General features: G+C 36.8%; 5 protein-coding genes across 5 annotated transcripts; 4 read left to right on the forward strand and 1 right to left on the reverse strand.

Annotated features, from left to right (window-relative positions):
• Positions 1-3,692: 3,692 nt before the first annotated feature.
• On the forward strand, positions 3,693-8,215 carry LOC116203819 (putative disease resistance protein RGA3). Its single transcript, XM_031535758.1, has one exon. It carries the CDS (start codon positions 3,939-3,941, stop codon positions 7,986-7,988), a length of 4,050 nt encoding a protein of 1,349 aa, XP_031391618.1. The 5' UTR covers positions 3,693-3,938; the 3' UTR covers positions 7,989-8,215.
• Positions 8,216-12,741: 4,526 nt separating this feature from the next.
• On the forward strand, positions 12,742-14,528 carry LOC116203890 (protein PHLOEM PROTEIN 2-LIKE A1-like). The gene is made up of 3 exons (XM_031535853.1): positions 12,742-13,010; positions 13,577-13,689; positions 13,970-14,528. The coding sequence occupies exons 1-3, from the start codon at positions 12,942-12,944 to the stop codon at positions 14,334-14,336; spliced, it is 549 nt and encodes a 182-aa protein (XP_031391713.1). The 5' UTR covers positions 12,742-12,941; the 3' UTR covers positions 14,337-14,528.
• Positions 14,529-17,631: 3,103 nt separating this feature from the next.
• On the forward strand, positions 17,632-23,072 carry LOC116203889 (putative MO25-like protein At5g47540). The gene is made up of 11 exons (XM_031535852.1): positions 17,632-18,072; positions 18,506-18,667; positions 18,858-18,976; positions 19,619-19,693; positions 20,518-20,611; positions 20,920-20,979; positions 21,453-21,521; positions 21,984-22,082; positions 22,161-22,205; positions 22,531-22,633; positions 22,730-23,072. The coding sequence occupies exons 1-11, from the start codon at positions 17,953-17,955 to the stop codon at positions 22,801-22,803; spliced, it is 1,020 nt and encodes a 339-aa protein (XP_031391712.1). The 5' UTR covers positions 17,632-17,952; the 3' UTR covers positions 22,804-23,072.
• A 9,119-nt stretch (positions 23,073-32,191) lies between these two features.
• LOC116203862 (inositol monophosphatase 3) lies at positions 32,192-37,968 on the forward strand. Its single transcript, XM_031535818.1, has 12 exons — positions 32,192-32,350; positions 32,491-32,549; positions 32,640-32,690; positions 33,701-33,781; positions 34,416-34,519; positions 34,600-34,684; positions 35,027-35,081; positions 35,182-35,225; positions 36,295-36,363; positions 36,448-36,548; positions 37,147-37,203; positions 37,514-37,968. Exons 1-12 carry the CDS (start codon positions 32,338-32,340, stop codon positions 37,608-37,610), a joined length of 816 nt encoding a protein of 271 aa, XP_031391678.1. The 5' UTR covers positions 32,192-32,337; the 3' UTR covers positions 37,611-37,968.
• Positions 37,969-38,178: 210 nt separating this feature from the next.
• On the reverse strand, positions 38,179-42,189 carry LOC116203861 (cytochrome b561 and DOMON domain-containing protein At5g47530-like). Its single transcript, XM_031535817.1, has 4 exons — positions 41,806-42,189; positions 41,164-41,597; positions 39,118-39,372; positions 38,179-38,787 (listed from the first exon to the last, which is right to left on the reverse strand). Exons 1-4 carry the CDS (start codon positions 41,993-41,995, stop codon positions 38,428-38,430), a joined length of 1,239 nt encoding a protein of 412 aa, XP_031391677.1. The 5' UTR covers positions 41,996-42,189; the 3' UTR covers positions 38,179-38,427.
• Between the last annotated feature and the right edge of the window lie 14,273 nt (positions 42,190-56,462).

Below are 56,462 nucleotides of genomic sequence, written 5' to 3' on the forward strand. Positions count from 1 at the left end.
CTGATAAAATATTATGTTAATCGCTCTCATCCCTGCCATTCAATAGTACTTGTTGGTAAACAATTATATTTTGCCTAATCTCTATTTTATCACCATCAATCACGAGATAAGTATTTCATAATCCTTATATGATACTTATTATGCCTGCAAAATGCAGCCTTGATAATGTCTAGCTTGTTCGTGTATATAAATTAGGATCAGGCCCACACATTGCGCAAGTGTATGCTTTATCGAGAAATTATTTCATTTATCAACAAAACTTGTTCTTTTAAAATATACATATATATATATATATATGTAATGAAGGTTATTCAAAGGCTCAACATTGCAAATTAGAATGGAGGAGTTAACACTACTTGCACATTTTGTGGCGAGCTCGGAGCAGTAAACTCCTAGGGGGCAATTCTTTCACCCCGCGGCAGGTGTGGCCCCGTATCCGGAAAGTAGTTCATGGAAGAATAATGGGGATTCCTGACTTATCACAGAAAGTGATTGACAACTAAAAGAGAATGTGACACAGTGACGCACGTCTTCACATGTTGACTTAGAGATTATAGGTTCGATACTTAGTAGAATTACTCATATCCATTTATTAATTATTTAAAATTTCTCTTTTATTATACTAGAGATTTGTCATCTTTATAACCTCTATATATATATATATATATATATAAAGTGATTGACATATTGGGGGATTGGAGTTCAATTTGCTCTGTTATGGGAGTGCCTAGGATACAGAGTTTCCTTAAGAGTGCTCTTTTACGGAGGTTTCAAAAAAAATTTTTTTTGCTATTTATCAAGGCAAATTGCAATTTAACAAAAGTCTTGTTGTATTTTCATGGTGTGAATTCTTGTATCTAGAAGCCCAATTGAGTCCTGACTAATCTAGTCGAGCCGAATTGTCCCATTAAGGGGTAAAGTTCTCATTGCTTGAATTTTCTACATTCACAAAGACTCGAACTCGAGACTTTGCTTAAGCAGAACAAGCGTTGAATTACTTGAACCAATTCACGTTAGTAGTCTTGTCATATTTAAAATAATAAATTAATATTTAACTAATATCTTAATAAAAGTTTCTTATTAAATAATAAGTGTCTTGCTATTTAATAAGTTTCTTATTATTTCGTCACCGACAATCACCCAACAACTTGAGATGTGGCAGTCTCTGATTGACCACTACAAAATCCTTCTTTAAAGGAGGCTGCGGACATAAGTTTATCTCGTTATGTATACTAGCTTGATCTGTTGTATTTGGTTCTGTCGCTTTGGGCTCCTTACCTGGTAATACTAGGGACTGGTCCTCTATTTGAGATGGTTGTACTTTGGTTTGGTCATGTGTTCAATAAAGAGCGCCGCTAGTTTTCACAAAAGAAAAAGTATGTAATATTTACTTTCCCAATAATTAAAAAATATGGAGAAAATTTGAAGTGACAAGATTAGTAAAGTATAGATAGATAGTTTTCTTATTTTTTTTAAGAATATTTTTAATATCAATTCACAATTTTTAATATAACAGTTAATTATCATTATTTCATTAAAATAAAATAATTTAAAAATATGGAGAAAATTTGAAGTGACGAGAATTAGCCTATAGAAGATAGATAAATAGATAGATAGATAGATAGATAGATAGATAGATCGATAGATATAGATCTCATATTAATTTTCTTCCACTCAGTATAATTGATTGATTGATGAAGAAGTGACAGAAAATACGTTTCATGGTAGATATGTACAAAGCGTGCAAGGAAGGACAAACAAGTAATAAAAGTCTAAACCCAAGCAAAACAGTTTAAAGGGATTAATGAATAAGTATTTTGTTAATATGATTTCGTGTCATCGTTGTTCTCTCCATCACTGGATGTGCATGGGTCCCGTGACCCACTACAACATCCACCGGCAAGGAGATTCCGCATCACGATGACACGAAGTCATGTTAAAATTTCTCAATAAATAAAAGAGTTTCTCTTCCATGCCATGTGGAATATATATACAGAAAACAACAAGAAGCCATTATAGTAATTTTCTAATTGTCCCGAAAAGATGACAATTTTAGATTAGATAGTTTATAAAAGGAGTTTTAACTCCATGAATCATGGTTTATCCATTTTCTCCAATTTATCTCATGATTTAAAAATTATTGAAAAAATCTCATGATTTGCATGTTGTTTTAAATCTATCCCGGCGTCAAGTTTTCCGTCAATTTTTAATGGCGTTGCCGATATGGCTCGTTTTATATTTAACGGGGCTTCTACATGGATAATTGACACATCATCAACATCGTTAAAAATTGACGGTAAACTTGATGCCATGATAGATCTAGAATAACAAGTAAACCATTGACATTTTTGGGTAATTTTTAAATTATCAGATCAATTTGAGAAAATGAACAAACCATGGATTATATGGCGTTAAAACCCCTTTATAGAAGTCCAAATTATAATTCAAAAAACAAAAATTATATTGTTATATTACTAAGTTTGCGTTTGATATCAGAGTGGAATTATTATTCTACTCCACGCGATGAAGACAAAATAGTTTGGAAAATTGATTATTAAAAAATCGATTGTAATAATTGTTAAGAAAAAAATATTTGAGATAATCTATTATAAAATTGGAAAAAATGAAAAAAAGTAATGAATAATTAAGAGAATTTATTATTAAAAAATTAGTTATAATAATGGTTAAGAAAAAGTATTTGAGAGAACTATTATTAAATTGTAAAAAAAGATAAAAAGTAATAATTGTGTTATTAAATTGAGAGAAGAATAAAGTAGAGTGGAGTAGAGAAAAATTATGATTTTAAAACTAAATAAAGCCTAAACTACTTTTACCAAAAAAATATTACTAAACTAAATGTATAAAAATTGATCAATATGGGTTGGTTCAAGCGGTTCAGCGTTTGATTATCTTAAGTAAGATCTCGAATTTGAATATTGTTAGAAAAAATTAACACTGACAGAGTTTTATCCTTAATAGACCGACGCGACTCGAATGAGATTAGTCAGATTCATTGGACTCCCGAATATCAAATAGACGTCGAAAATATATATAACATGTAGAAATTGACGATTTTGTTGAGAGCTGTGTTCTTCGCAAATATACCTTCCAGAGAACCCAAATTTTGATTCGATGAGATTGAACTTTATGTTTAACTCAATTTTTTGCTACCAAAGAAAGATAACCGAGAGCTATAGCGGAGGGGGAAAAAAAAGGAGCAAAACAGAGAAAAGTCAACTTTCAGTCTTTGGGTTGCGAATTACTAAAAAGCCCTCATCTCGTCTACTTCTTTAACGATTAGTTGCTTGGTGGCGGTGAATCAGTATATCGTGAACGTACGAGAATTCTTGGGTTCGACAGTTGAATAGTCAACCGCGTGAAATATTTTTGTACAAAGATAATAACATTTTGTACAAATTATCAGTCTATTAATACATCAATGGATGAGATTATTGGCAGTCGACATACTGATGCTTTTGTACGAAACATTATTCTTTTTGTACGAATCATTATTCTTCAAATACAAAAATATTTCATACGACTGAATATTCACCCGCTGAATCTAAGAATTTATGTGCCAGACTAATTGGGGAAATAGATATTATGACTTCCTACGGGTACTTCACACGCTCAGCATCCGTCCTGTCGTCAGGCCTTCAGCCAGTCATCCACAACGTACCTCGGGGGAAAAAAAAAAAAAAAAACGCGTAGAGGAACGAATTCCCAAGACTCCGTCCAAGTGGCTTTTTCTTCCCCCTCTACAAAATGACCAGTCCGACGGAAAAAGGGAGCCACGGCAGAAGTCTTTCTGTTATTTAGCTTTCTCCTAAAGGTGGTTGTGGGAGAGAGGGATCTCTTTTGCTCATTGAGATCTCATTTTGTTTCAGTTACCCTCGGAGTTACACCTAACTGCCAAGAAAATACGCACTCGGCTTTTCATGGCATCTGCTGTTTCCTCTGAGAATGTCTGTGTGAGTCCCACCATGGCGAGATTACTTCGTGATCTCGCGCGCAACCTCGAACAAGAATCCTCACCCCTGAATGGAGTCAGGGAAGAAGTTGGGAGTCTCCATGGGAGATTGAGGGCCATCCAGGCCGTGCTGGAAGATGCGGAGGAGAAGCAGCTGAGAGATCAGCTGGTGAAAGACTGGCTCAGGGAGCTCAGAGAGTTGGCGTGCGATGCAGAAGACATGTTCGACTCTCTCATCACTGATGCTCGCCTGCTGCAGCACAGAGATCATCATCTGGTTAGTAACTTGGAAATCCCTGCTCATGTGTTTAAAGCTCAGGTTACAGACCTTTTAGGAAGACTAGATGGGATTGACAAGAGGAGAGAGAAACTGCTGCTTAGTCGGGAGAGAGTGGGTGGGGGCGATAAAGGGAGGCGTCCTAGAACCGACACGAGCCACTTAGAGCATGCGCAATTTGTCGTGGGCAGGGAGGACGACATCAGCGCTGTCATAAAGCTGCTGCTGACCGACGATCCCGATAATGGAAGTGATGATGGTGTATCCGTCATCCCCATCATTGGGATGGGAGGGCTGGGCAAAACCACCTTATCCCATAAAGTCTTCGAACACGGGGCGGTGGGTGAGCGTTTTAAGTCTAGAATGTGGGTTTGTGTCAGCGACGATTTCGACCTGAAAAGAATCTTGAGGGAGATGATAAAGTTCCACTCTAAGATGCCTATTGACTTGAACATCTCCGAAGCTACTCTAGAGTCTCGAATCCTAGAGTTTCTAGAAGGCAAGCCTTTCTTGCTTGTTCTTGACGATGTGTGGCCTGAGGATTGTGGGGGTGAATGGGAAAGACTAAAGATTGTGTTAAACAAGGGGGGAAAGGGGAGTAAAGTCTTGATCACCAGCCGAACTGAGAAAGTTTCCGAGATTATGGTCACTCACAAGCCCTATAGACTGGGATGCTTGCCAGAGGACAAATGTTTGTCCCTGTTTAATAAGATTGCATTTAAAGGTGAGGCATGTTTTAGTGGGTTGAGGAAAGAGTTGGAACAAATAGGAAAGCGGATTGTGCAGAAGTGCAAGGGCTTGCCTCTGGCAGTGAAGGCAATGGCTGGTCTGCTGCGTGACATAGTAGACATCCGCGAGTGGAAGGCAATCCTTAGAAGTGAGATTTGGGAAGTGGATGAGACGAAACTGGATGATATGGGAAGAGTTCGCGTATTGCCTGCATTGCAGTTGAGTTACTACCATCTGCCATCCACTCTGAAGCAGTGTTTCGCATACTGCTCCATCTTTCCCAAGGCCTACGTCTTCAAGAGAGAGGATTTGGTTAAACTGTGGATGGCAGAAGCATTTCTCCAACCCGGAGGCATAGACAAGAGCCCGCAGGAAGTTGGTTCTGAATATTTTGATGAATTATTGATGAGGTCATTCTTTCAATTCTCCGACATGGACGGCAAAGTCGTATATAAGATGCATGATCTTATTCATGACATGGCTGTGTCTGTGTCGAAGCCTTATTGCGTTCTAGTAAAAGGAACTGGGTCAAGTAGAAGTTCTGTAGCTTCACGGCACGTGTCATTGATGTGTGAAAATGCTGAGCAACCTCTCTCCGAGGTTATTGCCAATTCAAAGAAGCTTCGGACACTCCTACTCCCTACCGATTACTTGAAGAACTTTGGCCAAGCCCTTGGCATGCTTTTTCATTCTCTTCCATACATGCGTGCCCTGGATCTGAGCTCAAGTGAGCTCAAGCAATTGCCAGACAGCATTGCGGAGCTTAAACTCTTGCGGTATCTCGATCTTTCCCAAACGGAAATCCAGGCACTCCCCAATTCAATTTGCCGTCTATACAATTTGGAGACCCTGAAACTTCTAGGGTGTCGTTGGCTTTTCACACTGCCAGAGGACCTTGCGGACCTAGTCAACTTGTGCCATCTTGAACTAGATGGCATGTTTTGGTTTAAGGCTACTAGCTTGCCACCAAGAATGGGGAACTTAACTAAACTCCAGAATTTGCATTCGTTCATTGTCGGCCAAGACCCAGGACATGGAATCAGAGAACTGAGTCATCTGGCATGCCTGGTCGGAACTCTACACATTTCAAAGCTTGAAAATGCATGGGATGCAGCTGAAGCGAACTTGAAAGAGAAGGCAAACCTCCAAAAGGTGGTGTTCCAGTGGAGCTCCACGTCTGACCGAGAACATGAGGAAGTTGATCATGCGAGGATCTTTGAAGACCTTCGGCCACATAAAAATGTCGAGGTACTCCAAGTTTCATACTACAAGGGCAGTGCCTTCCCCAGTTGGCTAAGAGATGGGGTGGTCGACAACCTTGTTTCAGTTTCATTAACCCATTGTATTAACTGTAAGATACTCTCGCTTGGCGATTTGCTCCACCTGAGAGAGCTGAACCTAAAAGGAATGGCGGAATTGGAAGAATGGCTGGGTGAAGGGCCATCCCTCAGGAGACTAAAACTGAGTAGTTGCCCTAAGCTTAGAGTACTACCTCGCATGTTTCCCAGCATGCGAGTAATGAAGATAAAAAGGTGTGATGGTTTGGAGGTTCTCCCAGTGACTCCACATCTGCAATTTCTCACTCTGGATAGCAACTCCAGCCTCAAGGGTTGGCAAGAAGTACAAATCCGATTCCTTCTTCCGAATGAGCGAGGACAATATGTAGCGGTGCACAGATGGTCGCATATGAATCTTTTGGAAATGATGGTAACTAGATGTCCCAAGTTGGAGGGACTGCCTAAGAAATTTGCACCACAGAAGCTAGAGATACATCATTGTGAACTTATCAACGAACTCCCATCCCAGGAATTTGCTTCCCGTCTACAGCATCTAGCATTGGTTGGGTGTAATGATGGGACACTGGTGAGGGCAATACCCTACACAGCATCATTGGTCTCTTTGGTGATATCCGGAATTTCAAACCTCTCCATTTTCCCGGAATGGCCTCCGCTTCCGGGGCTGGAGGCTCTCTACATCCACGACTGCCAAGATCTGGAGTCCTTGTCTGCTGGGAAAGGAGGGTCATTGCAAGCTTTGGCATCTGTCAAGCTACTGTCTGTTCGGAACTGTCCAAGGCTCATAACGCTAGCTGTCAAAGGGTTGCCCCTGCAACTGGAGTGCCTGAGCATCAGTTCGTGCCCTAACTTACGGTCTCTGGGTCCCAAGGGTACGGTTACCAGTCTCACTCAGCTCAAGAATGCTTACATTTTGGATTGCCCGGTGTTGGATTCGCTCCCAGAAGATGGTTTCCCAGTATCGGTTGAACATTTACACATAGAAAACTGTCCTCTCCTGCGGGATCGACGCGATGGAGCAGAGGGTGGAGGTCCAGATTGGCCGAAGATCAATAAAATCCCAGACCTGGTGATGATTGATTCAAGCCCGTCCTCCACCTCATATCAGATCCCCAATGCGGAAATCCTTGGGGCCTTCTCTGCTTTGAGGAGCCTCTTTGCTTTAGGCCCAGTCAACCCCGATGATCCCGAGCTACAAAGCTCTTCATTTGATGAAGCTATCCATGTAATACATGCATTAGACCAATCTTATGGCCTTAATAGCCACCAGGTGGAAGGGCTACATCGCTTGGAAATGGATTGGAGACGTATCGCCAGTGCAGCATCAGCTGCTAAAAGGGACCAAGAGCAGCTCCTGGGGCATCTTTCAGCTATGAACCATTTTAAAACTTCCCTGCTTGATACAGTATCAAGGCATGAAACTCTAAAACAACAAGGTGAGCTGCTCGAGCGTCAGGATGAGGAGGACCAGCTGAAGATAAAAGAACTCAAGGCTCGCTTGGAACGTGTGAAGGCTCAGAGCGCTCAAATCAAGTCCCAGAGATTAGCCAATTTTGACCGGGCCAAGCAACTGAGCCTTCAATTCAGCCAACTCGGAAGGGAAGCCGGGCAGCATGAGAAGAGAATGACGGAGGCAGGAACTTCACTCTCCAGCGCTGAGCAACAATGGGGTGCTTTCAGGGATACCATAGTTGAAGTCACTTCCTTGTTCGAGTGACCAACGATAATACTGCCATGTTCTAATAAGTTAAAGGAGTGTGTTATGAGGATTGCCTATATATTCATTTAAATTTCTTTCTGATGGATGTATTCATATAAATTCTAAATTTGAATATGTAATCAGCTGATGAGTCACTGCGTTTGGGGATTTCTAAAGAGTCTGATCTGTTTGTATCCTATTTTATCTAACACCCTGCAGCTTTCTTTGTATTGCAACATTCTTTATCTCCATATATGCTGTTCAAAAGTTAGCTCCAATAAGTACTGAGGATTTTTTGCATGATATGTGGACAAACCTTTAGCTTTTGATGCACCGACTTTTCAGGTCTCCTCATTAATGTATGTGCTTAGAATTTTTTTTTTTAATTTCCAGAATGAATTTTCTTTTATTTAATGTTTACAATAAGACTTATATAATGTATTTGGACATGATGTATTATGCCCATACAACTTGATATTCTTCCTTTTGCACTAAATTTACCAGACTATTTATTTTGGGGTTTGCAAAATACGGCAGATTAGTCCATTGGTAAAAAGACTTTTACGATGTTCCACGGGTGGTGCAAAAACTTTTTTACCATAACAATTTGGTACAAACTTTTCAAAATATTGCAATCAAATGCATTCCATTAACTCCGAGCTGACCTGCAAGGTATGAGCGGCCGATGAATTCGGTTTGGGGCGAGGGTCGCTGGTCGAGGCACCCCACCCCTTTTCCATTCAAATTTCTAAATTCATTTAATTTATTATTATTTTATTTCAAGAAAAATTTTAAAAATGAAGTTTTCATTTTATTATTTGTGCCACGCCAGATATATGATAAAAGGTAATTAGATATATATTATCATATAGAAAATAAAAGATACATGATATTTCTATTTATATAATAACTAATACTTATTTAAAAATTACGCAAAATAGTATCAAATTACTTTATTTCAATGAGCAGGACATGTGATTATTTTTACCTTTTAATGTGAATATACATCACACTTTAATAATAGATGAAACGCAGGCTGTACATGTAACCTGCGGACTGCTGCACTGGTTAATATAGGGTTAACTTGTTTAGGACTTCTAATGGCTAACAAAAAAATTTGGAATGCATGATATTATAACTTTGTTATGAAAAGAGATTCATGGGTTTAGTATAATAAAATATTAATTCTAATAGCTAATAAAAAAGCACGGGTAATTTCATTAGATAATCGAAACTAAAATTTACCATATTAAAACGTGCGTCATTAAATTATACTCTTTTGATTACCTGAATTGTACGATATTGTAATTTATATAGTTCAATGAACTTGGATGAATTACGTGGCGGGCATAGCTTCCAAACATGACGTGACTAAAACTTTTTTTTTTATATTCACGCAAATAATTTCATTAAAAAAAAGCTTCTTTAACATAATGATCATGATTCATGATATTGATAAAGTAACTTCAACTATCATATCATATTATAAAATAAAGGGCAAATTACACAAAAAAAAATCTTTGTAAAACGTCTCAATTTTGGCCTAAATTTTATTTTGTAACAAAAAAAAATCACATGTTTTGATAATTGTCTCAAATTTAACCTCCCGTTACCATTCTGTTAAGTTTGCCGTCTATTTGCCTACGTGGACTTCACGGGACCCACAAAGTTTACACATCATCTGATAAATCATATTGCTTTTTTCATTACATACTAAATTTTTGATGAAATTGAGACTTTTTTGAAAATTTGAATTTTCTTATTTAACATATCTTGTTTATTAATTTATGTCTAAAGTTAACAGTTCACGTACGCAAAATTGACGGAATTTATGACGGATGTCATTTTTTAGACAATTTAGAAAACTTATGGTTTGATGGTGAATGGTAAATAGGTAGATTTTTCCCATCCGCAGCCACCACCTTCTTTTTAAAATTTTATTTTTGCCTTAAATTTTAATATTTTTAAAAATTAATTAGAATTACTTCAAATAAACTATTTCTCTTGTTTGTATGGGATCATAAAATAAACTATTTCTCTTGTTTATAAGGGAGTTGATGGTAGGGAGTGAGTGGTTTTATCCCACCCGCGGCCACCATCTTTTTTTTTTAATTATTTTTCTTTAAACTTTTATATTTTTTAATTAATTAAAATTTATTTCAAATAAACTATTTCTTTTGTTTACAGGGAACGATGGTGGCGAGTGGGTGGGTTTTTCCAAGCCAAACCACCATCCCTGTTTATTTTATTTTAGCATTTTCTTAATTAATTAAAATTACTTCTTTCCCCCTTACACTTGCATTGAAACCCGAATTCCATTGATTCATATTCGAGTGATGTTAGCCTACCAAGAGATAAGATTCTCACAATATCTTGAATCTCTTCCATTTACAAGACTCGAACTTGAAGAGAGTGGATTTTCTCCATTCATAACACTTAAACCTAATATCTTAATTAAGATAACATGCATCGAACCACGGAACCAATCTACGTTAGTAACTTTTTTTATTTAAATGTAAAATCATATTCCAATTGATCACGAATTTAACTTTTTATTTGTGAAGTTAGAAATGTCCTTTTTAAATTATGGATAAAACACAAAGTTACACCAACATATATTGAGTAAGACTAATCCTCACTTCAGCATTGACTTGACCATGACCAATATATGCTTTTAATGAATTTATAACACGTGCTCTGCAAGGTATGTCACTTAAAGAATTACCAGGGCTATCACTATAGGAATAGTGTCTTATAGAGATGGAATTTTGAGTCAAAATGGAGTTGTCTCTATTTTTAGACGGAAATTTTGAAATTGACATGCAAAATTTCGTCTATGACTCGATAGACGGTAAAAAGGAAAGAAATCTCCGCCTCATTATTTGAGACGAACTCTTCATATGGAGATGGCACTTTCTCTTTCAAAATCCATCTCTACTATAGAGACAGAATTTTGAGACAAAATGAGTCTGTCTCAATTTTGAGACGGAAATTTTAAATTGAGATGAAAAATTTGTCTATCATCGAGAGCTAGAAAATGAGACGTGGAAATCATTATCTTTTTTTTTTAGACGGATTAGACGACGAAAAATTGTCTCTTAATAATAAGACGAAAATATTTGTCTCAAATTTTTGTCTCTATCCACAAGATAAGAAAATTTCTACATCAAATCTCTATCTTTATGGATCCATATACTTCTTAGAAATTCAAACATTTATTTCTTCTTCTTTTTCTCTTTTTTCACTCTAAATCTTCTTCTTCACCTTCCGTAAAAAGCCCAAAAGTCCTCTAGGATTTCACACTTTGAAAATTAAATAATTTGACCACTCGCATATTAAATACATCAAATAAGTTATTAATTGCTCATATTAGTTTTGATGTTGAGTGTAAATGAGATAAAAAATAGCTCGGTATATGAATATAAATTATAAAAAAAGTCAACATAAAAGTTTCAAGAATTATTAAAATAATAGAGATGAATATTGATTGTACATTAAAATTTTCGTAGAATAAATAAATTACATACAAAAGATTAATAGTATTAGAAAAAAATGTATAAATTACAATAAGAGTGTAGGTATTTAACAAATAACTAATAGAAAAGTAAATATTAGTTTTAAAATGAAAATTTGTAGATACATAAAAATAAATATAATGAAATATTAAAAGGTAACAATAAATGAGAGCAACCTCGATGATAATACGCATGCATGCTAGGGTGAAGACCTTGGTTCGAGTCTCCGCGAGTGCAAAGCCCACACAATTAAAGAGACAGAGGTGCATTGCACCCTTTGTATCGGCGGTGGGCGCATAGAAACATGTGCTCCTTCCAAGCTTGGCCGAACTAATAATATTTTTTTCTTTTTACATTTTTCGATGGGTTTGGGTCTCAAGGATTGAGACGGAGAGGAAAGTTCCGTCTCTCTTTCTGTCTCTAAGGTAGAGATGGCAAATTGCGTCTCCCTTTTTGGTCGATTAGTGAGATAGAAATTGAGATGGCTTTTTCCGTCTATAAAGTTAAGAAGAATTTTTTTTTGTCTCAAATTTTCATCTCATGCTTGACTAAGACGGACATTTCCATCTCATTATTTTGGGACGAGGCTTTTTGAGGCGGAATTTTCCGTCTCTATATCATGTAGACATGGAGTTTTCCATCTTCGTTGTTGTCCCTATGAGGTAGAATTCTTGAAGTGCACATGAGATCTATTATATTGTCAATGGATTTTGTGTTAGAAAGGTCAAAAATTCAAGTGAAATTTAGCGGAAGATATGGTTTCTTTTATACATGACATATTAATTAGTATAATTTTTTCAGAAAATTTAAATCAAGATATCATAATTTGTTCCCATATGTAGTTTTATCATTATACCAATTGTACTCTATATTGGTTATTACATAAACTAATATTATTAAGCAAAAGATTGACAAAAATATTTTTTCGACCCATGACATTGCGCGGGTTGCTTCCTAGCTAGTATAATAGTTAACACGCTATAATGCTCAAGTTGCTGGCGTTTGAAACTTTCCAGATTCTCCCTAGCTCGGTCTAGATGCTCTCCATAAGTAATGTGCCATGTCCATAAGTAAGCCTATCTCTATCGCTTAATAAAAAAATGTCAAGCGATAGAGACACGACATAGTTGGACACATTCAACGCGCTTGTCCCAGTCCTATTGGCGAAACTCATTTTCCTTTCTTCAGAAGAAAACGCGTCTTTTTATTAGAAAGAAGACGATGTGTGTCGAGTCAACTTCTTCTTCGGAAGCATCCAAGAAATGTTTCACCCTTTGGCAAGAGCGATACATATAAGAGAGATCTAGGAAGAAAGCAATGGGGGACATCGATCTTTATAAGAAACAAATAGTGAGTAATCTTGATCAAAGGGGAGAACCTCGATATTGAAGTAAAGCGAGACTCGGAGGATCCAAGGAACCTGTTGGTGTTTATCATCTGAATCATACATCTGTGAATGCATATGGAGGTCGACAAGGAAGCAGCAGTGCTTGAATCTCCCATATTCGTCGAGCATAAGACAAAGGTTTGCCGGATTCCGTATATATTTCTTCTAATACTTTCTTTCTCCGCCTTCCTTTCCGTTTCTGGGGCATTCTTATTACCATCGATGCATATGAATCACCCGTTAAATTAATATCTTCAAATGATCAGATCATTATGTTTCTTTGGAATAAAAGTGAAAAGGAAAATCGAAATGCGTGACTATGTGGAAACAAAACAATATTGTTACGCTATGTTTGGAGATTGGGTTAACTATAGAGATCGGGAGGGATGAGTTGAGATTTAAAATTCCATGGATATTTAAACTATGCGCATGGACCACGCTATCACTAAGTAAAGGGAATTCGAGAGCTCTTGGGTAAATAATATTTTTTTCTCAATGCCAACTATACTGATTGACCTTATCTATGCCAATCCATTGCTAGCATCTGGAGAGATCCGCGACTCGGTATTTATACCCGCTTACTGGTCTTATATATATATATATATATATGTGTGTGTGTGTGTGTGTGTATTTATATTTTACTTTAATTGAGGCCAAGTATATTTTGCTCAGCAAAGGATATCATCTTTACTGGTTTGTTGCAGAAGAAATGGATAGATGAGAAGTCACGCGTATGCCTCATGCTGTACGCGAGATCACTCTACATCACCTGGGGTAACCGTGAGTACTGGATTTGGGATTGCTTCAAGGAAACAACGTAAGATGATTGCCTCCACATGTCACTTTTCCAAACTAAACTGAGTCATTTTATTTTTAAAGGAAATTTTAATATGATCGTGTGTCCTGGTGACACATGATCTCCCCGCCATCGGATGCGTAGTGCCTCACGGGGCGCACATGCATTCAACGCGTGGAAAGCCGTGTCCCGATGACATACAGTCATAATAGTCGGACCGTATTTTCAAAAGGATGACAAAAAAAGGATGTCCTCTATCTATCTTGGTCTGCCAATTAACAGGCTCGCTCCTAAATTCCAGGGAAGAAAACATCGAAGTAGCCAAAGTGAGCCATATCTGCTGGCTCGATGTCAGAGGGAAGCTCAGCATGTCGGACCTTACTCCTCGGGCGGAGTATGAGGTCGTGTATAGAGTTAAATTGTCAAAGAACGCATTTGGTTGGGAACTCCCAGTAACCCTCAAGCTCTCACTACCAAACGGGACGGTTCGACATCGCCAAGTTAGCCTTTTGGAGAAGCCTAGAGGATCAATTATTGAACTCAGTGTCGGTCATTTCATAGTCGAGGACGATGAAACTGGAGAAGTGTGCTTTGATCTCTACGAGCATGGCGGGCATTGGAAATGTGGGCTGATAGTACACGGTGCCATCATTCGATCCAAAAATTGACCAATCAGTTCTCTTTCTTTATCATAATGTTGTCTCGTCATCGGAGTGGTAGAACCAGTGTTATCAGAACTGGACCGAATATCGAACAGGTCGAGGTAGGGGTTCATGGATTTATGGATTCAACTAAGGGTTCGATAGGTTAGACCGCATATTTAATTATAAGATAAATAAATATTTATTATTTTAAGAAAATAATATAAAATGTAAGAAAATAGTAATAAACACTAATCATACATAGTGGACGTTCAATAAACTGTAAATAATAAGAGCAAAAGAGCATGCACTAGCATGTTAACTTGAATTTTTTGACCCTCCAAATACTCCAGAACACGAGCATAGAGCAAAAAAAAAAAACTATTAGAAGCCCAAACACCAGAGAAATCGTAATCTTCTCATGCAAATACAAATGATCTCACCCCCAAATCAATGTTTGGACTGAAAACAGAAGCAGACTAATCGCACCATCTGATAAAGGACACTAGAAGACCATAGTAGATTCAACAAGCAAAGAGAGAGCCACCAGAGAAACAAACACCAGCAGCAACATATGGAAGTCGAAGCCTACAAAATCAACCTGGACCATGTGCTTTTTCGTTGCCCACGAATCTCTATCTGATTCAATAGGTCGAATAGTACTTCTAATCACACACCGAGCAGCCATGCAAGATTGAGAAACCCAGAAAACAGAACTTCCATCTCTGTATGACCATGGAAAAAATAAATTACCTCAAAGCTTTACCATATTCTCATAGAAAATGGCGATATTTTCGGGAGACGGATAAAAGCTCTTAAATAAAATTTTGGCGGACAACATCCACTTCAACTTACCAAAACAGTCGTGCAGCCGCTTATCCAATTAGAAAGAAATCCAATATCCCAATCCAGTAACATCAACAGTTAAAAAATCCAATAAGTAGTAACTAATCAGTCAATATCATCAGCAAAGTAGCATAATATTCACTCTACACAGCAAACTAGATAACAAAGTAGCATAATATTTAGTTTACATAGCAAACTAAAGTTCAAAGTAAGCTAAAAAAGGAACCCTGATACCAAAACAGAGCAATCTATAATATCCATCTATCTAATCCAGCAAACAAATTTGAAGTAAACTCCAACACTTCTTAGATTTGTCAAAAGCCTCTTCCTGACTGGCAATAGATCGAAGATTTCTAGTACTTGCAGAAGAGCCTATCAAAGTGACTGTAGAGGAGACGCACATCTACAGGTCTTGTATTGAACTTCTATGGAAAAACTAAAGCAATTGCTTGCGGTGACTGAACAAGAGAAGAGGAAGAGGAAGAGGAAGAGGAAGCTCGAACTGTGCCTTGCCTGTAGACGTCAAGATGTGCCTCCTATCGTTTTAGTAGTTGCCGTGCCGTGCGTCTGGAGTCTAGACTCTGCCTTTCAGAAGTTGCCGCACGAACGAGAAGAGTAATCTTCTTAAGACTCTGGTCTGGACTCTGTCGCTCGAAGGAAAATATGAATCTTGCAATGCTCGAGCACGAAGCAGAAATCGGATGAAGAACAGATGAAGATGAAGTGCTTGACCCTGACGATGTCGATGAACTGAAGAGCGAACTTTGAAGATTCGAAGAATGAAGACGAAGAACAGACGAATTGACGAAGACTAGGGTTTCAAGATTCAATTGAATCGATTCTGCTTGCCTCATTTTCGATTTCGGGTCCGAGTTTCACCATTTCCGTTCGGATTTCCTTTAAAATTTCTAAACCTATGCAACCGATCAATTCGAATGGATTCGATGGGTTTATCTAAAAACCGATCGATTTTTTGAGTTCACTAGTCTATTTGTACATTTTCGATTTTTAAGCTAACCGGACCAAATACAAGTTCGATTTTCGATCCGATCGGTCGAACTGACCGATTCGGTTATGATAACACTGCCTAGTAGTACCCTTGGCAGAAGCTCATCTTGTGCTGGCGTTCGCTTTGCACGCATGCATGTTTCAACCGCACATGGTCCAGCTTATAGTTAATTGAATCTCGATGTAAATATTGATAAGGACAAGTATAAAATGTATGGCCTGAGGAAATATAACCACGCCCAAGGCCCACGAATGAAGCCCAACCGGGCACCCAGATATTTCCACCGACTTACCCATGTCGGATATTAAAGAAGATCGACCCGAAGGACGGTGCGGATCGGATTCACTTCTTCCTCGCCCAACTTGCTATCTCCTCTCTTGAATAGAAAGCTCGACTTTATCTCTAGGGGCCCCGCCTCTCTCTCTCTCTCTATCGGTCCCTTCTCCACCGGAGCGCCGAGGTGAATCAAGAACTACGTGCAGTTCCGATTCTCGATACAATGAGATATGTAGGCAGTTCATGAGATGGCGTGTGAGCTCATCAATCCAAGATATCGGTTTCACAACAAATATGATTGTGCTATGATTGTTTAAAAGATTGAGAGATCTTATAAGTGTGATTTTCTCGTTTTGGATCGCCTATGGCCCCTAGATGTTGAACCTCCAGTCCAGTGGATATATGAAATTATATTTGAATCTGCAGACTGCAAGTGCTCCTTTGGACAATGGAAAATCAGGACTATTAAAACGTTTTGGGCATGAATTATTAATAACAGTATATATAGATATTGTATGTATATTAGATTTTTATACTCGGGCTTTGCATGAGTTTTATAAATAAAAATTTATAATAAAAAATTGAATTGTATATTTAAAAAGAAGAAATTCCATGGAATCACAGAACTGAAATATGGAAAAAAAAATGAGTTTCACACTTTTTTTTTTATTTTTTATTTTATGTACGATGAAAGAAGTATAAAGATAGATTTGTGAGGTGAGGAAATGTTAGGACATTTTTGTTCCTTTTGTATAATATTCTGATTTATCTCACTCCAATCTTCCATGCTCATTCTACTATCCAGTCAAACATACAAAATTACAAATACAAACTGATAAAAAAAATATTAAAAAAATTGAATTTTTCAGTCCCCCTTGCTTAAATTTTCCTACCAATGTTATTCCTGCCAAATAATTCCTACTCAGCGAAATGTCGTGCATGGCAACAGCAAGACTAGTTGGTTGGTTATCATGTTCTTCACAGTGCGTTGCTTATTTCTCCCTCCAGTTTGAATTTTGGTTAAAAAACCAATGATTATTACGTAACATAATAAATAATAATAATAATAACAATAATAATATAAATAATAATAATAATAATAATTATTGTTATTATTATTATTATTAGAAAATTGAGAAAAAAAGGGAAATATATATATATAAAATACCGTCTGCCATCTCCGTTGGTCGTTGCTCCATTCTCTCTCTTTCTCCCTCTCCCCGTCTTTCTTCCTTTCCTTCTTCGGGATTATCAGCCATGTCGTGAGCAGAAACATCTCATCAGAGCAGGGAGAAAAGGCACAGAGAGAGAGAGAGAGAGAGAGAGAGAGAGAGAGAGGGGCGGGGGGATCCAAGGGGGGACGATTGAGAGGGGAGCGTATTACGAGGGGTAGAAACCATAGGTATCTGCGTCTCTGGTCAGTCGGGGGGTCGGAAGGCCTCCTTGTCGGCGGCGCCCTCCCTGCGGAGGGTCCCGACCGATGGTGGTCTCTCCGACCCTAACCCCGACAAAATGAAGGGCTTGTTCAAGTCCAAGTCCCGGACTCCGGCCGACGTAGTACGCCAGACCCGTGATCTCCTCATCTCCGCCGATCGCAGCCCAGATCCCCGCGACACCAAGCGCGAAGAGAAGGTGCCATTCCCTCTGCTTCCCTTTGTATTTTCGACCAGCTCTTATCTGAGTGTCGTGTAAGAGGTTTTTGATTTTGCCGGGAGAAGTTTGATTTTGATAAAAATTAATTGCCCCTCCTGAATCTATTGCTTCGCTGATAGTGAAATGTAGGATAATTTTTATGTGGTTTCCTAGCTCTGATGAAATGTTAAAATAGAGGAACTTTGAATTGGTTGAATGAATCCGTCGCATCAGGGGGGCCATTTTAGTTGAGCTGGGACAGCCGATTTGACTTACTTATACAGCAATGCTTAGAACAGGGAGGCGATTGTGCTTTTAAGAGCTTGTTCTTGTACATGTTTTCTGAATTCGTGTTATTCTTGCGTGCTTTCGTTGTGCGGTTTTCTGCTTTTTTATTTGTTTGGCCTTTTTGTGAATTTGAGTTTTGTTGCAGATGGCAGAGCTGTGTAGAAATATAAGGGAAATGAAATCAGTACTCTACGGCAGCAGTGAAGCTGAGCCAGTTCCAGAAGCTTGTGCACAGTTGACGCAGGAATTCTTTAGAGAGAACACTCTGCGGCTTTTGATAAGTTGTCTGCCGAAACTGAACTTGGAGGTGAGCGGTGAGGAATTAGAGTTTTCGTGCTAACCTCCCCTTCCAATAGGATATTCTGGAAAAGATTTTCACCTCTTATCTGGTTCATTGTCAGTTCTATTTACGAAGCCCCTGTACAGAACTTCAAAACGCTAAACCATGCTTTATGTTTCTTCTTTGTTTTTTGATGATTAGAATCATCTCATTTCAGGCTCGGAAGGATGCCACACAAGTTGTTGCAAATCTACAAAGGCAACAAGTTAATTCACGGCTGATTGCATCTGATTACTTGGAAGCAAATTTCGATCTTTTGGACATTTTAGTAGTGGGGTAAGCTGTAATTGAATATTTGGAATTTTTCTGATATCTGAACAGTCTGTCGGACTATATTCAGTTAGTTTGAACTGCTTCGCGTCATTGAGTTTTACTTACTAGGAAAGAGAATTCTACATTAAGATATATAATATCTTTTAGGATTAATTTGTTCATCTTGTTTGGTTCTTACAGTCTATATATATATATATATATATATATATATTTGTGCAACAGAATCTGTGGTTCTAATGAATACAGATGTACTAGTTCATACTTCCGAACAGGTTGGATTTGTTAGTGCTTTTAAGTTGTGGTACCTTTCAGTCCTAGTGCTGCTCTCTAAAGAGTTTGTATAAATGTCAAGTGGAGTATCCACTGATATTGTGTCAGCGTGTCAAATGTTGGACTTGAAGTCGTTGCATAGAGAATTTTTCACTGTTTTTGGAAAATGAGAAGCGCTATATATTTCCTTTGTCTTCATGTATTGCCAAGACACCCTCTTAATCGGAGAGAAATAATAATAAATGAGAGAATGAAAACAGATGAAAGTAGTCCTGAAAAACCGAATACCATTGTTTCCCTCCTCTTAGTGATTTTTTAAGATTCCTTTTGAGCATTCTGTTCGTTTCGTTCTGACTTTATTTTCATTTTATATAGTTATGATAATACAGACATGGCTTTACACTATGGTTCAATGCTTCGGGAGTGCATACGTCACCAAAGTGTTGCAAGGTGATCCAATAGACTTGGAATATCCTTTTCTTTCATGAAAATTCGTTGCATTCAATTGTTTGTAGTCCATGGTTGGTAGACGATTTTTCCTGTTCTCAAGCCATATTACAACTGGCAAAAGATTGCTTTATGAAACTGCTGAGTGAATGTATACATATATTTTTATTTTTTCTCCTATGTAGTTTAGATTTTTAGTTATACTCTTTCATTTACATAATTCAGCGTGTGTGTTTAGGTAATTGTATATTTGATTGGCCATATATAATTGATCTGTCCTTTCATTTCCAGAGGATGAGACACATGAATACGCTTCCAATTATCAATATCTTGACTTATAATTGATACTGGTTGCTGATTCCCCTAGAATTGAAATTATGTTGTTATCGCAATTTCGTATGTCATATACAAACAGCAGGGTGTTTTACAAAAGATAATATGAAGATAAAGTAAAGGTTGATATTAAAGTTGTGGTTGGTATATGATATATTTGGATTGTTGGCAATATTAAACTGAGGTTGACGAAGTAGATTTTTAAGCAAGTTCTGCATTTATTTGGTGTAATCTATGCAAGTACCTTAGCATTTGAGCAATATTGCAAGTCTTTTGTTCTATTTAAGAAAGGAGTTTCCAGTCCTTTTTGCTTATGACTTTGTTTTTATCAATTACAGTGCTTTATCTTTCAAATTTCTTAAAATGTTCTTTTCGCATTGTTTGTGGATCTGAATCTACATTGAGCAACTGGCTGGATTCTCAGATTCTGTATTATTATGTCGTAGCTGTTAGCTATTGTTGCATTTGTAATACTTGTCACTGCTCGATTTCAGGTATGTATTGGAATCGGAACACATGAAGAAATTTTTCGATTATATACAACTTCCGAATTTTGACATTGCTGCAGATGCAGCTGCAACCTTTAAGGTTTAGATACTCTCTCTCTCTCCCCCCCCCCCCCCCCCCCTCCCTCCCTCGTTCTCTCTCTCTTTTGGTTATGTCCGCTTTCATCAGAACTTTTATATGGAAACATTAATTCTTATTTCAGATCAGTTAGCTTTGGGCCTTTAAGATATGAATTTGGCCTTGGCAGTATGTATATGATGATAATTGGTTGTTCTTTGCCATCCATTTTTTGCTTTGATAATGTTTAACATTGGTATGATCTTCTAGTATTTTTTTTTTTATGGATAACCGGTTTGCATGTTCTAACCAATATTAGAATTTGGTTTCAGGAACTTTTGACCAGGCATAAATCTACAGTAGCGGAATTTCTTAACAAAAATTATGACTGGGTAAGTATGTATTATCTACGAGGATTGAGATGGTTGCATCTATTCAGTATATACATACGGTTGCAGAACATTTACCTATCGAACATGGAACATGTACCTTCGTATGAGATAACTACAGACAGTCTGAATACTAACTTTTCAGACTATTCGACATATCATTTTCTTACCGAAAAAATTGTCTGTGCATGCTTTTCTTTAGTTATGCAGTAATTAATAGAAGAGAGAGAAGCTCAAGTTAATTACGACCACATATTTGAGTTTTTGCATGTTCCAATCTTTAATTCCAGCTTGTTATTTAATCAAGAACATACTTGAGCATTTATTGGATAAATACGAAGTGTCTAGGTAATTTGGGAATATGAAAAATCGCAACACATTTAAGAAATTCACATTTTAAATGTTCTTGATTGATTACTGCTGTTGGGCTCTTTTATTTCTGGTATGATTGGTTTGACTATCATTATTGTTTGCAGTTTTTTGCGGATTATAACTCGAAGCTACTGGAATCTTCCAACTACATCACCAGACGTCAAGCAATCAAGGTATCTTACTTATTTATTCTCCTATAAAAATATTGGAAACATGAGTCTATAGAATCGCATTCGTCCATTTTACATTTGGAAAAAGGCATGGTACTTTTAGACATAACTGTTGGGTTTAACACTTGGCCATGTTCTCAACGTAGTTGAGAAATCTTTTTGTTTCTTCTCCTATGCTGTCTACTTTCACAGGGTGTTCTTTGGTAAACCTCTCTTGCAAATTGGTAGTAGATCCTGGTGACATTATAAGGACATTTTTGTACTATTTTGCTGGAGCTAGAAAAGAAATTAGGCAAATTGGTTCTGAGTAAATTCTCCAATTGTTCGCTAAGAATTGGTTTATGAACAAGTTATTTGTGAAGCGTCATTGTCATTACTAAATATTTAATTTAAAGAAATTCCGGATTGGCCTATCTGGAATATTTGTGCAATGGTCCTGACTGAGGCACTCTCTCACTGTGACAGCTTCTGGGAGACATCTTACTTGATCGCTCAAATTCAGCTGTGATGATACGTTATGTGAGCTCGATTGGGAATTTAAGGATACTCATGAATCTTCTCCGGGTACTTACATCAGTGTGGATCATTTTCTTATAAATTTTTGTAATCAGGTAAATAACCAGTCGAATTACTTCTTCGCAGGAATCGAGCAAAAGCATCCAAATGGAAGCATTTCATGTTTTCAAGGTATTGCTCTTGGGTGAACTTATACCGGGCTATCTGGTTTTGGATTGTTGAACTTTTTACATTCTTATGTGCTAGAAAACTGGCAAAATGCGGGGGTGAAAATGCCTTTACTCTTAGCAAAGTTGCCATAAACCTTCCGTCTTTCTCCTATTTCTCTCAAATTGGGAGTAGAATGTCAATACAAGTTGTATAATTGAGGTCAATAAACATGAAATTGCATGGTAACCGAAGGATCCAAGGATTTCATAGGCACTTTGAATTGTTCATGCATTCATTGTTTTACACATGAATTCTAATTGATGACACACTCATTGAATGTTTGCAGCTGTTTGTGGCTAATCAAAACAAACCTTCTGATATCGTGGGTGTGCTAGTCACGAACAGGAGCAAGCTCTTGCGGCTCTTTGCTGATTTTAAGACTGACAAAGGTAGTGCAGTGAGCCTTGCCCGAGTTTCTCATATGCAAAATACTTGGATTCTCTTCCCAGGTTACACCCCTGGTCCTTTTTTTTTTTTGGTTGCAGAGGACGAACAGTTTGAGGCAGACAAAGCACAGGTCGTGAAAGAGATAGCAGCCCTCGAGCCCCAGGAGAGATGATGAGCGATGACGCCCCATCTTGTATGTCTGTAAGGATATGTGTGTTTGTTATTTATTTAAGTCGATGGGGAGATATTGCGGTCTCCAATCTCTATATAGTGACAACACAGAATTGATATTGGGCAGAGCCTTGAAGGCTTGAACTTCGAAGGAAACGGTTTTCCGTTTTCAATGTGGTTTAGAAAATTCAGACGCTCTATGCCCTGCCTGTAAATGCATTGAATAATAAATGATGATAATAATATCAGGCAATAACTTAATTTAATTTAGTAAAGTATTAAAGAAAGAAGTTGCTACAGAAAGTTGACAGAATATTTGAAAGATGTGTAGTCCCTAAATACGATGTGTAAAATATAAATCTTGATGAGTATTAATTTATATATATATATATATATATGTATGTATATACATGGTTTGCAGACTAATCGGCACCTTGGAAGAATTATTAAAGAAAATTTTTTGATGCATCGTCCAATTAATTGTTTGGTTTATTGTAAGGTAGGGATGTTCCAGTCTGATTAAATTAAGAAGTGAATAATCAAGGAGAACTGAGTTTAACCCTCTTTGGGAACACACAGGATTCCTTCTGAAAAGAATCTAAAGCATTGTTTGGAAATAGTGTAATTTTTTTATCATATTCTATTTAATTTCACTTATCTTCAATGTAACAGTATAATTATTACTTTTTTTTATTTTTTTATCTTAATTATCATTCAATTCAGTTTTTAATACTAAATTTTCTAAACTATTTATTATTTTTTCACAATTCAACAATATAATAATTATTTTTTCTGAACTATTCATTATTATTTTTTTTTTCATAATTTAATAACATAATTATTATAACTCCAAATAAATATAATTATTTATAGTATGAATGGAGTGGAGGTAAATTTCACTTCATTCCCAAGCAAAGCCTTATAATTTATGTTGCGTTTACTTTTTTTATTGTTATTTATTTATTTACTTTTGTATTGTGTCTGCCACCTCATTTATAAGACGTGATTGAAAAGTTTAAGACTTTATTTGGGAATAGAGTGGAGTTAAATTTTACTCAATTTCAACAATAAATAATTATATTTATTTGTGGTTATAATGATTATGTTGTTAAATTATAGAAAAAAAAATAATGGATAGTTGATAGAAAGTAATGATTGTGTTGTTGAATTGTAAAAAAAGTAATTAGTAATTGAGAGAATTCAAAATTAAAAATTGAATTGAATGGTAGTTAAGATAAAAAAAATTAAAAAAAATAATAATAATTGTGTTGTTGAATTGAAAGAAAATGGAGTTAAAAGGGAAATAGAGTAATGAATATTACTCATATGTCAAACACACCATAAGGTTTTCCGGATTCTTAGTTTAAGTGTGATACTATTTAAAATAAAATAGAGGAGTTGAAACAAATATTGGTAAACTAATTTTTCTTTCATGTGTTAATCTCGTATTATTTTACTATTCTCTCAACCTTTGAATCTCACGTTCTAACATACTATTTTTGGTTTTTTTCCAAAATCATTTCTCAAATTTTACAATTTACAAATAGAGAAGTTAAATGGATAATATTATTCATTCAACATTATTTTTCTTTTACCCTATGTATTAATCTCTTCTTATCTTGCTCTCTTCTCTCTTAAATGCCCAGTCTTGCATTCTATCGTATTATCTTTGTTTATTTTTTTTTAAAGTTTTATCTCAAACTCTTACCTTTTATTTTCTTACTATTAATTTTTTTTCTCACTCTTTCAAATCAATCAAATGGTGTGCATGAAAGAAATCATTGTATGTCACTTTTGAAATGAAATTTCATGCTGAACTTTTTAAATGAAATAGAATAGGGAAAAAGTATAAAAACCCTCCTTGTGATTTGAGTTTGAAACAAATTGTAATATGATTTTTTTACGGATAAATAATACTGCATGGTGCAATTTGTGAGATATAATGGATCTCACTATTAATTTTTTCGTCACATTTCTTGCTCAAACTTTTCTTTTTACCATTATTATCCTCAAATTTTCAACTTTTTTTTTTTCAATTTGTTCCTAAAGTTTGGGGAAAAAAAGGAGGGGGAAGGGCCCAGGCCGTTGGTAGGCGATCTCGATCCCACCACCGAGGTCGCATGCACTCATAGAGGATGCCAGCAACCATGGAGGTGAGATTGGGGCTGCAGATTGGCAGCCTCCACCCCCAAATCGAGCGAGATCTCGAACTCAAGATCCTAGTCGATTCGGAGGCTAGGGCCACTAATCGGTGATCCTCTGTGGGTGTCGGCAACCTCGGTAGTGGGGGTCGGGTCGCCGACCGGCGGCCCAAGCCCTTAACTTCTTTTTTTTTTCTTTTCGAATTTTAAGATTAAATTGTAAAAAAGTTGAAAGTTTGAGGGTAATAATGAAAAAAAAAAGTTTGAGGATAAAAAGTGATGAAAAATTAATGACGAGGTTCATTATATCTCACGGAATGAACTACACGGTGTTATTTATTCATAAAAAAGCACATGATGCCATTTGTCTCAAACTTAAATCATAATAGGAGTTTTTGTACTTTTTCCGATCCAAAAGTTGAAAGTGGGGATTTCATCTTAGAAACTTTAGGTGGCATGGCAAAATAGAAATTTACAACAATTTTCCTGGACTCTAATTTTACCAGCAACTCAAAATATAGAAGCCATCTCTGTGACTGAGAAACTTCCATAAGTCATAAAACTATTTCACCAGCTCGTCATATAGAAAAAGAAAACCCAGGGTAACCCATGAACAATTCCATCATTATAAAAAAAGATGACTAGTACTGACGTGGATTAGTTCAAGTGATTCAACATTTATTTCGTTTAAGTAAGGTTTCAGGTTCGAGTCCTTGTGAATGTAAAAAATTCATGCTAAGAGAGCTTTAACCTTTTAGCAAATCAATCCGACTCGATTGAATTAATCGTGATTTAATTGGCTTTATGGATGTCATGATTGACACCAAAAAAGAAGATAACTAGTTATGATAACTAGTTCCAAAGTTTTCTCAAAATAAAGTAGCAATCTGTCTAAACTAGAAGTCATCTAAAATATCTCCCCAAAAGGAAGTTCTCGAAACAAGAACCATCACAGCTATTTCAAACCAAATTTCTCCCTCATATTGGAGCATGTCACTAATATCAAGCCGAGCTTCTTAAACCCAAAAGTTCTCGTCGCACTCATAGGTAGTGAAAAGAAGTACTTCAAAGTAGAGGGATTCGTTGCAATGGCCTCTTCTGCCTCAACCATTTATGACTCGTCCAAACCCAACTCTTCAACAGCAAGACATCCTTCATAAACATTTAGTCGATAGTCATTGTTAGCAGACTTGCTGGTAAAGTAATTGGAGATGTTTCTGAAGCAATTTACTAAATCCCGATTACCTTGATTCATACTCTCACACGAAGCGTCAATGTTGTTCCTCGATTCAACTAAAGAGCCTGTGGCCGCTTCCTTGGTGTTAGCTGTCCTCTCAGAGGTGGATTGGCTTTGCACTGACAAGTTGCTCTAATTTTGTATGTTGTTGGCTGTTGGTCTAGATGCATGGCTATTATTCTCAAAAGCCTTCATCATCAAGGTAAGGTTGACAGTATCATCAAAGAATATTAGCAGCTGCATTTAGATGATCTTCTACTGTTCGACCAGTTGCTCAATCTTTTCCAAATATAATCGAGAGGGTTTCCAAATGCAGAAAGGGCTTTTTGCTAAGCTTGCTGCACTCGGATGACTCTATCACAATGGACCAAAATATTTTTTTAAAAAAAAGGGGGAAAAAAACCAATTCGATAATAAACATTACAACAGAACTCTCCTATAGCGATAGGGCATTCTGTGTCAAACTAAGGAAATTCCGTCTATATATTTAAGATCGGAATGGAATTGAGACGAAAAGGAATCCGTCTTTAACGACTCGTGTTCCAATTTAGTATAGATGGAAAATTCCGTCTCAATTAACATGCGAAGAAATGGACAGAATTTTCGTCGGGCATGGTGGAATGGAAATTTCCCAATAAATTCCATCCTAGCAATGGGACAAAAACGAGTTGGCAAATCCCATCTCTGTTTCAATTGACTGTCACGATATACTTGAGGATCCTAAAGATGCTTAGCATGAGAGAGAGTATCGTCTGATTAAATATAAGGGGAACTGGAGAAAAATATGAGGCGAAATTTAACCTTTTTTTTATTTTTTTTTACTACGTTATTCTTTGAATTTTTTTTCCATGTATAGCTGAATTTGGCAGATGTCTAGTCAAACAAGAAAAAAAGGCAAACAATACTTTAGGAATAATTGCTTCAGTTTGTCCGACTGAATTGTTATAGATTTGTTCTAGATTTGTGGATTAATGAATCAGTTGCAGATCGTCCCTCCTTGGCAAGGGATGAAATTTTTATATCCGTTGCTCCGTCCTACGTTGGGGCTACTACCAATAAACCCACTGAATATCATCCAATGAGTACCTTTCACACAGAATAACCACAAAGAAATTGAAAGAGAGTGGCTTTTCTTCTGCCCAAAAGTTCATCGGAATAGTCGGTAATCATCAAAGTCCGTAAAATGTCCACATGATGGAAAATAACCAACTACAGGTACTCAATATTGATCAACAATCTAGCAGAAATGAGCAAATAAATTATAGGACATGTTTTGCGTGTCTGCGTCTGCTATAACAATAACACGACCTGCGGCGGAGATGGAATACAACTTTGGTGGCGACTGCAGTGCTAATGTCGACGACAGGTCAAAGGGGAATGAGCGATCAGAAGGTGGGTTTGAGAGGGATTGGGGTGAAAACCAGGGCAAGGCAGAGTTCCGAATTCGAGAGGGATTGGGGTTGAAATTGGTATTAGTTTGATTTTTGAATTTCTTTATTTCAATTTTTAATACACATGGTAGGGAATAATTCGCCCCTTTTTGTTTCTATTATGGGAACGGAAAATGAGACGGAATATTCATAGGAGGCAATTTTTTTTTTTTAAAAAAAATTATATTTATATATGTACAATATCGTTTTCTCTTATATGTGGCACAAGATATTGCATCCCAGGAGATCAAAAATGGTTCAAGATTTAAGAGAGAGGAACATTTGGTACCTCTATCCATCACTTGGCCAGAGAAGGAAATTGCCAGAAACTTCTCTCTCCAAATAACTGAGACGAAAAAATGTCTCATTTCCATCCTATGTTGTTTTTCATTTTTTTTTTTTAGGGAATTCCCATCCGTGATTTGTCGATTCCATCTCATAAAGAGAAATTTTCCGTCTTAAAATTCCATCTGTATAGCATAGATTTGTGGTAGTGAAAGTAACATAATAATTGTAAACCTTAGCCCACTAGTCACATACTTGTTGCTCGCAGGTCGCACAACATCTAGCTAAGTTTTACAAAATCTCGCCAGTTGATGCAACATTCTGTAAATTGCATTAAACCATACTTTCAAGTGCTACGCCTTGAATAAATGTGCGATTGAGCCTTCACACCGCATCTTGGTGATCTTCTAACATTTTCTCAAGCGTAAGTAGGAATTTAGCTTTAAAATTGTTACCTTATCTAGCGCCCCGGAGAGGTCATTTCACAAGCCAATACAATCAGCCAACAGAACATCTTGGTCCAGTATCTATTCATGTTTCTTAGGTCAATCTTGTTCTAAGTCGCTCTTGACCTTCACTGGCAGCATATTGATGTCCATAAAATCATAACAAATGAAATACCATAACACGATAAGATAAAGGTCGAAAACCTCCCATAATTCTAAGGACTAATACGAGATTCCAATAACATTATATAAGTCCAAAAAATTTATACCTTTTCCACTCCCATGCATGGCATGCCCACCATCTCTCCTCTCCTTTCAAGTGGTGCTCCCTCATCCGACGATTTTTGTTTTCTGCTCCTTCCCTTCCTCTTCCGGCGACCTTGGATGGTGGATCTAGCGACAACGGCGTCCTGAACCATTTCTTTGGTAGCGACGATGAAGGCCATCTGTATACCTCCCTCATGCGACCTTGATCTAAGGTGGTTGGTGACGACAACATTCTCCTTTGGTTGTGACTAAGGCACCGATCCCTCCTCTCCCTATCTGGCATGGTACATGTGGCGGTGGTATGACCTCTCCCTTCTGGAGGGCAGTGGCGTCCCCCCTCCTCCCTACCACTGGCATGTTCGACTTTTCCTCCCCTCGCAGTGGTGGCTTCTTGTCAGCGGCTCCTCCCCTCCCCCCCATCGGCAGCATCCTCCACTCATTACGTCAAAGAACGCTTCCTCTCGTTAGATCAAAGCTCGGGTCATGTATTTCGCTTGCTCCAAGCTAACCCTTTGCGTTAGATCTAGCTGCCTTGGCCCTGCCAATCTGCTTTTGTTTTTTTTTTTTTGGTCGCGTTTGGACAGGTCTCTACGCCCCAGATGGTGATCGCTGGTTTGAACCGACCGAGATGGCCTCTATAAAATGTTGAGACGGAAATTCCGTCTTTGTACCATCTCTACTTCGTCTCTAATTTTAGATGGAAATCTTTTTGTCCCTATTGGCCGTCCCTATTTAGCAAAATTCTTGTAGTGTAAGGCGACCTCCCCTAGGGTGGCGGTGATCGACTTCGTCCCCTACCTGCTACCGCTGCCTCTCCTTCTCAATTTACCATCCTCCCTCTCAAAATATATTTTGATAGATTTTGTTTTACTTTTGAAAATAAAATAATACATTTTTTATAAATTTCAAAAATGTCGTGTGGGCATTTTTATGGTAATTTGAGGGGTATAAGTATAAAAAATAAAACGTTTAATATTAAGAAAAAGTCAAACCAAAAAAAAGAATTTGGATAAAAGAATAATTATTAAAAGGTTGAGAACCAAAATTAAAATCTTCCCTAATAAAAAATATGATAAAAGGACAAAAATAGATAAGTAATCAAAAGTATTAGATGAAAACAAACCAAGAAAAAGAAATAGAATTGAAACAGAAAAGTATTCAAACGTACAAGATCTAAACGATAAAAAAAATTAAAAAAGGACTATAATAGAAAATATTCAAACTTAGAGGATCAAATGTATAGTTTTTTCATGCCATAATTATATAGAACGAGTGATGATATTTCAGTAAAAATGATGCCCGCGCAATGCACGACTAGTTATTGAGGTTGTGTTTAGTTTTAGAGTTGAGTTTTAGTTTTAATTGGTTTGTAATGATTATGTTGTTGAATTATGAGAAAAAAATGTTAAAAAATAATGAATAGTTGAGAGAAAGTAATGATTGTGTTATTGAATTGTGGAAAAAGTAATGCATAGTTGAGAAAATTTAATATTAAAAATTGAATTGAATGATTAAAAAAATTGAAGAAAAAGAAAAAAAAATAATAATTGTATTGTTGAATTGAAGATAAATCGAGTTAAGTGAAGTGAAGTAAAGTTAAAAAAAAAAAATTGAATACTAAACGGCTAGTAACTAATCCCACATGATTGTGCGCTCTGGACACACTATTATGCGCATCATAACAGAAACGTCTCAACCCTTGATCTTCATTTTGGAAGACCTCCTTACTGGAGGAGTAGGAGAGGGGGCAGTGGCTCCCGGCGCTAGGCCACACCCCGCCACCCATTTCCATTCATTGTTTTTTTTTTTTTTTTTTTTTACATTTACTTCTATTTTATAGAATTCAGCAATATTTAAATTTCAGAAGTAGCTTGGTTATTTCACTTTAAAGTATATCTCAGTCCAAAATCTTGGTACGAACCAATATATGATTAGGATATTGAACGTTCATGGGATTTAAAATTTCATTCCCATCGCATCTTCTATCCCGTGCTAATTCTTGACGAATGACGATCAAACGCAATATTCAAGATTGTAAGTGCTAGCAGGACGGAATATATACGAGCTAGAAATCTTCTCGAGGATTAAAAGTGTGTGCTGATCAATATTTCACCCGCAAAGGAAGGAAAAGAAAAGGAGGGGACTATCCAATATCAATGAGAGAAACGCATCTTGCCCGAATATGTGATAGCTGTTGAAGTCACGAGTGGACAGCGTAGAACAGGGTATAGAATAATGTCCGAGCTGCTTGGGCATATTCCCATTCCATCTCTTTTCTCATGGACGAATCTGCCCTCAATTTTGTAATGTTCAATAGCACCCCTCTCTTCGTTTTATTGTGCTTTTTACGCTACTTCATGAACATGTAACCTTTCAATCGAGAATTTTCTCCTATTCTTGCATTATTGATGAGAACCAGAATATATCGATCATTGGAGCATATATTTTTATCTCCAATTAGATTTCATTGTCTGGTCGACAAGTCGATTCGATTTTTGGTGCTAAATACCCAAAACTAGATTATAGGACTGGCATAGACAGTGATTGATCTTGTTTGGGGCAATGGTAAACCTAGCAGCTTTCTTGATTCTATGGTAACTGGTTGTAGGGATCTAAAACAATAGATTCCGGGTTTTGAAAGGTGAGACCAACTTCTATTTGGATGGTCTAGCTGGGCAAGACGGGTGAAGTTGGATGGTCTAGCTGGGCAAGACGGGTGTTTTTCATTGGGAGAATTTATCACCTTTTTTTGCTCCTCCTTATGTATGATTATGTATTTCATATATTATAATCGTTGTGGATTTTTGATGCCTTGCCTTGCTTACCAACTAAAAAAAGAAAAAAAAAATTGTGTACTCGATGCTCAGTCCAAGTTGATTTTAACTTGTTGACCGGAAGGGGATCTTAGAGCATGTTCAATGGTTGGCATGGATCACTTGGGTGCCACTTCAGGCCCCACACATGCCACATCGACGCCGCGTCAAAAAGAAAGACATTCACACTTACTTTTTGAAATGTACTCCAATGATTGACACTCATTTTGAATGCTAATGGAAAGCTCACTCATTATTAAATTATATATATATATATGAATAATTATGTATTTATAATCAATTGTATTTAATATTTAAATAAATAGAATAATTACATTTACGGAAATAAATACAGAAGATAATTATGTTAATTTAAAAATTAAAAATTAACTCATTACATTATTTATTATTATGTTTTAAAAAATTAATTATAATATTTATCTTTCATTAAATTTCTTTCTCTGTTTTTTCAAAAAAAATTAAACAGGTCAAGGAGCCATTGGGTTAGTTGACCCGTTTTTAAAAAAAAAAAAAAAAGAGCAGGCCGCGTGCTCTCAGAACATGTCACAAGGCCTCCTTCCAACTGTCTCGGATTAGAGTGACGCGCATTAGTATTTCAATTCAAGTATTTTGCAGTGAAAGTACCAAATGTGCCACTCTAACTTATTGTCACGTTAGACGGATTGAGCAGGTCTGCCGAGCGACGAGTGATGTTCTGATTGTGGGGAGGCCTCGGGGCATAATCGTCCACCCAACTGCCTATTTAAACAAAGCCCATGTGCAGTTCCCTTCATCGTCATCACGTGCTTACGTGAGGAAATTGCTGCGAAAGAGCGCCACCCACAAGCAAAGCAAGCACAGACCCATCATCCTCCCCACTGCTGTTCACTAACTCTCTCCCTCCCATAATCCGTTAATGGCACAAAACGGTAAGAACCCATCTCCACGATTCCTCCTTTCATCTTTTCCGCTTCATTTTCTGATTTGGGTCAGCTTCCTTTTCGTTGTTCGTGTGGTGATGCGTGAAATCACTGGTTTCTTCTTTCTTTCCGGGTTGTTTGGGGTCAAGATTCGCTGCTGTCCGAGTACCTCCAGACTGCTGTCGATGCAGCCAACAAAGCCGGAGAGGTCAGTCGATTTTAATTCCAATTTCCACATTTTCTCAAATTGTTCTAATCGGATTTGGGTTGATGAAGATTCCTTCTTCATGTCTTGCAGTTAATCCGTAAAGGGTTCTACCAGACCAAGAATGTCGAGCACAAAGGCCAGGTGAAAATTTTGAAACATCATAGTGAATGAGGTTTTGTTTAATGTTGCTTTCTTCTTCATTGTTGGTCCTCTGTTCCTTTTAGTTGAGAAAAGATAATTAAATCGAATCCCATTGGTGCATTTTTCTTGAAATTAAAATTGTTGATCGTACCTTATCCTCGATTCAGGTTTCAGTTTCATTTGGATTAAGGAGTGAATTTGAGAGGGGATTTAAGAAATTGCTGAAGATGTGCTTGTTGTCGTTAGTTGTTGGATGGTTTCTCTTTTTGAAGCCACACTTGGCCACTCTATCCTACTAATATCAAATCTTGAAAGGATTCTGGAGGAAGATAACTTTGTTTAAATTTGTTCTTAAGATTTCTTTTGTTTTCTGGCTCCCTTGAAAATGTATCCCATGATGTTAAGAAGTTTTTTCTTTTTACATGACTTGAATTTGATTCGTGTCTTGGATGGTGATTGGGCATAACAAAATTTGGACCAATAACTTTTGGGTTTCATGCGAGACTTGTGGTGCACGATTAGGATAGGTTTGAGGTCATCTTTCATTTGCTATTATAAATGTTAATGAGCTGACGGATGGTGCATGAAAATTTGAATTTTATTCATGTATATTTATTAAGTGTCTTTGTTTCGACACAGTCATTTTACCTATAAGCAGTTAAGTTTTTTGAGCAGAAAAGAGATTATATAATAAGTTTCTGTGATTGAGAGGAGCATCTCGAGTAGACTGGATGGAACTTGTTGGCCTTTATTATTTATGTCAAAGGATAAAAAAAATTGCAGAGTTATGCATAAATTCCATGGAGATGACACTTCAAGAATCATATTTAAGGGCCACACTCTGAAAGTTTCCTTTCTTCTATCCGGGGGTAATAGAATTTTATTGGAATTATTGTCTGAGGCTAAACTGGATGAGTAGTACTTCGCAGTTGTGAATATAAAGTAGTCTCGAGACTCATGAACTCAGGAATAACCTTCATTTTCATATTCTAATTATCTACAAAATGCAGGTGGATTTGGTGACTGAAACTGACAAAGCATGTGAAGAGCTCATATTTAACCATTTTAGGGAGCGTTATCCCTCGCACAAGGTCATCTCAGTTCCCCTGTTCTATTATGCTTCTATGGCACTGCTATACTTTCTGGCAATCATGTACTCCAATTGATGGGGCTGTAATCTATCTTCTTTTTTCTTTTTCTTTTTTTACCTTTAAAGTTAGAGTCTTGCATGTTTCCTTCTCAAATTTTAGAATGCCCTTCATGCGATAACCTTACCCAAAATGTCCATTAGAACAGTGAAGACAGATTTGTAAATGAGGAGCAAACCCTTTAAATGCTTGATTCATTGCTGGTTATTTAACAGAATCCATGGGTAAACATCAGGCAAGTATTTATAGGGTCATCTTTTCTTTGACTTTCAACTTATAGATTCTTGGTGGTCAAAAAATGGAAAAGCTTATTCTCATATAACTCATTAAGAGTAATTTCTGTATGTATGTATGTATGTATGTATGTGTATATACATAAATATACATACGTATTATAGAAAGAGGACTTGCGGATTATTGATAAAAAAAACTATGATTGTGCATGTATGACTGAATCATCGTTGAATATGAATTCCATCTCGTGAAGTTGATCATTGCATAGAACACCTAGTTTGTTTCATGTTGTATCTGCTAAAAGTAGCACATGCATCTTAAATTGATTGAAATGTTCTTTTAGTTCATCGGCGAAGAGACTACTGCTGCCTGTGGGTCCTCAGAGCTGACTGATGACCCAACCTGGATTGTTGATCCTCTTGATGGAACGACTAACTTTGTTCACGGGTGAAGATCGCCATTTCTTGATTCTCACTTGCTTAATCTCGATTTTTTAGTAACTTTTGCTTAAACCTCATCACTTGTAGATTCCCCTTTGTATGCATCTCCATTGGCCTCACAATCGGCAAAGTTCCCACAGTTGGAGTTGTTTATAATCCAATTATGAATGAGGTAATAATACCATTGTCTTACCCTTATGCAGCTTTTTACTATGATGAAGAGGAACAGTCTTACTCAAGGATTTTGCGAAATAACCTTTAATATCCTTGTTTTTTACTCTGCTTCTCCATTTATTAGATGCTATGCCTCTTATAATTGAAATCTAAATGCATTCCCCAAGTAAATGTGTAATTTATCTTTCTTAAGCTATTACATTGGTTTTGTGACTTGTTGGAAATATATATTTGACCAAATAAAAGTTAGCACGCTTGATCCTTCTCTTGATATAATTTCTACATCACCATTCAAATGAAAGAAGGGCTCACGTGGAACATGTGGCTTTATTTTTTGCAGCTTTTTACTGGAATACGCGGAAAAGGTGCTTTTCTGAATGGCAACCCCATCAAAGGTGAGCCTGGGGCCATCAATTTATTGTTTAGGTATCAGTTGCCTACTTATGTTATGCACGCAGTATCTAAAAGCTGCAAAATTGTTCTGTTACTTGCCAGTGTCATCTCAGTCTGAACTAGTGAAGTCTCTCCTTGCAGCCGAGGTAAGCTGTCACTTAGCATAATAACACAGAATCTGATTTGGTCGTGGCTGCTTCTTTATCAGCTGTCACAATCAACTAAAGCTTTATAGTTTAAGTGATGCTGTTTGTTGGGAATTCATTAGGCATTTATAAGCTATGGAATCCAATTATGAGATTTAACTTGTAGTTTTGGCATGATTCATTCTGCTCAAACCTCTCACAAGATATTGCACAACTCTTTCTCCCTCTTTTATTCGGAGCTAATTCTTGTGGGCACTTGTATTGAGTTTTAAGTCAAGGCCAATTTAGAGACAGGATTGGGGAAAAAAAACAAAAAAGGTAGGTCAGCAGAACAAAAAAGTGGATCGAATTTAGTTACCACACATTTCGTAGGTAGTCAACTTCCTCCACTCCAGGGCCTCTGCATGGAAAATTTATGGTTTTCAGCATTCTGTTCCGAGACAACTAGTTATACTGGCATGCTGTACTGATTGCATTTCTTCAATTGTGTGCACATTCTATTACCCAGTTTAAGTTACTTAGATTAGAATGTGTTCTGTTGCTGAATAATTTACTAGTAGTGCAAATTAAATACCCAAAATGACTTTTTACTTGGAAGTTGACAGCTGCTAATTCTGCTACATGTACTAATGTGTAAATTAGTCAAGATAAATGAGGAATGCCCTCTTAAGAAAATAAATTAGTAATTGCGCATTTCCTGTTTATCGCCAGATCTCACTTTTGGAGAACAGAATTTAATCATATTGTACTTTAGGATATTTACGCAAGTAAGAGTGCCTGTAATTCTGTTTTCTTTATCTTTGGGAAAATCATAGAGACTTGAGAAGCTTGAGAGTAACTGGTCTTCTATATGTCTCTTATATGTGTCCTGGAAGGAAATCACCATCTTATGTCAGCTCTTGAACTTTCCTTTGCTATGTGTTTTTGCTGTGCATTTTTCCATGATTTAGCTATGGAATTAGTTCCATCAGTTTTTGGTTTTCACTTGCAATCTTTTATCGGTCGAGTTGAAGATTGAAGAAGGGCAACATGATGAGGTTATTTGAATTTCCTAATGCTGGAACCACAGGTTGGGATCAAACGTGACAAGTTAACAGTGGATTTGACTACAGGCAGAATCAACAGTTTACTTTTCAAGGTAAAACCAGACAATTTACTTCCATCCTGTTATGAAACTGTTGCATTTTTTGATGGACCTAATATCAATTTGTGTGGTGATCAGGTAAGGTCACTTCGAATGAGCGGCTCATGTGCACTAAACCTCTGTGGAATAGCATGCGGACGAATTGATCTCTTTTATGAACATGGCTTCGGGGGTCCCTGGTACAATTTTTTCCTCCACTTCTTGATTGACTTTGATGATTAACTATCCTGACCCTAATCATGCTTTGGTATATAACATATATATTAGGGACTTTGATTACATTAAATTTCCAACCTCATGGGAAAGGCATGAGTTCTCCAAAATCCTATTTGTGGATATACATGTACATCATTACCGGCACTATGTCTTTCCATCACCAACATCTTCTCAGAGCCCAAGCTTCTGCTACAATTTTCAGCCTGGTCCAATTGCTTTATTGTTTCGTTTTCCCCTATTTTATTCATTATTAGTGGGGGGAAGTCACTGAGAAATGGACCACCTATTGGTTGAATACCCATCATTCAACAATTTTTTCTATATTGGTTAGTCCAAGTCATATTAGCTTGGCTTTTGAATCCACTCGAACTCTTATCTGTCAGGAAAAGCAGAAATTAGCTACAAACATTGACATTCAGAAACTGTAATGGTCGTCAAAGCTAAGACGGGATAATAGCCTCGCTAACATATAGACATAAATAACTTTATCTGTTGTATGAATTTTTAAAAGAATGGTTTTTATCTATTATGAGATGTAATATTTGGTGCTTTGGTGCGTAGGGATGTGGCAGGTGGAGCTCTGATTGTCCAGGAAGCTGGAGGACTTGTCTATGACCCGTAAGTAAAAACAGACTTCATGATTCATCCCTCCTTTCTCTCTTCTGATTTGAATATCATTCTTGGATCATTCATCTTTAGTTGGTGGTTTTCAAAATTCTTGATTGGCTAGCTATGTGGCTGTAATCAGCAGCTATATAGCTTTAAATATTCCTTCTTGAGGTTTCTTGTTATGCAGTCAATTTCTCAGAGCTACACAACTTGTGGTTTCACGTTAAACTTTGAAAGAGAATCAAAATCTCGACCATAGCTTTTCTGTGTTTTCTGCTCTAACGGGCAATTCTGTATGGTGGTGGTATTTTGCAAGCAGATCTGGTAAGGATTTTGACATTACATCTCAGCGAGTGGCGGCCTCAAACCCACTCCTCAAGGATGCGTTCCTCGAGGTCTTGGGACAGTTCGAATGAGTCCAAGTGAGTGAAGACCAATGGAAGTTCTGGGCGAGATTGCTTGAATGAGTCGCCGATTGTTTCGCTATATTTAAGACGCTGTCGACAGAGTTTTCTTGTTCTTATGAAAAACTTGGTCTAGTAGGTTAATTTATTCTATTGGAAGGGGTCAATAATTGAGTTTGGTGAGAAAATCACTTGAGGAGATTACATTGAGACAATCAAAAGTACTACAAACACCACCTGTAGTTGGTGGAAAATGAATTTACAATTGGGTTTTTGGGAGGGCAAAAAAAATCGAATTTCATGCATGAGCAAGTTGCTCATTGGAATTTCTTGGCAACTGAAAGTGAAAGTTCCATTTGTCTTCGACAAAGTATCGTCAATGACTGACCACGAGGCAGGCAAATCTATTGTTGCACTCACTATTGAGATTACATTTCATGATGATGGCAAATTTTTGACTCTCAGGGGATAGGAGGGACTTCAAATGATAGCTTAATGGATATCATATTAAATTTCTATCGGGTTCACAAGCAAATTGGTTCATGTTGAGTTCAAAAATTTAAGCTGGTCGATGGATATATTGAGATTTGGTCAAAGGGATTAACTCAGCTCTCAACCACAAAAACAAAGCATGCACTCAATGATACAAAATCACCCTGTATAATAAAGAAAAGACAATAAAAGAATTACTACAAGAAGCTGATGACCAGTATACAATGCTAATACCTGAAAACGAATATGTAGCCCAATGCTGGAAATGACCCCAAAAAACAAAAGCAAATCAAGAGAGTAGAGCGACCTCAAGTCTAAGCATATGTGGGGTTTCAATCTACACATCGTGGTGGGGCCTACCACCATACCCATTGTTACTACCATTGGTGGTCCCAATTCCAATTCCATTCCCATTGCCATACCCATAGCTGGCCTTCTCTGCATTACTCTGTGACCTCTTCCTCTTCAGGACAATGTACCAAGTGTATGCCTCCAGCCATAGGAAGTTGATCCCCAGAGCGATGAGGACTCCGATGTAGGCGTTCTTCCACTTCTTCTCGGGATTCAAGGCGTCGAACCCCTTGAAGATGTTGACCACGGCGAGGATGATCACCGCGTATCCAACCGCGTGGTGGTACACGTTCCAGTAGTTCCTGTACTTGTGCTCCTTCTTCGGCCTCAGCAGCAGCGCAAACACCTTCACATATGTTTCAAAAGAAAATATCTTGTTGGTCAACCAAAGGGAAAGAGGCTGGTCCAATCATGAATGGATTGGGCATGCAGATTATGATGTTATCTTATACGTGACAGTTGCCGTTGTCGTTATCTCGAAAGTCTCAACAAGTCTGTTATGATTATAATATACCATTTCTTGTGGTCTTGCACGGCTTTTCGTAATGATCCTAGTACTATCACAGTTACGGTCACTGTCGAGCTTTGGAGGTCAAGAATTAAGATGCAACGGATTAAAAGAAGGCCATGTATGTTAATTGTTTGGTAATAAATTCTGAAGAGGCTCAAGGTTTACCTGGAGGGTGGCGAGGCAGAAGAGGATGATGCCAATGGTTCTGTGGACAGAGTAAGTGATTCCCTTGGACTCACTACCGAGCTTGAGACCGGTGGCCCACCCGGCAACCCCGATTATGTATGCCGAAGACTGGCAAGTTACGTGCAGATAGAACCATGTAGGATCCGCGGACTTGAACACCCTCAGGTACCTCGCGATTATGACCCCTATCGGCATCAGGATTCCCCAGCTCACTACATTTAGCACTCCATGAATCTGCCACCCAAAATCAAAAGAGAGCAGAAGTAATTATTATTACTCACCCAACTTAGATCAGTAGGCATCTTCAATTATGTTCGTGTGCAATCTTGATTAGTGGGGTTAATCAGACTATGGCGATATCTTAACAGATGGTTCCTAAATACGTTAGTTCTCAATGCAATTGAGATTATTTTCGTAAATCGAGCGGATACTTTCTTCTCATCCTATTTATTTCACAAAGGCCTGGAATGGTGATCGAAATATCAATCGGACTGCGAGCAATAATTAATGTCAATTTTGGAAAATATAGTTATATCTTAATTCACATAAACTTATATATCATACGATCAACGTAGCTAGTAATAGTAGCTAACCCCAAGGGGTTTGGCCTAGTGGTTAAGGTGCACCTAAACTTGCACCCGATCCCCGGCTCGAATCCCCTTGGGGCCACCGGAGTGCCTTTGGCGTGATTACCCGCTCCGTGCGCCGTCGGAAATTAGTCGGGTGAAGCCTGAACACCCCGGGTTAGCAAAAAAAAAAAAAAGTAATAATAGTAGCTGGTGAATTTAAGTGGGATAATATAAAATAAGTTGAGGAGACTAAAAATATTAACTATATATATATATTACAACGATGTTTCAGTTGAGGTTTTCAATATAAAACAAAAACAAATATAAAATGGTGAATTCTGGACGGGGCATACTGACTATTTTTTCGCGTCGAAATAAAAGTTAACATTATCATAATATAACAAGATAAAATATAGAATGATAAATCAAAATTTTTTAATCTGTTTGAGCAAAAAAAAAATCCTCGATCCACTTATATTTATTAAAATAATTAAAACGTACTCTTTAAAAATCAATAGAAGACATATATATGAAAACATAATACGAATAAAATTATTGAAAAATGAGGGAAACTGATGATGGAAAATAAATAAATAAATACTTATATTTTGTTTTCGGTGAAAATACTTATATACATTAAAAGACTAAAATTTACAACTGTAAAATTGTAGAAAAAGGAGGACCTAATGAAGAGGCACACAATAATAATAATAATAATAAATAAATTATGTAAGTGATTGATTAATTAACATTTGGTAAAGTAAGAGGAACTAGGATTACATGCCAATGCGACGTTGGAGGTCTCGGCCGTAAAACGTTGTATTCTAATGTTGATGTAAAAAACAAAAGAAATTAAACATACGACATGACGTGACATTTTATTGTTTAATTTTATTTCCTCTATCATAACTGTGGGTCATGGTAAGTTTCGTGTCTAAGCTGTGTGATGCGCGTAGGACCACGTATAACACTGTATTGAACGGCTCTCCACCCGTCGTCAGCATGACTTAATATTATTGAGGTACAATGTATTGAACCATTTACCTCAATATTATGTCATTACCCCAAGTTTAATTATTATTCTTTTGTCTTTAAACTCAAATTGCTGGTTTTAATAAATTAATTTATCAAATAAAAAATGAGATACGAAAATTTCTAGTCAGAGTAGAAGATTTGTTTATGCACGAATATGTATCCTTATTCCTTACCATGGGAAAAAAAGGTACAAATATATATGTGTAAAAGGTGAGTGAGTCACATCATCATTTGAAATTAAAAAGTTTTGATGAATTCGATTTATGCATATTAGACATTTGTATGGACTTGTTATTTGGTTTCTATTATCTCCTATTATTAGCTAGGTCCATATCTTTGTGACTGAAAAAAAAAAATCGAGGCTATATGGGTTTAAATTAATTCATATGTAAGTCAACCAAGAAAAAATATCAATACTTACGTTTTTCTTTTCCAATCTTGAGCTGCCTCCGCTAGAACCAGCCTGTCCTGAAGCAAAATTGAGAGTCCCTTTGGACTGAGTATTCGCCCCGGAGAGCGCGTGTTGGGCAGGCGTGCCCCCGTTGAGTGGTCCATCCTGCCACACCTGATTCACCGACGTGCTGTTACCGGGGGGCGTGATCGTGGCAAAGATGGTTATCTCGCCATTGGAGTAAGTCGCTGACAGATTCGATACATCGAAGCTTAGGTTGCCTTCTTGCAACCCGGTACTATAGCCACTGATCGGGGACATGTAGGCTCTCATGGAGCCATCTGATTGCTGGTATGCCACCAGCGCCTGGGCCCCTGGCATGCCGGTTGAGGTAGGGTTTATGGCCCATGCTACCCATTTGGATGTATCCACTGAAGTGTGCCGGTACGCCAACTGGACCTTGCCTGTCGACATGATCGACGAACATATATAATCAGCCATATAAAGGACATGCTTGAGAAAAATTCGAGGAAACGTAACTATATATCCAGTGAGGCATATATACACACATCAGAACTCTAAAATGGTGAGCTCTACCAGCCAACCATGAGGTAGAGCATCACGACGTGTTGGTTCTACGACTTTGCAAGTGGTATATGACTATGGCAATACCTGTGGATGTGTCATAGTTCCAGTGGATGAAAGCGTTGAGGACCGGTAGGTCGGTGCAGGAGCTGAAGACCTGGTTGGATGAGAAAGTGTAGCTAGAGCACGCTTGAGCGTGGGATGAGATGAACATCGTGGACACAAGCACGCACGAATATAGCCCCAGAAGGAGAGCTCTCGTGATCTTCCCGGCCATAGTTGCCGGCCCTTATGATATATGCTCTTGCTGAGAACTAGCTAGTAAACTATATGATTAGTGCTTGTGGGAGAGTTGCTTCGCTTCTTCCTTTTTTTTTTTCCCGCTTCAATGTGGTGATCTCTTTTTGGGAATATTGGGGTTCCAAGGGAAAGGACAAAGGAGATTAATGGTGATGTTTGAGAGAGGAAGATGTTTGGGGGAAGGGGGACTTATTATAAGAGATATGGGAGGGGTTAGGTGATGGTTTGGTGAGATTATAGGGAGAGTTGTTCCACTATAATCATAAGAGGAAATTGCAACCGAACCCCCCTTACGAACTGTATATTACTAGAATGCCTCGGATGATCGAATGCCTATATCATCGTTGTCGCAACTCGTGATGGATACGGTGTCCGTTCGAAATTACCTTTATACAAACCTAATGACTACGCGGCATGTGTAAATTACCGATTCAGATATAACAATAAAATATAAACTATATATTTTTGAACATTTGATTTTGAGTTTATTATCACCTTCATGTATGCATTGGTTAATTGGATTGTTTTGATTGGAAAACATGCTAACCGAAGCGATAGCGAGAATCAACAACAATGTCAGGGATGCTATTTTTTCATTTGTTTTTAGAGTGAATTATTACGAACTAATTCCGAGTTGCCGGTTTGTTGAATGGCGAAAGAGTCTTCGCTGAATATATCTTCGTACCATTTAATCAATATATATCCATTCATCGTCTTTTATCATAGTCAAATGCTGGTTTAATTAAATCCGATTATTTATCATCATATCTTAATTATGCTTCTTCCTTTTTTCTTTTTTTTCCCCCCTTGGGCCAAACAGCGCGTTAAATTATGGTTGGTATATTATGACAAAATTATTTGGTTTTGGGACTATTATTATCTTCTCTAATATTCCCAACCACCATCTCTGTCCAGCTCACACCTTTGGTCGTCGTCCTAACCACAGCTAAACTATTTTTCCATAGTCTTTTGCATATGAAATACCATAGCTTCCGAATATAACATAGTCAATGAGAACATGACAATAAATAAGTTTCTATGGACAAAATTATACCCCGAGTCCATATATTTGATTCTCATATATATATATATATTATCTTTCATAACGAGAGTGTTCGGGATTTACCGTCTAATTTTACGGTCCATATGAATACCATATAAACTAATAACAAGTCAATCCGGCCACAAATCATATTAGTAATCTAATAGTAAGCATTTTTCAACATAATTTATGCAATAATTTGAATCTGAAATTTTTCAAGAAAGTTATATATTTTAACCACTATGCCAGCCTATTGAGTTAATTCTCATATGTTTTTGTTTTTTTGGAGCGAAACATTTGTTATTATCTTCCGACGGAGGAATTTCGATTGGCTATTAAATACATCTTCCCATTATTTCAGCCAAGAATTCACATGCGGTGGACGAGGCAATGCAAGAGTAACATCATATATGATATTTCGTAATTCTATGCATACTTCATTAATAATAATTAAAGTGAATTTGTTCAACTTGGTCTAAGCTATGTCTAGCTAGATATATGACAAATTGAAATATTCATATCAATTTTAAATTATTCTACTTGCTCTACGTAATGTGAACAAGATCAATCATCCCTTGGTCGATAGAAATGCATTAATCAAACATGTGCATACTGAAACTTCCACAATTATGAGGGATGTTTCATCACGTAAATCTCTTTAAAAAACTTCCAGCTCTACATTAAAATATCCTTTCACATGATCAAATTCCTTGACAGGCATGATTTTTTATATTATGCCATCAAGTAAGTTCAATGAACTTATGACACATAATTTGAATTTATGGGTTCCCTTACGTTTGTTCTTATTCTTTTCATATATGTAATAATTGACAGTTTGAACAGATTTTATGGGAATATTGTTCTTTCTAATATAATTATATTAGACACTGAAAGTCTAATAACAACCTACTAAAGAACTTCTATATACCCGTATGATTTATTCACGCTACACTGGATATATTTATATATATACATATACATATACATATTGTAAAATACCTACTAAGGCTTACACAGACTTGAGCCCATCTGCAATCAAAAAATTTAAGCTGATAGGTTGCTGGACTCAAGACTCATATAAGTTTGTAGTTTCTTTCTTAATTTTTCCATGTGGGATAACGTATCTTAACACCCGCCCTGACGTGGCAACGTGTGGTCCAACATGTGCCACGTGCCCTTAAACACCTGCCCTTAACAATTGATCACGAGCCGGACATCCTCTTCCGTACTCGTGCAATGGGAGACAAATATCAAACTAGCCTCGAACTCCACACTCGGGCCTAACTAAAGGTGCACCTTGGGCCCGATTAACATGAGGCGCATTCTTGGCTGCCTCAAAACTGAATATGGCGTGGTATGAGCCCACATGAGCACGCGAAAACATAACTCGCTTTGGTACCAATACCTACTTGGGGCTACACAGACTCGAACTCATCTGCAATCCAAAAGTTTAAGCTGATAGGTTGCAGGACTTGAGCCTCATATAAGCTTATGATTTCTTTCTCAATTTTTCCATGTGGGATAACGTATCTCAACACATATACATATATAAACATACACGTAGTTTTTTTTTTGTATTCAAGGGAGGTTCATATTGTTTTTTATTCGAGGGATGTTCATAGGCCTATTATAAGAAAATATAAATCATAATAATTAATAAATGAGTACAAGTAGTCCCATCACGAGAATCGAACTTATGACCTCCTGGTTTACTAGTGTGTATGGCACATGCATTACACCCACTCTCTCTCTCTTATACACTCAAGTTTAATCCCATGCATGCACTAACCGAGTCAAACGACTATGTATAAGTTCCATGCATAAATATAAATATCTACCCAGAAAGTTTAATCATCCTAAAAATAAATAATATTGCTTAGCATCATTTTGTAAATGGTGCAACGAAACTGACGCACACGATCAAAATAGTTTTGACATGGTCCGTAGGACTCAAGAGTGAGTTAATATATTTGTGGAGCCAGCCAAGCCTGGAGGGTTAACTATATATATCTAAACATAATATATATGCATTTATTTTTTTCCCCCCTAATTTTTCGTAGATAATTTGATGGGTGGATACTCTCTTGTACAACTTGAGTGCACGTCCGCTAATCCGCCTCCGGCAAGTCATACGTAAAACATCCACATGATTACACATAAATTTGATGGTTCAATTCATGATATATTTATTAAATTAAATTCCATCTCCGAGATATATATTAAGCATCAATTGGATTCTTAATCCATTTTTCAAATAGTTCGATCCTCGGACCATTACTTGTAATGCAATACCTACAACCATACTACCCCATATAAATAAGGGATAATAGCGCCATATAACCTAACGTTTGAAGAAATTCTTAGTTCTAGTCCAAACTTGATTTTTTACCTGAAATATCCCAACGTTGACGTATTGGTTTCAAATCTATCCCGACGCTAACTTTCCGTCCAAAATTGATGGAATTGCACACGTGGCGCGTTAATTTTGTAACAAGTGTCGGGATAGATGTGAAATTAACGTGCCACGTGTGCAATTCCGTCAATTTTGGACGGAAAGTTAGCGTCGTGATAGATTTGAAACCAATACGTCAACGTTGGAATATCTCAGGTAAAAAATCAAGTTTGGGCTAGAACTAAGAATTCATTCAAACGTTAGGCTATATGGCACTATTAACCCTATAAATAATCTAAACTCTTCCTCCAATTTGCAGTTTTCGATTTACGATTACGACTCCCGTCTGTAATCTACATCTTCACTCATTCGTTGCCTAAACAGCTGATGTAGGGTAGCAATATTGATTATGGTCATTTGTCCAGCTGTTTCTACCTTCATTAACGATAAGTCACCATTTGGGACGACTCGGGGGTTTAGGAACTTCAGTCCCGGAACCTGTTTTGTACAATATAGATAAAACAAATAAACAATGAAAGAAATGTATCATTATAAGAATACAAAAGTTAAAGAACGTAGGGAGAAAGCGTTACATATGCATGCTCAAGATGCAAACTCCCTTTATTACATGTAATATATAAGATAATATTTCATGTAATATAAAAGATAATATTACATGTGTGACATTTCATTGGTCAAGCGTGGTTCACTTAACGGTGTTATCATTCATATAAGTAATTAGATAGAAAATGTGACAGAAGGTAAGCGACATGCTATATTTGAGAAGGTAAGCGACATGCTATATTTTATTAAAATAAAATATATTTACAATTATTTTCTTTAAAAAATATTTATATTACATGTGCACTCACAAATGCACACATATATTGAAGCAAACATGACTCAAAATATGATGTGATAAATTACACTTTAAATTTTTTAACATCAAACAGTTAATTAGTTATCAATGATCATATATAAATTCTAAATGGTGCAATGTGGGAACTTTATTTTGATAATTCTCAACTTTCTATTTTTTTTGTTATTTGTTCATTATAATTTTGACAAAATTATGTCAAAAAGGGTCAGGAATTATATTTGAGTGAAAAATGGGTCATGGACCCACTGATGCGAACTACTCCACCACTCATGGGTAAAATTATTAATTTATTATATAACTTTGACTTTATACCTTGGACGAATGGATATGATACTCCGTGAAGTTATTGTCAACTTTTACCCCTAACTAAGGGCTACCATGCGCACAATCAGTACGGTGATTTACTAGTTAAACTCCAATCGCTCCACTTGAATATCACGAGTTCGAACCTTACTGAGAATGTAAAGCTCATCACTATGTAGATATATTATGGGATGGCGGTGGCCGGCCCATAATACTTAATCCAGTAGGTCATGGACTTAATTCACTAGTGTATTGGTGAGGCTGCGGTGAACAAGTTGGACTAAAGTTTCGACAAGTTATGGCGAAATAAACATTCTGTGACGGTTAAATTCCCTTCATTGAGGCAACCACCGCGGGCTAAATAACCCGACCTAGCCTTTATAACAATAAAAAAAGGGCCATCCTGCGCGGTGCTGCAAGTTGGAAATTTTTCTTTAATTTTTTGATGATTTGTGTAATAATCAATATAGAGTATAACTGAAACTAATAATGAAAATACTTATTTATAAAAATTATGAAATCTCTATTAATAAATAATCTATTTCTTTTTCAAAAGATTGTATCATGTTATCACATATGATATCATTTTTCATTTTTATGCATGAACAGTGTTTTGGATGTGTTAAATGAGTTGATTCTTGAATATAAAACTTATAGTTTTGTTCTTAAAGATAGAGGTACAAATAAGATTTGAAAATAAATATTAAGTAAAGGAAGACATGATGGACTTTAAAAAAATCAAAACGTTTGCATTTTACAAATTTATGATGATAAATTAATAACAAAATTAATTTTTATCGTTGGGTTTTCTCATATAGATAAAGGAAGAAAAAGTATTACATGTAGTTCAAAAAGTAAGTGTTATAATTTCTTAAGAAAGATACAAATAGACTAAGAAAGTATGTGTATGTGAATGAATATTTATAAAGAAAAATAAAATATACGATATATGTATAACTCTTCATGAAAAGGAAAAATAGATAAAGAGAATAGAGTAAAATGTATTGTATCAAATCTTTTAGTGATTGGGAAAAAATAAGAAAAACTTGTACACTATATGAGTGTAAAAGAAAATATTATATTTTTTAAAGAATAACTGGTTAATCATATTGATAGGTCATTTGACCTGGTGGATTAATTAGATTATACCACTACCTTGTTGAATCAAGATTAAAAATATTGGATAAAAGAAGGAAAATAGAGAAAAAAAAGGAGAGGGAAAAGGTTCCGCATTTACAAACTAAAATTTGAAAAACAAAATTATATTGGAAATGAATTTGTAAGATCAGGATCATAAAAAGCCGGAAATGAATTTGTCAACAGTTTCATTTTAGCAAGTATTTGATATAATATGTTTTTTTTCGCCACAATTGCAAATTTGCAACGTTAGGATAAATTTAAAATTAACTTCAAACTTTGAGTCTTTTTGCACGATTAACCTATTTATTTTCTATTCAAGGTAAAAAATAAATAAATAAATAAAAGATCTACTGGATGCAAGATAATCGTTATTGCTCAAAATCCTCTCCATTCAAATCCCATCCAAATAAAGGTTTAAAAGTAATTGATACTTTCCAACCAAAAAAAAATTACGATTTCATTGTTTTTTCTTTTTTTGGTGAAGAAGGATGTCATTGTATTATACGAATTAGGGATATCACAAATTTAGATGAGATTGTCAATAAATAATCTTAAGGATAGTCCAAAATTTGAAATTGTAGACTAAATTTTTGCAGGACATTGTCCAGGGATGGCCACGGCACGTAGTTCGATGGTCAAACACTATCGAATTTATAAATCTCGAGATGAAATTTTAAGTATACATGCAAGACTGTGTTTTTTTATATATATATAATTAATTAGCAAATTGTGTTCTATCTGGGAAAAGCGTTTCTAATACTAAGCACTTGAATGACAAAAAGAAAAGTAGATTATTATTAAAATTTTGCCGGGGGCCAAAGAGGGGAAGAAGATATATAGTTCGGGATTTGGTATGCAGCTGGCCCGATGTTGCTTTTTAGCCTTTCTCTGGTCAAAACTCAAAACAAATCACTACCTGTCTAGACATATGATGGGAAGCTAATCGCCACGTGGAAAGATCGTAGTGGTTGGGGAGCTAAGTCGTTGTGGACCACGCGTTGCTGGCCCGACCTATTAAACTGCTCAACCTATTGCAAGAAAGCCGGCTCAGTACGGCTGCCACGTGTTGGAGAGTGGAGTCCAGAGGGAGGAAGGTTCCCGATGATTCAAAAACAACTCTTGTCTTTGCCCTTTTCCTTCTTCCGCTATTATTATTATTATTATTATTATTATTATTATTATACAAGAAGTAAAAGTAGGTCCATTTTGGTACCTCTAGGCGAGTGAGGAAGGTTTCTCCACTCGCATCTCTTTTTTTAATTTTTTTTACAATTTTCATTTTCTTATAAACTTCTCTTTTTTTTGCATTAGTTTTAAGTCTAACCTAAATAAAGTAATAGGTAATTCAGTTGACTCCTCGAGTCAAATGCTCCGGTTATGGTCGAATCATTTTCTAAATAATTACAGATATACTTCTACTTTACTTTTTATCAAGTACTCATTCACAATCACGTATTTTCTTTTTATATATTTCATCTTTCTTAAGAAAGTATATTGATTATACACATACATTTTTTGAAGTACAAGCAATACTTTTTCTCGCTTTATCCATACGAGAAGATTTAATTATGAAAATAATTTCGTTGCTAATTTATTTTTGATAAATTCATAAAATGCAAACATCTTCATTATCTTAAAGTAAATCATATTCTCCTTCACTTATTGCAAAGTTTCAAATCTTTTTCAAAGTCTTATTTTTCCAATTCTATCAAAATTAAAATTAGTGCCATAAGTTTTAAGGAATTTTGTAATTATAATAAATTTTGAGGATAATTAAAATTAAAATATTTCGTGCCCAAAAATATATATGCTTATATACTAAAATTATTACTAATTTTATTTATAAATCCTTAATTTATATACATTTATTAATTTAATCCTAGTTGTATATATTTACGTTGTGTCATTATTTATTACATTGTATTCAACTTGATATAATAAATACATTGTTGTCCAAACAACAATCATATTTATTTCTATCTAATTATTATAAAAGTGAGGAGGAAATTTTTGGTCTAGCTTTCCAACTTTCATTTATACCCTTATTGTGCTATATAATTCATTATTCAAGCACCTTTAAATTGAGGGTACAATTGTAACTTCAGCCAAATAATCACCATATTCCCCATCTTTTTCTTTCTTCCTTCATCCCTCTCCGTTTTCCCTCTCTTCTTCTCTCTCTCCCTCTTAATCAACAGTACACATAGTGACGGTTTTTATTCAGTTCATCAAAATTTTGGTACTCTATAATTTATTATATAATCCATGATTTGATTTTGGTTACGGAAAGGGAATAACTTGGCACAATAAATTGAGAAGCTCCAACAATGAGATTGAAACCGAACTGCGAGAGAATGAGTTTTCTCACCAATTCATGTTCAAATTATGCGTACAGAACGCATGAATCATGATCTAGTAGTTACTATGATAAAGGATCAAACTTTCACAACATAAATTTTTAAAAAAAAATGCCTTTAACGGAATTCAAGTAACCAATTATGTTACAAAACAAACCTAATCCTGGACATGGGTGTACCTGCCCATGTCAACTTCCACACTTTCGCATAACTTCCGCTCAAATTGATAAATTAAATAAAATAAAAATGAAAATAAATTATGAAGAATTAGTTTCCCCATTGTCTTGCATTGCATTGCATATGTTAATGAACAGGGAAATGAAATCGACAATAAAAATTTTCAAAATAGAAAATTCATAAAATATAATTAAACCTCTCTTAATGACAATTAGAAACATACATAAATATATATCATCTATAATCTATTACTAAAATAAAGCAAGAGCGCGTATTTATTTGATTATTTAACTCTCCTATTTTGTAATTTACTGTAACTCGACTTGCTTTAACTTTATTTATATCGTCTAAGGAAATTTCTAGCACGACATATATTACCGTGACACCACACTCCTCATTGTCGGATGCCATAGTGCCCCGCAGACCCCACACGCATCCAACACGGGGGGAACCTCAAGTCACAGTGACACAATGTCACTGTAGCGGTTTCGACAATCTAACCATCTTTCGATGCATTTGAATTTTTCTGACTACCTCCTCATTTAGGCTTGATTTGGGAGTATTGTTGATGGAGAAGCACTGAAACAAAATTGTAGAAAAATAAGTGATGATTTCAAAATAAGTTAAAATATTTGGAAGAAAACTAATTTGAAACGGCTGAAAGTAAGAAAGACAATTATTAATACTTGAAACAGAATAAGCATAAGCAAATTTCATAGGCACCTATTAACCTGCTTGAGAAAATCACGTTTGCAACCGTAATTTCGGCCCAAACCGTGATTTCAAAAATCTCACCAAACACAAAATCAACTTAAAATTATAAGGAAAAGTGATTATAGAACCTTCCAGTACAATCTCAAACGAACTCTTAACATGCTCTGTGCTTGACGCAGATGAGCTGTAGCATGGTTGTCAGAATCGTGATTCGAATCGTAGAATCGTACGATTCTACGATTCGAGAGGGGTTCTACGATTCTGATTCAGGTGGGTGAGTCGAAAAATGCAAAATCGTAGGTGAATCGTGGGCTGAATCGCGGAATTGGGCCGATTCTGCGATTCCGGATTCAGCCCAGACTCGGGCGAAGCCCAGCCGTGATTCGGGTTCGAGGACGAAGGCCGGGCCAGAGTCGGGCCGAAGCCCAGCCCATTGGTCCTAAGCCCGACTCCTTTTTCTTTTTTTTTTCCCTTTCCTCTTTACCCTTTCTTCTTCTTCTTCTTCTTCTTCTCCAGCATTCCCCCTTTTCTCCCCGAGTCCCTGACTGTGCCCTAATCGGCTAATCCTCCGAGTCTTCGACGGTCCCAGGCTCCCAGCTTCCGCGATTTCTTCTTGTTCGGCACTTCTTCTTGAAGTTCTTGTTTTACCAGTGCCGATTCCTTCTGGTTCCGATGAGATCCCTTTTGCGTATCTCCTCCCTTCTTTCCCGGTTTTGAAAGATTGGAGGCAGAGTCCAAGCTTCCTGCAGAGCAGGTTATTGCGCCCAGACTCCAGAGGAAGCCGAGGAGGAGGGAAGCTGATCCCTCTTTTTTTTTTTTTTCAAGGAAGTCTCTGTAGTAATGCGTGATAAAGCTGCAGAAAGAGTTGGCGTGGAGAGGAAGGAGTTGCAGGTTGCATCACGAGCTTGCAGGGATGGGCATGCCTCGGCCAGCTTGCAGATTAGAAGTTGCAGGCGGATGATCAAAGGATTGGTGTAGTACAAACTTGCCTGGAGAAGAATGAGGAAAAAGAGAAGAAAAAAAGAAAGCAGCACATAAGGACAGTCAGTCAATCGAGAAAGGGCGGGTTGCAGAGTCGGTAGAGGAAAGAAAAGAAAGAGAAAGGAAAGAAAAGAAAAGAATCGGGAAGAGTAGAGTTGATCTGCCTGAGCTTCGACCTCCCAAGCTTCGACCAGAACAGCTCAGTTGCTCCAACTAGCTTGCTTTGCCTCTGCCCAATCTGAAGCAATTGAAATATCTTCCTGTATATTTCTGAGGAGAAAAACCTTTCTTGTGATTAAACCATTATAAGATAGAATAGGTGAAGTTGACGCCAAAATCTTAATCATGCTCTAGTATCCATGATTTGTGGTCTTTATTTGAATAAGGATTGATTTTTTTATCAGAAAAGTATGCTATATATATATATATATTATTTTTTGAATTATAAGTAGAATCTTACGATTCACGATTCGAATCGCGATTCACGATTCTACGACCCTCGACCGATTCTAGGTAAAATCATGATTCTGAAAACCTTGAGCTGTAGACTACTTAATATATAAAAAGTTCTTTCATGCAAAAATCCCAAGAGGAAAAAATAAAACATAAGGCGAATTTCTAAAGTAAAAAAAAAATAATAGTGTATATAGATGCATTGAGAAAATATGAAATGTGAGTACTATATTTGGATAATATTGTATTTAGCATGTCCTCGTTGTATTATTTTCGACTTTCGATTTCGAATATTCGCCATCCCTTTCATTCTTTTGTATTTGATTGCAAAATATTAATTTTTTTCTATATTCCATTGGGGAATACTTTTCTTTTACCAGTAAGTATCATTTGATATATCATAAGTATTAAACCTATTTTACATTACTATTATATATTTAATGGCATCTGTAATTACTATAAAATTTGATAATCTGATTTTTTTTTCTTTTATTATAATGGAGGTCCATTGGTGTAATACAATGAAAAAAAAAATATAATAGCTAATATAGGAGCATCAGTAGTACCATAATGAGAATAAAACCTACAACAACGTCATTGACAGGAGAGAGCATGCACCCCGTCATTGACAGGCGAGAGCCTGCACTTGCTAACACTCTCTTTATCTTTGAAAATTTTATTTACAAATATTAACTAAAATCATAAAAATGCAAAATTGGTTAGTGATAAATTCTTGAATGTAATTCATAAAATACCAACTAAAAATAATACAATTTATCGTTCTATTATATTTCTGAAATATATTTTATGAAAAACCCATTAGCAAAGGTCCACGACAGGCATAAGCAAAAGAACTAGTTGTTAGATAATACTGACAATTTGAAATTATAGAATTAAAAAAAAAAAGTTTGGGAAAGTATGATCAATTCATTCTCCTTTGATCACCCCCATCAACTGTCGTAGTTTTCTCCCAACACTTCACTTTTCTCTACTTCTCCCTTCTCTCTCATTTTGGCCCGTTCTCCCCCTCACTAGACAATAATCTTTATTAATTAATTTTGTATGTACTTTATGATTGATAAGTTCTCTACATAATTTGGGGGGAAAAAAACTTCAACAGTATTTTTAGGTGAATCCCATAAGTTGAAATCGAAAAACGAAATAGAGTAAAGAGTATAGAAGAGAAGATCGACAAATGAAAAATTACATGGTAAAACCCTCTCAATCGATATGACCAAGATGGAAACATTCACGGGTAAAGGAGGCTTCGACTTTAAGTATGGACAAATGATCAAGAAGTACAAAAGGTGAAAAAAATTGAACGAGACGATGAAACTCTAACTCCAGATACAAAGCTCTCAATCTCACACACTCTCCCTAGTAGGTCTTAGATGAGATTACAGAGTAATTAGGGTTAAAAAGACGAGCTTTAGGTCAACTTAAAGTGGCTAAAACCAAAGAAAACAGTTCTGTTCGTAAAATAGTTCTGTTGTACGGACTCTGTACGAACCGTACAGGCTGTACGGACGGAACAAATAGCAACTGCTGCAGCCCTTCTTCTTTGTAACAACAGTTTCGCAAACCATAAAAATGACATCTTCATGCTTTTTCTCGATCTTTACTTGTTCCAATTAGTCTAAGTGATTTTGAAATGTCTTCAAAACATTGAAAATGCGAGACATACTCTAACAATCTCCACTTTGGCTTGTATTTTTCATAGCTACTTAAATAATATGCTCAATATACCTCCTTTGCTGAAGGCCCCTCCGGGCCTAGCTTGATCTACGCAGGATATCAACCAAGCCCATTCAACTCTCGAACTTGACAATGGGCAAAGACTTGGTCGTCATATCAGCTGGATTATCATTTGTGCTAATCTTTTGAACCTGAACATCCCCCCGAGCCACCACATCTCGAACGAAGTGATACCTGACGTCAATGTGCTTCGTCCTCTCGCGATGCATCTAATCCTTGGTGAGATGTATAGCACACAATAGTCACTTCTTCCTTCATAACCAACTCTCTGAATAAACTTCTCAACTAAATGGTTTCCTTTACAACCTCTGTGACCACCATATACTCTGCTTTTATAGTCTATAACGCCTCTATCTTGCAGCGTGGCCGACCAGCTAATAGCACAATCACCAAAGGCAAACAGATAACCTGTGAGAGATCTTCAGTCTAAATCTCCTGCATAATCAAAGTCTACGTAGCCAATTAGACCATTCAAACTTCTCCCAAACTTCAAACAAATATCAGAAGTCCCGCAAATACCTCAAAATCCACTTAACTGCCCGCTAGTGTAACTTTCCAGGCCTAGTCATGTATCTACTCACTACACTAACAGCATGAGAAATATCGGGCAAGTGTAGACCATTGCATACATCAAACTACCGACGTCACTGGAGTAGGAAACCTTAGACATGTACCTTTCTTCCTCCTTGTCTATGGTGCCGAAAGTTTAGAGTGTACGACTAGGAAAGTATCAACCAACATTGAATCATGCATCGCAAAACGCTCCAAGACCTTTTCGATGTATCTCTACTGTGACAGAAGTAGCTTTCCTGAGCACCTATCTCTTGAAATATCCATCCCCAAAATTTTCTTGGCTACACCAAGATCCTTCATCTCAAATTTAGAGTTAAGCATGGCCTTCAACCGTTAATCTCAGATGAGTCCTTAGCAACAACTAACATATCATCCACGTAAAGCAGTAAATATGTGAAAGACCCATCATCAAGGCGATGCAAATAAACGCATCTATCATACTTGCTTCTAACAAACCAATGCTTAACATGAAGGAGTCGAATTTCTTATACCACTATCGAAGAGACTGCTTCAAGCCATATAAGGATTTTCTCAAGAGGCAAAGGTGATTAGCCTTGCCTTCAACCCTGAAGCCTTTAGGCCGCTACATGTATATGTCCTCTTCTAGATTACCATGCAGAAAAAAGCAGTCTTCATATCTAACTGGTCCAACTTAAGGTTGCGTGGTGCAACAAGAGCAAGTAACACTCGGATGGACGTGTGCTTCACCACTGGAGAGAAAACATAATGGAAATCAACTCCCTCCACCTGACTGTAGCACTTTGCGACCAACCTTGTTTTATATTTGGTGTCTTTAGGACTCGCTCCTTCCTTCTTCTTATACACCCACTTGTAGTCAACAATTTTCTTCTTGGTGGGTGGTTTAATAAGTTGCCGATTCTATTTTCTATTGGGACTCCATCTCCTCTTCCATAGCCACAAGATACTTGCTCAAATCATGAGCTTGAATCGCCTCAGAGCAAGCGGTAGGATTGGCTGAATCAATGCTCTTGGCGACGCTTAAGGCATATGCAACCATATTTTCAAAGCCAAGCCTCTTACGTGGATTGATCTGTCGTCTCTCTCTGTCTTAAGCTAACATATAATTTTACAGTTGAGGCGGAGAAGATGTCAATGAGCTAGATGGAGCCTCTGTTTGATCCGAAGTATCTGCTATAATCTCTTGCTACTTAGGAGAACTTCTAGCCTTAAGCTCTACCTTACGAGAAACACCCTACTTTCATGTGTCAACAAGAACAAGCAACTCCTTTCTTGAGTGAAGTATCACAGATTCATTAAAAGTGACATATCTATTAACAAGAAATTTTCTTAGTTTCAAGGCACCACAATCTATAGCCCTTCACACTTGATGCAAAACCAAGAAATATACATTTAACAGCCCTAGGGTTTAGCTTCCCATCATTAACTAGTGCATAAACAAGACAATCCAACAATCTCAGATGAGAGTAATTAGGAGGATTACCTGACCATAGCTCTTCCAAAGTCTTTAGCTCTAAAGACTGGCGTGATGACCGGTTAACAAAGTAGCACGCTAGGTGGACAGCTTATGCCCAAAACTCCTTTCCTAAGGCTGCATTGGAAAGCATACACCGAGCTCTCTCGACTCTCGAGTAGAGTTATGTTCATTCTCTCCGCGATGCCATTCTGCGATGGGGTACCGACAACTATGCGGCGTCT

This window comes from Punica granatum, chromosome 4, assembly GCF_007655135.1.
Source record: "Punica granatum isolate Tunisia-2019 chromosome 4, ASM765513v2, whole genome shotgun sequence".
In the NCBI taxonomy this organism is placed as follows: Eukaryota; Viridiplantae; Streptophyta; class Magnoliopsida; order Myrtales; family Lythraceae; genus Punica; species Punica granatum.

What these genes read in the sequence shown, in the direction of transcription:
- LOC116203819 (XM_031535758.1), top strand. Translation starts at nt 3,939, where the DNA reads ATGGCATCTGCTGTTTCCTCTGAGAATGTCTGTGTGAGTCCCACCATG.
- LOC116203890 (XM_031535853.1), top strand. Translation starts at nt 12,942, where the DNA reads ATGCATATGGAGGTCGACAAGGAAGCAGCAGTGCTTGAATCTCCCATA. An exon ending in TCGTCGAGCATAAGACAAAG is followed by an intron (nt 13,011 to 13,576) that starts GTTTGCCGGATT and finishes GGTTTGTTGCAG; the next exon opens with AAGAAATGGATAGATGAGAA. An exon ending in GATTGCTTCAAGGAAACAAC is followed by an intron (nt 13,690 to 13,969) that starts GTAAGATGATTG and finishes CCTAAATTCCAG; the next exon opens with GGAAGAAAACATCGAAGTAG.
- LOC116203889 (XM_031535852.1), top strand. Translation starts at nt 17,953, where the DNA reads ATGAAGGGCTTGTTCAAGTCCAAGTCCCGGACTCCGGCCGACGTAGTA. An exon ending in CCAGACGTCAAGCAATCAAG is followed by an intron (nt 21,522 to 21,983) that starts GTATCTTACTTA and finishes TCACTGTGACAG; the next exon opens with CTTCTGGGAGACATCTTACT. An exon ending in TACTCATGAATCTTCTCCGG is followed by an intron (nt 22,083 to 22,160) that starts GTACTTACATCA and finishes ACTTCTTCGCAG; the next exon opens with GAATCGAGCAAAAGCATCCA.
- LOC116203862 (XM_031535818.1), top strand. An exon ending in AGCGTTATCCCTCGCACAAG is followed by an intron (nt 33,782 to 34,415) that starts GTCATCTCAGTT and finishes ATGTTCTTTTAG; the next exon opens with TTCATCGGCGAAGAGACTAC. An exon ending in ATAATCCAATTATGAATGAG is followed by an intron (nt 34,685 to 35,026) that starts GTAATAATACCA and finishes TATTTTTTGCAG; the next exon opens with CTTTTTACTGGAATACGCGG.
- LOC116203861 (XM_031535817.1), bottom strand. Translation starts at nt 41,995, where the DNA reads ATGGCCGGGAAGATCACGAGAGCTCTCCTTCTGGGGCTATATTCGTGC. An exon ending in GAACTATGACACATCCACAG is followed by an intron (nt 41,598 to 41,805) that starts GTATTGCCATAG and finishes TCATGTCGACAG; the next exon opens with GCAAGGTCCAGTTGGCGTAC. An exon ending in TCTGCCTCGCCACCCTCCAG is followed by an intron (nt 38,788 to 39,117) that starts GTAAACCTTGAG and finishes ACATATGTGAAG; the next exon opens with GTGTTTGCGCTGCTGCTGAG.